The 72,089-nt window shown below is 40.0% G+C and overlaps 2 protein-coding genes across 3 annotated transcripts; one reads left to right on the plus strand and one right to left on the minus strand.

The window, feature by feature from the left end:
- Positions 1 to 525: 525 nt before the first annotated feature.
- mlphb (melanophilin b) lies at positions 526 to 36,474 on the plus strand. The gene is made up of 15 exons (XM_056251950.1): positions 526 to 602; positions 2,102 to 2,241; positions 14,382 to 14,603; positions 15,947 to 16,086; positions 17,431 to 17,472; positions 18,411 to 18,475; positions 25,974 to 26,066; positions 26,679 to 26,841; positions 27,165 to 27,376; positions 27,590 to 27,688; positions 28,350 to 28,565; positions 28,690 to 28,836; positions 28,950 to 29,021; positions 35,754 to 35,793; positions 36,346 to 36,474. The coding sequence occupies exons 1-15, from the start codon at positions 582 to 584 to the stop codon at positions 36,390 to 36,392; spliced, it is 1,719 nt and encodes a 572-aa protein (XP_056107925.1). The 5' UTR covers positions 526 to 581; the 3' UTR covers positions 36,393 to 36,474.
- Positions 36,475 to 38,493: 2,019 nt separating this feature from the next.
- rpe (ribulose-5-phosphate-3-epimerase) lies at positions 38,494 to 43,591 on the minus strand. 2 transcript variants are annotated; one of them, XM_056251951.1, is made up of 6 exons: positions 43,429 to 43,591; positions 42,305 to 42,384; positions 41,947 to 42,086; positions 39,223 to 39,357; positions 39,047 to 39,133; positions 38,494 to 38,943 (listed from the first exon to the last, which is right to left on the minus strand). In XM_056251951.1, the coding sequence occupies exons 1-6, from the start codon at positions 43,548 to 43,550 to the stop codon at positions 38,821 to 38,823; spliced, it is 687 nt and encodes a 228-aa protein (XP_056107926.1). In that variant the 5' UTR covers positions 43,551 to 43,591; the 3' UTR covers positions 38,494 to 38,820. The 2 variants fall into 2 exon arrangements, with proteins under 2 accessions (XP_056107926.1, XP_056107928.1); XM_056251953.1 differs by lacking the exon at positions 42,305 to 42,384 and having other exon boundaries at positions 43,429 to 43,568.
- Positions 43,592 to 72,089: the final 28,498 nt, after the last annotated feature.

Genomic DNA, 72,089 nt, shown 5'->3' on the forward strand with positions numbered 1-72,089 from the left:
TTATTTTGTAGAAAATCAATTAAAAATGGATGAACCATAGAATTTTAACCACTACTGAGGGTTCAGTAGTGCAGTATTACATAAGATGAATAATTATATGGAATTTTACAAATCGTCTCTGTTCATGCTTTCACATCTTAACTATGGATCTGCTATAATTTTAATATACAAAATAATTGATAAATAATTTCAACAAAAAATGTATCAGACTCAAATAGCAATAACAACACTATGTTATGCTATACAGTTAAACCCCCCCCCCCCCCTGCAAATCAGAAGGGAAAGCTTACAGTTTGTGATGCAAACATGGATACTTGTATGACAAGTATGCTACTAAAAACAAACCTGCAACACAAGTGTGAAACCTGTGACTATTATGCTGATTTTAGCTTTAACAATGTCCAGCTTTTGCTGACGCTAATTTAAAAGATTAAATCAGATGCTGTTTCAAAGAAAACTCTGAGGAGGGGTTTAAATATTTCACTGGCCCTTCCCAACCCCAGTTAATTGGACATGTGATAAACACAGCAGTTTGATTTTCTGCCTGAAACTGGTCAGCTCCAATCCAACTGGACTACTACATGCTGCTGAACCAAGTTCAGGTAATTTATTTTATATATATATATATATATATATAGTTGTTATCAGGCTATATAAAGACACAATCTGTATAAAGGTCCTGTGTACACTTTATAAGTGTAAAATGATTACAATTATTTTGTAATTTGTATAGTTTTGATGATTTTGCAACATTCCTCTAAATCCTTAAGTGTCTTGAAGCAAAGCTTGCCATAGCTATGTATCAGGTAGTCTTCTTCTGTTGTATATGAAGGAAATACCATGCCTAGAGGGCTGCAGCATTATTTCTTATTGCTTAAAAATAAACCAGTTTTCCGTTGTATAAAGACCTTAAGGGCCAGCGGTAGGATAAAAGAGCTTAAGCGCAGATGTTCAGTGGAATGGCAGATACAATGTGAGAACCCATTGCAATAAATAAAATACTTTTAGTTTGTAAAATGTTACAAAATTATTCTACATCACCTCTACATTTTTTTTAATCATGTTAATCATTTACCTAAAAATGGTGTAATGCAATGGACTGGATAATAATATATTTTTCCACAATATGTGTTTGAAACTGTGCTTTTTATGGCAAATCGGGTGAAAAGACTCCTTGTTGCTTTAATGTCATGAACTACTCAGGAAAGGCAGAGAACTTGAAAACAGTATAACTTATAGAGCACTGCTGATTAGTTGCCCATTTTGCAGTTGAGAAGGAATTAATGCTTCTTTGAATAAACACTGTTTAACTGAGTATTTTCAACTCATCATTGTAAAGGGAAGATGTCATTGGATTTAAAAATAATTTTCAGCTGCTCACTAGTCACATGGCTACGTGGCGATTCAAGTGTTTAAAGGAAGGACATTAAATTACTGATTCTAATAGGCTGATTTGTTTATACCATTAAACAAATTGATGTTGTTTTCTTTTAGGAGAACTAAAAACATCCCTTTATCTGCAAATAGACAATGTCTGACACTCATGTCTGACCCACAATCTGCACATTAGTCTTAAAGGTTAAGCAGCCAAAAAAAAACCCAAAGAAATACAAATTCTAAGGTTCAGAGATAGGGCGTAAAATGTTAATACAAAAAAAAAAACAAAAAATAAAACTGTCTGATAAAAAAAAATGCTATTAAAACAGATATTACATTTTTTTTTTAATTTTCAAAATTTTAAGACATTTTTACATTTTACTTTTTAAGTTTTAAAGTAGAAATTATTTTAGGCAGTAGATTCAGCCCAAGTATGGATGACAGTCTAATGACAGAATGAAAAATGCAACATAACCATTTAGTTAACAAATAAGCTCACTCCCAAAAATTGTTGTATAATAAATCTTTGAAGTGGCAATTCATTCTTAAGCAAATTATCTTAAATAAACTGTTCAATCTGTGAGAAGTAAATTACTTGTTTAAACTAGCTGGGTGCTAGCATGCAATTAATGAGGCCGGATATTTGTTCTGTCTCTGAAAACTCTACACGTTTGGTAACAAAGTGGGACTGTGGTTTAGTTCACTGGCTTCCTCATTCTACCAGATGAGATTCAATATGATGCCCAGCGGCAGCAATGGGAAGAGTTTGGATCTGTCCAGGCTAACAGATGACGAAGCCAAGCATGTTTGGCAGGTTATCCAGAGAGACTTCCACCTGCGACAGAAAGAAGAGGACAGACTAGGGTGAGACACCCATAATCACATTTATATGGTATTAACAGCCAGTACAACCAACTGTAAATCAACTTTTACTATGCATGCTGTGCTGTATCTTGGGCATTAAGAAACAGAATCATTGATCTCGTCTTCAGATATTCATTGATGGTTTTGTCTGATTATCCCATCATTGGACCCATCCGAATGGCTTACTCATAATGATGTTTTATTAAAGGTACAATATGTAAGAATTTTGTAATAAAATATCCAAAAATCACTTGCACAGTGTGATATATTTCCTGCAGTTGTGTACTTACAATATCCCAAAAGTCTCCAAAGATTTTTTTTATTTCAGAGAAATTCCAATTTTCAATAAGTGGCCGTCCCGGAAAAAAATGTCGCCTGTCGATGACGCAATATCCTCGCTATCCTCGGTTTCCGTTCATACTGCCATAGCCATGACGTAACCATGGCGACAGACGTGGACAACTGCGTAGTGCATAACGTTTAGCGGCACGCAGTTCTTGTTTCTTTCAACCATAGACCATGGCAAGCAGACTTTGGGACAAACAAGGAGAACTAAAATGAGGATCAATATCAGCGTGGCGTTTTTGAGATGCCGAGAGCTCCACGTCCGCGACTAACTTGGACTTGACAGAGCTTCACGAGTCACGACTTGACAGCTTTATTAGACAGGTGAACAAATGTACATAAAACAAATCAATGTTATATAACGTTAGCTCAACATGATGAAATGTTAGAATATGGTCAGTATGTTATTCTAATGTTGATCTAGCTCACTGCTAGTTTCGTATAGCAAACGAACTAACACATAGTATAACATTATAACTTTCAACACACATTTAAATGCCGTTTAGTGTGATAGTGTAACGTTAGACCAAGTGAAGCAGCGCTGTGTTACCTCACAAGTTTAATTCGTCTAATAAACTGACCTGTGTGAGTAATCCAGCACTTGCGGGTAGTTCGGTAGAATTAAATGTCCTTATTCCTTTATATCCGCGGGACTCGCGTGTGATATCTGTCTCTTTAGCAATCGCGACCTGCTTCGTACCACTGTAATGTTAAAAAACATGAATGTTTGCACTCATCCATAAACATTATTAGATCCATCAGCTTGACAGCAAGTCCCATCATTCAGCTCATCACTGCGTCATCAACCTACGCCTTTGTTATTGTTGGAAACTGCGCCCTCTTGTGGTGAAAAAATCTTACATATTGTGCCTTTAACAAAGTTCGGGAGGAGCACGTTCAGACGTTCAGATAATTAACACGGGTGGAGAGCACTCAGCAATCAATGATAAGAGGTGCATATTGATTCAGCAGTCTCTCCTCAATCCATTGACAGTTTTGCAGCATCCCTCCACCACTCCTTCTCCACTCTTCTAGTCCTAAACACTTACATACGGGGGGAGTACTCTGGGTTCGGGCCGAATTCCGAGCTCGGCGCCCTCTCCCCGGATAGCACGCCAAATACGCATTAAACTTTACTCCCTCTAATTGTATGTAAGTGTGAACTCGTGAATTGTGGATCTGGTAAACCTTAAGTGGTTTGCTGGTTTTTGCTTACTAAAGGTCTTCTGCAGTCTGTTCATCTGGGATTTATAATTTAAATGAATCTGTGGAATGTCTGTCATTAATTTATTTCTGCTTGAAAATATTTATCTCAGGAACAGTTCCACAGCCCTTAGCCTTATGTGAACCCATTTAAAATAAATCTGAAATAATTTACTGTGGATAACTTCTTATAACTACTGCGGAGAATATCTTTAAGTACTGTACAGTAGGTTACTTTACCGTTGATACTTTTTGAAAGAACCTTCAAACCACCAAAAACATGTCTATTGGTGCAATGCTCAAGTATGATTATGTTTGTGTAATGTCGACAACAGCGAAGGATATGAGTACACTTCATCTATTCTGGAAGATCAACTGCTAGGCTTTAGCCTCTCATAGTGGGAAAAGTGTCAAACATTCACTAAAGTTCAGTTAATTGGCCTTTTTTTAAATCTCTTTTAAGGAGTGGCTTAATGACTCAGCTAGTCAAGAAAAGGTCTTGTGAATGCAGTCGTGGTTATATAACGTACATCCTATCTTGTGAGCCTTCTGTCTGGACCATAACCATCCGATTTTTTAATCCTTTTATAATAAGGTCACGGATGTGATCCACTGTCACACTTACAGACATGTGGTACTACTTGTTCACGCCACCTGCATGTCTGTCAAGTATTAAATTTATAGGCAATGTTGAAGAAAAAAGCATGTAAAAAGCCATTCCTGTGACAGGCATGATATTCATTCCTAAACTGTCTTTAATTTGTTGCGATGATTTTACTTTATGTTGTTTGTTAAAAAACAGCAGAATTTTTAAGCTTTAGACTCCTCAGACACTTCATCAACAGGCTGAGCCCACGTATGTCTAAATTCCAGCCATTTTAAAAGAGGTAATAGGATTTGTCTCAGAATATTGAATAACATCACATGACTGACATTTTTCTCTCAATTCTCTAACAGTTGGAAGGCAAAGGCTAGCTCAAAATGGTCCCGTGGAGACTTTGTTGTAATGTGGTGATGATAAAAACCTTGGAAATAGGATGTGGTAATGCAATGTTACATTCACTTATGCATTGCAAGCTTCAATTTCATTGAATGTTCAAGAAAAAAGTGCTAATCTAAGCAGATTAATTGTTTAAGGCAATTTGAACTTTCATAATAATTAAGTTGTCTGCTACTATAAGTTCCTGTTTCATGTTCAAGCACTATGGGGTAATTCGATCTAATTCACATATTCAAAACAAAGAACACGGTTATAAAATAAGGGAAATATGGGGTAAAATATGCATGGGGAATTTTTTTTTTATTATTACAATTTTTAAAAATAGTTCTTCTCTAAGCTTCACTAGTTTCGAGTGAAATTGAATATGAATTGATTATGCTGTAATGTAAGATATTTGACTTACATGTGGACTTGTGCTGAAGTGCTTTTAACTTTTGCCAAATAAAAGTTGAAAGAGCCACAGGCACATAAGCATTCAACATGTGGAGGAAAGCTCTTAGCTGATTTCTTCTTAAGAAGAGCAGCTTTAGCAGAAATGACTTAAATATCCAATTTTTAATGCTACACAGCTGTGATACAGAGAGGTCATTGTGCTAGAAGGCCATCACTTTGGCCATAAAGCTTGAGAAACTGGCACATTAAGAATGGAGGTTTTCAAAAGACTAGAGACCATTGGATAGAATGTGGAGTCATTTCCTCTCTCTCTCTCTCTCTCTCTCTCTCTCTCTCTCTCTCTCTCTCTCTCTCTCTCTCTCTCTCTCTCTCTCTCTCTCTCTCTCTCTCTCTCTCTCTCTCTCTCTCTCTCTCTCTCTCTCTCTCTCTCTCTCTCTCTCTCTCTCTCTCTCTCTCTCTCTCTCTCTCTCTCTATACGCTGACTTGTGCTGATAATCTAAAGCAATCTGGGCCTAGTTGTTCAAAAGAAATTAGATCGGATTGATTTAATCTATCGGATTGAATCAAATCTTGAAAATGGGTTGTTTAAAGGGAAAAAAGGATTTTGAAATCGGATACCTTTGACAAAAACAAAAGATTATCCTGAAGGTAGATTCAGAGAGGATTTTAGGAACAAAATGTAATAAAACATTAAAATTGGTCAAATAAAACAACATTTGTATCATGTGTATAGTTTGTACACTTTTATATTTTGCACCTTTTGTTATAAAGTGATAAAGTCGATAGACATTAAGTGACCTTTTATTCTTTCAGTGCAGTAAAGTATCAAACAAAAACTAATTATTTAACTGTAATTTATTATTACTGTGTATGTATTAGTTTACAAAGACAATCATCAGAGATGAACCAGTAAAGTAGTTTCTAACAACTGCATCCCTTATTATTGCATATATATATATGTGTTTGTTTGTATTTACTTGTTATGGGTCAGATGAGGGCCTGACTGTTAGGCCTAATAATAAATTGAAAATGGAAGGGGATTTGGGTGAGCCGCATCCCATGTTGCTTTGAAAAACCAGCACAAAAGTTAAATGGTTTACCTAAACTAAAATGTTTACCTAGGTATGACGGTCTTGTCTGGGCGGTCTGCACAATGAGGAAACAAAACGTGGAAATAAGGGATCCAATGCATAGAGAGTAAATCAGTAAATCATTTTAAACAATTTTATTTTTAATCCTTTTTAACTCATGAAATATTTTAGCTTTGTGATTGTATAGTGGATCATTTTTGAAGGTGAGAAGTTATAATAAACATCTTAAATGAATTAATCACAAATCACTCAATGAAAAACAGAACATTTCAATTAAATTCAATATAAAGGGAAACATCCCCACCTAGCGCTGAACATGCACAATTCTACATGAATAAAACAATTAAAGGAGAACTCCGGCGCAAAATGAACCTTTGGTCTAATTACACATTGTTACCTAGTCAACCGTTATCTGAGATTTGTTTTCAAGATTATCGAATGTAAATAGTTTTATCTCTAAAAACAGTTTAGTCTATAAAGCTAGTATAACGCTAGTATATTGGGCATAGTGTAATGACAAATAAAAATCGCTTGTTAATACCTAACAAGGCTGAAAATAGACCCACACTAACACGGTAGCATAATGAGGGTCCCTACCTTCAAACCGAAGCATTGAGAACTTTGTAAGTGTACAGACAGTTTAATAAGAAGATATTTTAAACATACAGTCAACTTCGTGTATACAGGCAGAAGCCATCTTTGAAACACAGCCTTTACCAGTCGATCTACGAACGCCGATCCAAGCCTGCTGTTCGCGCTCACCTTATCATTCTCACCAGCGCACTTGGATCGGCGTTCGTAGATCGACTGGTAAAGGCTGTGTTTCAAAGATGGCTTCTGCCTGTATACGCGAAGTTGACTGTATGTTTAAAATATCTTCTTATTAAACTGTCTGTACACTTACAAAGTTCTCAATGCTTCGGTTTGAAGGTAGGGACCCTCATTATGCTACCGTGTTAGTGTGGGTCTATTTTCAGCCTTGTTAGTGGTATTAACAAGCGATTTTTATTTGTCATTACACTATGCCCAATATACTAGCGTTATACTAGCTTTATAGACTAAACTGTTTTTAGAGATAAAACTATTTACATTCGATAATCATGAAAACAAATCTCAGATAACGGTTGACTAGGTAACAATGTGTAATTAGACCAAAGGTTCATTTTGCGCCGGAGTTCTCCTTTAATCTCTAAAACACATAACACATTTTACAAACATACCTGCACAATGAGAAAACAAAACATGGAAATAAGGGATCCAATGCACAGAGAGTATCAGTTCTACATAAAACACAAGACAATGCACAAATTAATTACGATTGTGCCACATAATACAAAAGTCAAAACAAATAACACATTCAACGCCAAACACATATGACCAGTTCCCTAAGGAGTTCATTGCAGGCCTACTGATTTCCAGATCTGTATTATTCTAAAATTATAACCCTCAGGTGCTCTTCATTTAGATGCACCTTTTGTTATCTTCCCGGTCAGAAGTGACCGGACACCTAAAAATTAAGCTTTCTTCCATCCCAGTAAAACCCATAGACAGTAAAAGAAATGGACACAGCGACCCCATAGACTTCAACTGAGAAAAGTGAAGTCAATTAGAAGCACTCACGTCCTGATGGCTTAGCGCACTGCGCAGGCTCAAACTGAGCTTGACGACGTAAATGTGACGTGAGCAACCTGTCTGACAGTTGTACGTCTTCTAGTAGCTGTGCCAAGAGGAATCTGAATCATTCCCTTACGAATCTTGCAGAGACGGAGAGCGTGAGTAGGAGCTGTCCATGAGCAGCAGGAGCAACTTTATGACTCGCTATATGGTAATTTCTCTACTGTGCGACAGAGTGTTATGACGCAATCGTTCTTTTTTACAAAAAACTGCTTCTACTGGACCATAACGTAAGATACAAGGTAATTGAGCCTTTTATACATTGTCGTGTTTCTTTAAAAATAAACAATGGACAAATGGAGTCTTTAAACCAGCCCGTTCTCATCCCAAGGCGTCATCTAACTGACGCTTTTGACCATGCGTCAACATGCCGACGCACATGGCACCCCTTACGCGCCTCCTAGTGGTCTAATCCTAACCCTACCCCAGACCTAAACCTACCCATAACGGAAGCGTCATCTAACTGATGCTAAAGGGTGCCATGTGCGTCGGATTTAGACGCATGGTCAAAAGCGTCAGTTAGATGACGCCCGAGGATGAGCGTCTCACATTGACGCTTAAAGGGTACCATGTGCGTCGGCATGTTGACGCATGGTCAAAAGTGTCAGTTAGATGACGCCTTGGGATGAGAATGTGTTGTTTAAACACCTCAGATGTAAAGTTATTCGCTGTCAAAGTGACGCCAAAATGAATGGGAGTCAATGGAATGCTAACAGCAGGTGAAGGCTTGCTAGCCAATGGCGGCCCCCGGGGAGACTTCAGTTTCCGGCTGGTGGATTACCCCCTTGGTAAAACCAATGCAATTTATTTTTGTTCTATTTTTTCTTTTTAATTTTGTATTTTGAGAGAATTTGAAGTTACTTATTAATATTTATGGTCCATTTTTGCCATTGAAAATAATAGAAAAAAATGTTTTTCTAATTTTTTAAAAATATTTCTTCAATTATTGCAGTATTTCAGATTAATAGAGACTAGGCCTTTTAAATCCATTTTTTTAAGTCAGATTAGCGCCATCTGTTGATAGAAAATTAAATAAAACATGTCATTGCATGGTGTTCCCACTAATAATAATAATCAATTTTATTTGTAAAGCACTTTACATTTGACACCAAATCTCAAAGTGCTATATATTGCAGTATTTCAGACTAGATGCCTGTATAGCTCTCTTGCGAATTCTCTAGTTGTTTTTGGACCAAATTACTCACTTTTAAGATGTGGATTTGAATGCATTTTTTTTAGAAATTCTCAAATAATACTTTTTGCCAAGGTTTTTACATTTTTTTTAAATAAGTTTGATGTGAAGTGTACACGTTTTTGCATTATTATGACTACAGTCAAACCTGTATACAGAAAACATTTTGTTACAGGTAACATTACAATTCAATAAAAAATTTACAAAAATGAACAGTAATGCTTTATCAAAGCTTATTATTATTTATGTTATTATTATTATTTTTTTTAAAACATTATATATAATATATTAATTATAATTATTAATTATGTTATGTTTTTCACTATTGATGTTTTTGAGTTTCACCCCTTCATTGCTGAGCACAAATTTGTAGAGAATTTTTGTGTTTTTGTCAATTTCCTGTTCATTCCTATGGTCGGTCATTTTTGACTGAAGAGCACAAGTGTGACACATTTTTGTACGACCACTTAGCCTGCTCGAATCATGCCTTACATTTTTTGGTGTGTTCACATACCTAATGCCATAAAAGTCACCAAGTTTCGTAACATTCTGATTAAGCTGTGATTTTTTAAAATTCAAAACAGTTTTTTTTAAAATCACAATTTATTGGTGTGTATGTGTATAAAAGTGTGTGTGTGTGGGTGGGTGGGTGTGTCTGGTTTGCACTCTTGATGTTTTAGAGTGTCACCCCTTCATTGTTGAGCACTTTTTTTCTGAACCGTGGCCAATTTGTAGATTGTACACACAATTTTTTTTTGTCAAATTCCCATTCATTTCCTATGGTCGGTCATTTTTGACCGAAGAGCACAAAAGGCACTATTTTTTTTACAACCACTTAGCTTGCTCGGATCATGACCTCAATTTTTTCGTGTGTTCACATACCTAATGCCATAAAAGTTACCAAGTTTTGTAACATTCCGATGAAGCTGTAATTTTTAGAAATTCAAAACAGAACATTTTTCGGTCAGAAATGACTGAAGAGCACCTGATTAAGAATTGGGCCTTTATCAGCTGAAACCCCACTTTGCCCATTTACAAACTAAAAATCTGTATTTGATTCCAAGCTAAATTTTCCATGTGGTGCCGAATTTACAGTGCCATTGTTAAATAATTATGGCACTGATTTAATATTTTTAGACAACTGTAATGAATATTTAACAAAAAAGTTCTGTTAGACTTTCAATTACTGATTATAACAAGGATTTTGGATACTTAAGATGTTTTCATTTTTCCCCTCTGACCTGAACTGATTCAGAGACTGACTGATTGATTGATTGATTGATTGATTGATTGATTGATTGATTGATTCGTTAAATTCCTAACAAGTTTCCAAACTCCCAAACCCTGCATTCAAGGAAAAGTAGGTTCAGAGAGAAGAAGATTCGGAAACAGGAAAGAGGACGTATTCGTAACAAGAATGCGTATTGGACATTGTTTATTAAATCAATGCTTACAAAGAATTGGTAAACATGAGAATGGAAATTGTGATAAATGTTGGTTAGCTGAAACTGTAGTAGAATGCGAAGCTTATGAAAGAGAGCAGTTCCAGCTAAAACACGCTTTAAGAAACACAGAAATCAATGAGCTGACACTTCAGGTTCTCCTAGGAGAAGGTACTAAACAATCAAGAATTTATCATGAGTTATTTATATTTTTAAAGGAAACAGGATTATATAATAGGATGTAAAAATCCCTTCTATGTGAACTCTTATATATAATTTTATTTATTTATTTATTTATTTTGAAAGAGTAGATTTAGTCTAAACTTCCTTTACAATATGCGCTTCACACTCCATTTCAGTAGGTGGCGGGAATGCACCTTTTAAGTTGGTTTGCCAACCGCCATTAAATCCTAGAAGAAGAAGAAGAAACTCCCAAACCGTTTCGGAGTCCAGGTAGCATGCACCTGTGTGGTGTGACGCCATCAAACGGTGCCGCTAGAACACAGCAGGATTTTGAATTGACAGATTCTTTCAGATCGCGTCTTTGATAATTCACACTACGTGATTGTCACTCACGTGAACGAGCACCGATTTCCATATGATTTCATGCTTTTGTCTGCTATCTGACAAAACCTGTCGGCGAGCGAAAATCAGGCCTAAAATCGTTCAGTGTGAACTCGGCATAATAAATATACTTTGGCTACAAACGATACAATGAACGAAACTAAAGGCGGGGATACACTGTGCGATTTTCGTCCGATTTTGAGCCGAATTCTGACTCGTGCGACTCTTTTTCGGGTCGGGCCGATTTTCTGCTTTGTGCGCCGTTTGTCGTGCAGTGTTCGTGAAGTGTACAGGGGGAAACGAGAGGCGATTAACCTCTTGGCAGGCAATCGGATGGTCGGATGAATTTCTGGCATGTCAGAAGTTTTGGTCGCTCCTCGTGACTATATCGTACAGTTGAAGCAGAGCTACGAACCGATTGCCCTTAAAGGGATACTTCAGGATGTAGCATTAAGCTTTGTATCAGTAGAAAACCAGTATTTTCGAATTACCATGCTAATTCGAATACCATACCATCAAAAATAATTTCACATTTCTACTATATAAATGACCAATATTAAATACACATTCATCTTTCCAGAGGTGAAGTATCCCTTTAAAGGATTAGCAAAATGAAAATTTCCAAATAATTTACTCACCTCAATGCCATCCAAGATATCCATGTCTTTCTTTCCTCAGTGGAAGAGAAAATAATTTTTTTGAGGAAAACATTTCTGGATTTTTCTTTGGACTATGGACCTAAAATTGCAACCAACGTTTTGAAGTCCAAATCAATGCAGTTTCAAAGGTCTTTGACGTGCTTTAAAGGTCCCGTTCTTCATGTTTTTTTGAAGCTTTGATTGTGTTTACAGTGTGCAATATAACATGTGTTCATGTTTCGCGTGTAAAAAAACACAGTTTTTTTCACACAATTTACTTATCTGTATACTGCTGTTTTCACTGTCCAAAAAACGGCCTGATGACTTCCTTGTTCTATGAAGTCCCTCCTTCAGAAATACATAACATTGTGCCAGCGGTTCCTGTGTTGTGATGCGACAGCAGCTTATCGCACGTTGCCCGGAAAGGTCACGCCTCTTACCATAAACTGGAGATGCATGCGCAGCTGAAAGTGCTTCTTCTCCGTGGGAGCGCAACAAGACCACGCCCCCTTTTTTGTGTATTCCTGTGGGCGGAGATTAGTCAAAAAACTGTTCTACGTCATTAAAAAAGGAGGTAGAGGGATGTAGTCCAATCCGGCCGTTCGCTGTATGCTTTGAAAGGAGACTTCTGTTAAATAAAATATCTCGCTAGGCATTGAACTTTGAGCTTTATAATTTTACAGGTATTATTTATGCTCTAACAGCAACATTACACACTAATTAAAGTTTGAAAAATGGAATCGCGAAGAACGGGACCTTTAAGCGGCTGTGCACGATCGCAGCTGAGGAAGAGGGTCTTATCTAGCGATGGATATCATTAAAAAAATTATATTAGGGCTGTCAGTTAAACGCGTTAACGACGTTAACGCAAACCCATTTTAACGCGATTGGCCTAGCAAACACAATTGCGCAGTGGCGCGCATACTATGTGGTCAAAATTCAAAATAGTTCAACTTTTGCCGCTGTGACGATTACCAGCGCGGCCAATAGAAACTTTTTGGCATCCAAAAAGTTTTGAAAACTGGCGTAGCGCCGCGCATTACGCGTCCTGTCTGAAAGCACCGGATCTAGCTAGACCGGAAACATTGTTGCGAGCATCGATGTTGCCGGCGTAGGTACCGCAACTGTTTACAAAGCGACCGTGCGAAGGAGGATAGTTCAAATTGTATTGTATGTTGAATGACATTTATGTCTTTGTGTCATATTATTGTTTAAAATGGTCCTTACGTGTGCGTATCCTGGGTGTTTAAATCTCATCGAGCGTGACCTTTCAAAGTGATGACGTAGTTCCCGGCGCTTAGCAGATCAGCTCAATCCGAACAATTGTAGTTAAAAAGTGTATTATATATATATTTATATATATATATATATATATATATATATATATATTGAAAATTACCTATCGTTTCGCTATATAAGACCCTCTTCCTCAGCTGCAATCGTGCACAGCCGGTTAAAGCACTTCAAAGACCTTTAAAACTGCATTGATTTGGACTTCAAAACGTTGGTTGCAATTAAAGTCCATTATTCGAAGAAAAATCCAGAAATGTTTACCTCAAACTTATTTTCTCTTCCACTGAGGAAAGAAATACATGGATATCTTGGATGGCATTGGGGTGAGTAAATTATTAGGAAATTTTCATTTTGAGGTGAGCTATCCTTTATCTCAGTGTTTTTTCCCTCACTGAGCCTGCGCGAAAACAGAAGTTTAACCTTTTCATCTTTAATGCAGCGAGAAAGAAAACGAAAAGAGGGAGATCTGTAGACATCAAACTTGTCGTGTTGGGTTCTTAAGATGTTGAGAATAAAGATCGCAGCAGGGTACACAGCAACATAGAGTCGGCCCAGATCCGGCCCACATCTGGGCCTTTTGGAATCCACGTGCACCAGATGTGGGCCGGATTTGGGCTGACACTATGTTGCTGTCTGGGTAGATTCATATCACTTATTCACTTCTCTCTAGTCACACCACCTTGTGATTCCCCTCTACTGCTCACTGGTACCCAGGCAACGTAATAGATCACACCACAAAACTAGCTACAAATTACTGTTGCTTACCTGCAGTTCGTGTTGCAAAATGGATAAACCATATTACCCACGTCTTCCAAGCCACCTGCGATGTAGCTATACCGTGCCTCTTTTGTGAATGCTCACAAATTTTTGAAATAGCCTTGCTGTTTGCATTTTCATTGATGACTGATTAACTACAGTAATATCGCACAGACAGCACAGTGAGAGAAAATCTGACAAAAGTTATTTTTAAATAACCGGCAGGACACCTGTTATTAACACCTGCTATTTCGTTCCAAAAATGTGTAATGATACCATGATTTTTTTTTTTTTTTGCTGTAAACTTTTAGAATTCATGCGCTGCAATGGAGGAAGAGATCTGCCCATCGCTGACTGAATGCGTACGCGTCCCGATGATGCTGGGTCTGATATTCTAGCAGTTTTGTCAAACGAGATTTCATATTTAAAACACGTAATTTTACTTCGTCGATTGCAGTTACGTTATGCTTTGGACAAGACCACAACTCTGTTTTACACACCACAATGAAAAGAATCAGCATGTAAGCCAGTGAATCTCTCTGTATGCAGGGAACTCAAGACCAAAATACTGAAAGAGGATACAAAGAGAGAGCTGCTGGAATATCAGCCTAAACTCAGTGATTCCCTCTGCATCCGCTGTCTGCAGCCCTTCAAATTCCTTGTCAACAGCAAGCGCCAGTGTCTGGACTGCAAACTATTTGTCTGCAAGTCCTGCAGCCGTTTTAACAAGAAGGACCGCGGTTGGGTGTGTGATCCATGCCATATGTCCAGGTGAGCACCTGACAGACACATGCCTGTGATTTCTGATTTGTATCCTTATATCAACGGAGCAATACACAGGACATAAAACACAATCATTACGAATACGTAAAAAAAATAACATTATGTAAATTGTCACATTCAATAGTGGGACAATTTATGTAAGAATGGGTTTTTAAACAATTCTGCTTCATGAATAAGGCCCACGTTATACTGTTTTACATATTGTTTGAATGCTTTAATTGATGACTCATCTTCACCAGTTCTGCTTGCACTTAACTAAACCACAACCATAAAAAAGTTCACTTCCTGTAAATAAACTTTATTTAAAAAAACAAAAAGACCTTTCTGCATTTTTCACTTATGCTGTGTATGTACTACTCTAGCGAACTCTATTGAAACAAATGTGGAGTTGTGAATATTGTTGGTGGGTTAACAACATTCTTTAGTCTTACATTAACACTATTAGTTTTTATTGCTTAAAGGTGGGGTATGTGATTTTGTTTTTTGACCATTTTTTCAAAATCACTTGAAATCCTATTCCTAACCCACTTACAGCCACTGAAGCACTGAAATGAAAATTAAGCAATTTAATCATCTGTGGAACGGGCAGGACTCGAAAAACTCCAGCCAATCATTTCCAAGACCTCCTAGAATCATTGGACAGCAAGTGCGTCAATCAAACGTCGTACCATACCCCCCTCCCCCTCGCGCACGTGTCCCCTTCGTGCGCATACTCAAAGCTCGTGACCCAGTCAAAGTAAGTGCAAGTTGCCCCGGTATAGAGAGAGAGAGAGTAAGTGTAATCTCGCACATCTGAGTTTTGCAGATGCATGATTGCGCGTCCATGTCCTTCGAATGGGTGGAGTCAGGGCCAGTGTTGGAGGAAAGAAGGTAGGGCCTTTTGAGTTGTGTATTTTCAAAATCTGCCGGCCGTTTTTCAAATCCCATACCCTACCTTTAAGTAAATTATGTTGTATGGAGAAGAAACAGAAGAAAGTAGAAATTCCATCCCAATACTGGTGGTAGATCCAGCCTATGAAATGACTATTTTTGAATGATCACACTCTCGTGGCGCAGTAACTATTTTACATTATGGTGAATTGGTCGAATTTTGGTAAATATGATCTCATTTGTTCTTTTTCGTACAATCCTCTTATACCCCGACGGTTAGGTTTAGTGGTTGACCTTTATGCTTATGTTTGTTTTCTAAAAAATCGTACGTTTCAATACAAATTACATCATACAAATTAATATGAAATCACCACCTCTTAAAATACTTGTTTTCTTAGAGATCGGGTTGGATTGACTGAATAAATTAGTTTTTTATTGTTTTTTTATCTTTGTTCCTACAGAATCCTTAAGATTGGAACTCTGGAATGGTTCCATGAGAATGTACGCTCTCGCTTCAAGCGTTTTGGCAGTGCAAAGGTCATGAATTCACTTTTCAAGAGGCTGAACAGCGACCGTGCCTGCTCTCAAACTGACCTCAGAGGTAGCCTGTTTTAGGTCATTCCATGAGACTCGAAACCCCATTATATACTGACCTTAAAAGTGGAATCATGCACATCGATCAATCTTGATCATCACATATGGACTTAAATCTTTAGTTTAATGAACAAGAATTTGCTAATTTTTATATACTTATATATGCTAGGGATCCGTTTTTGTTTCACAGAGCTTGGACTATCCTGAGCTGAGATATAGAAGTTTCCATAAACATCCGTAAAACCCAAAATTTGTTGTGGTCCATGACACAAAGATGGTCCCATGTGGTTAAACCAAGTAAAAAGAAAAAAAGGTGGTTTTCCAATACCAATACATAGTAGACGTAATCACTCCCAAAAAAAAATCACATTAAATGAAAAATGGACTGGAAATGGATTGACCCGCAACTTTATCCTCTCATTGTAAATTGCATCTTGTAGGACCCTGTTCCAACCACTCAGGTTAGCATGCTGCATTCTATTTATTTCTACTGATTGAATTCTAATAGAAAAACTATCAGTTTAGAAAGTCAATTAGTTATTACAAAATGAGATTTGATTCTTACTGTGTCATCTGTTAATGGAAAACAATTTTTGAAGCAATGTCTGACAGATGACTTACAGCAGGAACACTGAAGGCAGAGCTTAGAGGAGAGAGGCCCTCATAACTTTGAGGGATTTAGTGAGAGAGAGAGAGAGAGAGAGAGAGAGAGAGAGAGAGAGAGAGAGAGAGAGAGAGAGAGAGAGAGAGAGAGAGAGAGAGAGAGAGAGAGAGAGAGAGAGAGAGAGAGAGAGAGAGAGAGAGAGAGAGAGAGAGAGAATTGGCTCTGCCGAATCATCCATGTGATTTACTTTACACAGTCACATGTCTTTTTCTCAGTGCCTGGACTCGAGTGTCTCTCTTTTATCCAATTTTCAAGGTCTATCTGTCCTGAATACAGAGCTCAATGAGAGAACATTGCTGTTTGGGTGAAATGAGTTCAACAATGTTCCATACAAATCTTACAAAAAGATGTTCTAATTACATAATGTACATAATATTTAAGGGTGGGTCACACTGGTGAATAAATGCAGACAAACACCAACACTATAATTGCTGTTTGAATTGAAATGTAGGCTAAATGTTTTTCTTCTCACTACCCCAAAAAACAACAACATGGTTAACATACCGATCCAGCAAAATCCCAATAGCCATTGATATTTGGTGTTTGGTAACTAGTGTAGTGTGGCAGTGTGAACTAGCGTAAGTTGAAGCCACTATTTAATTCCTGTTTTGCTGTTTTGCTTTCTGTAACCAATTACAGCTCATTTTCTTTCTCTTGTCTCTCTAACCCCACACCCCCATCACATAGAGCCTCGAGACGATGACACGCACAGCATGCCTGAAGTTCACAGTGAGTTTAAAAAAAAATCCTCTTTCTTTGTGATATAAACATTATGAAGTTGAACGCTGATGTCATGCAAAAATCTAAAGTAATCAGTGAATGTCTTTCATCTGTCCAAACAATGCAGCAGCCATCTGCTCTCACATTATCTTTGATTTAATAAGGCAGGGAACATGGAGAAAAAAAAGTTTGGAAGAAAAACACCTTACATAGCCATGAAAAGAACTGAACACAGAAGCACTGGCTCTTTTACAGGAATTAACAATTCACATATTTTATGCTGTCCAGGACAAACCAGTTGTTCAGATTTGTAAATATTGTGAATATGTTCTCTGGTGCCACCACACACAAATTATGCTTTTTAGCAAGATAGTTTTATATATATCAGGGGGAGAAAAAAATTATTTTTCATTAAATGTCACATTTTCTTTAACAGAAAAAAATATATACAATACAATTTAAAATAAATGTATTATGTTTTAAAATAATAGCTGTAAACAATAGTTTTGTGAGCCCATGACTATATGACATTTTAAACTAATTTTTAATTTCAGGAAAAAATGCCATTTTTTTCATTTATAATTTACAACCCATTCTAAATGATGCATCTAGGATTTACTTCGTCATTCTCAGTAATATAGGTAAATCTCCTCAGTGTTATCCAGCAATATAACAGTAGGCCTACCTGAAAACATATTAAATAATTCCCTAATTCTTCTCTATCAGAGGGTACTTCTCTATCTGACAACTTATATTTTTGGAGCTATAAAAGAGAAAACCGTTTAAGAAAGACAATTGTCATAATTTTTATAAAAGTCATAAAAGTGTTTAAAACCTACACAAAATGAAAAACATAAGTTTGAATATATTAGTTAAATTGTGTTTGAACATAGTGTTTCTTGTCGATATCAAAGGATTCATATTTATTACTCTTGTCATCCACACAGCTGGCTCTCTGTTTAACCAGGAAGATGAGCAATCTGAGAGGGCTGACAGACGCCACTTCAGCCTGGTACTGTACCATCCCTTAAACATCAGAAACTGATGTTATTAGAGCACAGGGAAAACCAGAGTTTTCAGCACGCCGTTTCAGTGCATATGCCTTTAAATGATAATGAGCTTTGCTCACCCCGCCTCTCTGTTCTGTGCGTACACCATTTGTAACACAATAACACAATAACCATAATGCGTTGTTCATTATAAACGTGGGATTATGAATTATATTGAGAACGTTGTAGAAAACATGCCGTAATGTACCCTGAGTGTAAACCTTAGCCGCATTCATCGTGAACCGTGCAGCTAGCGATTTGCAAAGATAAATATAAATATTAATATAAAGGTTAATAAAACGCTACACTCACTTCAGTTCTTCTGGAGCAGCTGCAGGAACACGAATAGTTGGTACCGATCCTTTTTTCAGGAGCAGCTTCTTAGCAAAACCAGCTTTATACTGACCCTTGTTTATAAAGCAGTCTGGTGAGAAATGATTCGCACAAACATGAAAGCATTGACGTTGCTCGTGGGGAATATTTCCTTCGAAAACAAACTCAGCCACTGCGTCTTCAGCGGTTTGGATTTAGGAACATTAAAATGACTGCTGTGTTCCTTATTGCACCCAAGAATAGAATAGAACGAATCGGTTACCTAACGTAACCTCGGTTCTCTCTAGAAGAGGGAACGAGTATTGCGTAAGCTAGCTTACGCTGCGGGAAAGATTCATCTTTGCTGAGAGTTTGAAGCCAAAAAATTATTTCATAATTTGTATCCATTGACAACGCAGTTCCTCTGCGGCAGACCTAGAGCAGGCTAGCTAGCAGCTCATTGGTTCGCTCAGAGAGAACTGCTTAAGCCTATGGGAGAGCGGGGCTGAACCCGCTTCCAATGAGAGGCGCCCGCGCGCTCATTGCGTCATGGCCCGCCAGAATGGGCGTGGCTATGGTGTATATAACAGTCTCTCCCAGGCTTATATGTTGATTTATTTCAGCGTGAAGCGAAACGCTAGTAGCGCAAGCACGGCCGGGAACGCAATACTCGTTCCCTCTTCTAGAGAGAACCGAGGTTACGTTAGGTAACCGATTCGTTCTCTTACGAGAGGTTCTCTCGTATTGCGTAAGCTAGCTTACGCTGCGGGAACACCTGGTCAACGCCGTGCGCGCTATGAATCCACTCATGAATCCCAGGGTGATACCGGGGGATTTTTAACGTGGAGTGAATGTAGTATGAGGCCGGCAGAGCGGGCACATGAAGTGTATACATAAGCATGTATGAGGCCGGCGGAGCGGGCACATGAAGTGTATAAGCATTTAAGGAGAGCACAAGGGGCGAACCGGTTGTGTGAGGGACTCCCAGTAATGCAGCTTCTTAGGAGCTGGTCGTTAGACAGCTAGTAATTTTGCCTGCAAGGCGGGAACTTCCAAGTTGTAAAATCTGACAAAAGTGGACGGGGAGGCCCATCCCGCGGCCACACAAATGTCATGAATGGAAATTCCACAGGACCATGCCCACGATGAGGCCATGCCTCTAGTGGAGTGCGCCCTGATGCCCAGAGGGCAGGGCAGGCATTTAGATGCGTAAGCAGAGGCGATAGCGTCTACTATCCATCTAGACAGTGTCTGTTTAGAGGCGGCCAGACCTTTGGTGCGCCCCCCAAACGACACGAAAAGCTGCTCAGCGCGTCTGAACGCGGCAGCGCGCGTAGTGTACAATCTCAGAGCCCGCACTGGGCAGAGGAGATTGGCATCGCGCTCACTATCGGATGAAGGCAGAGCCGATAGGGAAATAATCTGAGCCCTGAACGGGATACCAATCGCCTTCGGGACATAGCCATGTCTAGGTTTGAGAATGACAACAGAATCATTCGGTCCAAACTCAAGACACGCGGCGCTGGATGAGAGCGCGTGAAGATCCCCCACGCGTTTTACTGAGGACAGAGCCGTCAGAAAAACGGTTTTGAACGAGAGGTATTTAGCTCCACAGACTCGAGCGGTTCGAACGGGGGTGCTTTCATTGCTTCGAGAACTATAGAAAGATCCCAGATAGGAACCGAAGGGGGGCGCGGAGGGTTCATCCTCTTAGCTCCCCTGAGGAAGCGGATGACTAACTCGTCTTTGCCCAGGGACTGAGCGCGTCGGGGTTCAGAGAACGCCGCGACGGCTGCCACGTAAACCTTGAGAGTGGAGGGGGACCTGCCCTTGTCCAGCATCTCTTGAAGGAAAACAAGCAAAGACGGCACCTCGCATGACCGTGGGTCCAGATGTTTGTCTGTGCACCATTTTGAGAACACAGACCATTTAGACGCATAGAGCCTTCTCGTGGAAGGTGCTCTAGCCTGTATGATAGTGTTTCTTACTCCCTCTGGCAAATCGACGAATAGTCGTTGATCACCCATGCATGTAGCGCCCAGCGCCGTGGATGGGGGTGCCAGATCGTGCCGCGAGCTTGAGAGAGGAGATCTGCTCTGACTGGGATGGGCCACGGGGCTGTCTGTGACAGCTGAGTGAGCTCCGGAACCCAATTCTGACTCTCCCAACGCGGGGCTATGAGGAGCACCGAGTGGCGTGTGTCCCTGATCCTCTGAATTACCTGTGGTAGCAGAGCGATCAGAGGGAATGCATAGAGCGGGCGGCGAGGCCATTCCTGGGCTAGCGCGTCCTCGCTCCTTGAGAAAAATATTGGGCAGTGAGCGTTCTCTTCTGACGCGAAGAGGTCCACTTCTGCTCTGCCGAATAGCCGCCACAGTTTTTGGACCGTTTGTGTGTTCAGGGACCATTCTCCTGAGGAGATGAGGTTCCTGGACAGTATGTCTGGACCGTCGTTCAGATGGCCCGGCACATGCGTCGCTCTGAGCGAGAGCAGGCGGCTCTGAGACCAAACTAAAATGCGGTGTGTCAGTAGGAAGAGATTCCTGGATCTGACACCGCCCTGACGGTTGAGATAGGAGACCACAGCCATGTTGTCCGAACGGATCAGGACGTGGTGTCCCCGAATGAGCGGGAGGAAGCGCGAGAGCGCGTTCTCGACCGCAAGCATTTCCAGACAGTTTATGTGTAAGGGGCTTTCCTGTGTCGACCAATGGCCGAAGGCCGGTGAGCCCTCGCAGACTGCACCCCAACCCGTGTTGGATGCATCTGTCGAGATGACTTTTCGGCGGGAAAAGGTCCCCATCGTGACGCCCTGCCGAAACCATTCTGCTACTGTCCATGGCTGCAGCGCCGTGAGACATGTCTGCGTAACTCTGATCAGCTGGCGGCCCGTGTTCCACGCGCGGTGGGGTACACGGCTGTTTAACCAAAGCTGAAGCGGGCGCATGTGCAGAAGGCCCAGCTGAAGCACAGCGGAGGCTGAGGCCATGTAACCCAGCATCCTCTGAAAAGTTTTCAGAGGTGTGCGGGTGCCCATCTGAAACGAGGCGGCCAGTCGCTGTACACTGCGCGCGCGCTGTGTAGACAGGCGAGCCGTCATCGTGACCGAGTTCAAATCTATTCCTAGAAAGGAAATCGATTGACTGGGTTGAAGGGAGCTCTTTGTCCAGTTGACAGAGAGGCCCAGCGTTTTCAGATGGTCGAGGAGAACTGCGCGGTGCGACAGAAGCTCCGTCTGTGATTGGGCCAAAATCAGCCAGTCGTCCAGATAATTCAATATGCGCAGCCCCTGGCTCCGCAGGGGGGCGAGCGCCGTATCCATGCACTTCGTGAATGTACGGGGCGCCAGGGATAAGCCGAACGGGAGAACGGCGTATTGATAAACATGACCCTCGAAGGCGAAACGTAAGAATGGCCTGTGACGGGGATTTATCTGGATCTGAAAATAGGCGTCTTTCAGGTCTAGAGAGATGAACCAGTCCCCCTGGCGCACCTGCGCGAGGAGTTTTCTGGTAGTGAGCATCTTGAACGGTCTCTTCATGAGCACTTTGTTCAAAAACCTGAGATCTAAAATCGGTCTGAGGCCGCCGTCTTTCTTGGGAACCAGAAAATAACGGCCGTAAAACCCCGACTCGGTCATAGATGGTGGGACTCTCTCTATGGCGCCCTTTTGCAACAGCGTCGCAATTTCTGAGCGGAGCGTGCCGGCGGCCAGCGGGCTGACAGTAGATTCGAGCCGCGCGCGCGCACGAGGCGGGCGGCGGCGAAACTGTAGCAGATAGCCGTTCTTTATAATGCTTAGCACCCACGGGGAAATGCCTGGAATGGCTTCCCACGCTTCGGAGCATGCGGCTAGTGGCCGAATGGCTATATCGCCCTGATTGCTGCACATAGCGGGCTGGACACAGTGTGTGGGCGCGCTTTGAATGTGTGTGGCAACGGGATTTGCACTCAGAGAGGAGTCTATGGGCCGTGAAACAGAGCGAGCAGAGAGGGGACACGCGCATGAGCTCGTGGGCGTGTTTATGTTCTCTGATATTAGAGCGGGCTGTGCCCGTTTCATGTGATGGGGCTCTGAGAGAGACACGGTATATGTTATGCTTGTGTGTATGGGTGAGCACATGATTGTGGGCACATTTTCTACACAACTGGCAAATTTTCTCTTTTTGAGATTTCTCTGGGTAGCCGTAAAAACGGCTTTTTGTCGCTCGCAAGCGGGCTGGGACACCGGCTTGTTTGTGGCGGTCAACACTACAGCAGTCGGCGAAACAACGGGGACTGGCAGAGGGCGAAGCTTTGACGGCGGTCCGGCCGCAGCGGGAGAGCACCGTCGTTTTCTTAACTTTGCTAGGCAGACTTCTGATGATCAGGCTTCAGCGTGATCTTGGGTCGCGGGCCCCGTGGGGGCGGCGGTCTGCGGCGGCTGTCAGAGCGAGAGCGAGGGCGGCCGCCCTGTCTGCGCTGGGCTGTTTGAGTCTGCGGAGGGGGGCGCTGTGGTGGAGCTCTGGCAGGAGGCTCGCGAGAGCGGCCTGCGGAAGAGCTAGCGCGGCGGGGCAGAAACAAATTCATGGCCTGACTGGCTTTCTGGACCTCGGAAAAGCGATCGACGATTCCCGTGACAGCAGATCCAAAAAGGCCCGTCGGGGAGAGGGGCGCGTTAAGAAACGCGGCGCGCTCAGAATCTCCCATGTCGGCGAGCGTGAGCCATAAGTGTCTCTCGGCTACACAAAGGCTGGCCATGCATCTCCCCAGAGCTTGTGCGGCGGCTTTAGTGGCGCGAAGGGCGAGGTCCGTAGCACTTCTCAGATCCGTGACAGCGGGGGAGGGGTTTCTACCGCTTTCGGCCCACTCACGGAGAATATCGCTCTGTAGCACTTGGAGGACAGACATAGAATGCAGCGCTGCGGCGGCCTGACCGGCGGCGGCGTAGGCGCAAGCATGAAAACTCGAGGTCGCTCTGCAAGCTTTCGAAGGAAGCGTGGGGGAAGAGCGCCATCTAGCAGAGGGCGGGCAGAGGTGTGCGGCGACCAAGTCCTCAACGGGCGGCATGGCTGAGTAACCTTTTTCGGCGGCTCCGTCCACCGAGCGCAGCGAGGCGGATATATCGGAGCGGTTTCTAGCCGAGAGCGGGGCATTCCAGGACTTCGTCAGCTCCGTGTGAAGTTCAGGCAGGAATGGGGCGGCCCGTTTGCACGCGGGGGTCGAGCGCCGATGAAAAAAGCTGCCGTCCATCCGGTTCGGGGCCTGCTCGGGTGGAGGAGACCACTCGAGACCGAGGCGTTCGACGGCCTGTGAGAGGAGGCGCATTAGTTCCTCCTCTATCCCGGCGCGGATCCCCGCCGACTCTCTCGTGGATCCGAGAGATGACCATTCCTCACTGTCTGACGCGAGCAGTGAACAGGAATCCTTCTCCTCCGCGGCGTCATCGGAAGCGACAGAGCGGCCACTCGGCGGCAACTGTATGTCCGGCAGGGGCGGGGAGGGAGAGCGGGAAGCGGGAAGCGGCGGCGGCGGCCCGCATGGTTCCGCAGGGGGCTCCAGCGGCCTCTGGGAGCGGCGTTTCTTCTTACGCGGCGAAGAGGGAGGCGGCGCGGGAGCGGATCTTGCTGCCAGAAGTCGTGCCCGCAGGGACGACAACGGCAGGCTCTCACAGAAGTCGCATCCTCCATCCGCGAGGGCGAGTTCTGCGTGCTCGAGTCCCAGGCAGAGAGCGCAGATGACATGGCGGTCTCCGTCCTCGAGACGAGCGCGGCAAGAGCCGCAGGAAAAACGAGACATCTTTAAAAAGACGCTCGGCTCTTTTAGATATAGAGAAAAGAAGAAGGATACAGTCGTCGGATGGCGCTAGCTTGCAGGGCGGCTGAAGGTGGCGAAGACGGCCGGCTTCTTCAGGGTCCGGGAGCTCGCTAGAGTGATGCCTTCTCGACGGCGACGGCTTTTCTCAGGACAGCAGAAGCGTGCAGCTTGCTGAAGATGAAATGAATCAACATATAAGCCTGGGAGAGACTGTTATATACACCATAGCCACGCCCATTCTGGCGGGCCATGACGCAATGAGCGCGCGGGCGCCTCTCATTGGAAGCGGGTTCAGCCCCGCTCTCCCATAGGCTTAAGCAGTTCTCTCTGAGCGAACCAATGAGCTGCTAGCTAGCCTGCTCTAGGTTTGCCGCAGAGGAACTGCGTTGTCAATGGATACAAATTATGAAATAATTTTTTGGCTTCAAACTCTCAGCAAAGATGAATCTTTCCCGCAGCGTAAGCTAGCTTACGCAATACGAGAGAACCTCTCGTAAGAGAACACCACGCTTAGACTCCATTCTGCTCATAGACAGTGCTCCAGCATATCAACAATGGCCGCGCCGGTCACGCTGAGTATGATTGATAGCTCGCTCACGAGCGAGGGCGGGTCTGTGTTGAAACGCTGCTGTCAATCAACAATCGTGGGAGGGGCGTCCGTTTTATTGACGTCACAAAAACGAACGGCTCAATTTGAGGCAGGGGAAAACATATAAGGAGATTAAAACAAAAACACTGGATGGATTTTTATCATTATATGATGGTTGTGTACAGGCACTGCCAACACACATTTCAGTACAATCACCTTGTAAAAGTGCATGTACCATTATATGACCCCTTTAAGTTAAACAGTAGCCCAAGATCGCCCTCTGCTGCTCAAATCTTAGTTTAGTTTTAACAGGTTAATTTAGTTTAGAATTTGAATATGGCCTGAATTTTCCCTTGTTCTCGTTATATGATTTTGACTCCACATGCTGTCACTTGGAGGTGGTTTTGTAATTCTACAGACAGAAATCCAGTTTGAAGGGCATGCTCAATCCTTGTCTAAATCTGTCTATATTAATCTCTTTGTTTAATTTTATGGGCCTTTGAGACAGGAAAGTAAAGAGAGAACAGAATTTGGGCATGACGCAGGCCAGATCTGAACCTGCATGAGCACATTCACTACCCACTCTGCCAGACAGTGAAACCTTTTGTATAACCCTTCTGTACTAATCTTAGTAGAGCTATTGCTTATAGAGATTCTGTAGATCGGCCTGTGTTTAAGATAGATGGATGGATGAATGAATGAACTATTACTGTTTTTATGGTTGAGTTAAAACCAAAAACAAAACATTTTCTTTCTCCCTTAAGATGAGAAAAGGCAGACGGCTGCTTCCTGTTGATCCTCTTGAATTTAATATTGGCTTTGAGAACTCCACTTATTCCCAGCCTCCCATACTTCTGGTTCGTATGTTCTGTTCTTGCACATCTGATGTCAGAAATAAGCAAATATTATGAACAAATAATACAGCAAACACTGAAATACTGAAGTGTATTCAGTGTATCCACACTCTGTTGCCACAAAAAGTACCTTAAATTGCAGTGCCAGCTGCTTTGAATTTTAAATTGTTAGGAAAAATACATTAGATCGGCAAATGAATAATAAACGGTTAGCAGTGGTGTGAAAAATTTGTGATCCATTGTGCTAACAAATGCTGTAAAGTGCACCTGCTGAGAATTTTCTGACTGTTAACAGTGATAAGACTGTGTGTTTAAATCTTGATTGTTTCCTCACTGAAGCAAATCATCACAAAATTAGTCAAGCCAAGGTTAAAATGACAGCATCAGGGTTTGTTTCCTTTTTATTTCAGTACAGACTGAATTGGTATACTAGACAGTATTTAGTTAAAATAGTACATTTTATTTAATTTGGTAAAATATGTAAACATTTTAAGCACATGATTTCAGGTCAGGTCAGTGCTATATGTGACCATATCCTTTTTAATAATTCATTAAATATTTTTTTATTATTATTTAATCATTTATTATCGTAATTTTTTTTATTAATTTCTAAAGTATTCAGGTAGCCAAGAGAAAGTAACCCAGAGTGAGGACTCAGAAGACAACTGGTCCACAACCTTTAAGCAGATCCTGGAGAATGGAACTCATGGCAGAGGTGATGAGATGAAGGACATATTGCAAATCAGCCAGAGAAGTCTGGACAAACCCTCTCATTTTGGTAAGATGTGCTGTCCGTTTCAATTTCCCTTACAGATTTCTGAGGATTTACATGTTTCTAAGACTTTGTAGAGGTGAATGGGTTTCCCCTTCGGGCCATCCAATGTTTTTTTCCTACTGTTAGTGAGGTTTAGGCTACTTTGTGCTGGTAATATAAACGCAATACTAAATTTTAAAAACAGAAAAATTCAGGAATTGAACAAACAGGACAAAATTCTTGCCTGGCCTGGTGGATAGACTCATAAATTCCTCTTTATTTAATTTCACTATTTTCATTGAAAAATAAAAATAAACCGTGAGAAGTGTTTTGTTTGCTCTCTGTAGATGACTGCACACCATACCTAGAACACAGGATGACAAAATCTCGTTCCTTCTCCAAGATGAGCCTCTCTTCAGCTGGCAGCGCTAACTATCTCCTCCACCGTGAGCTTTCTTACAGCCTTGAAGACTCGGAGGATGATGATGAATCTGAGATGCATGTCATATACAGTCCTGCCCTACTTAGAGAGCCCTCACCAGATGAAGTTCCTCCACAGGTAGTAAAAAAAAAAAAATCATGACAAACATTTTGGTAATGATCACCTGTCAAACTGATGTGACATTTGTCGACATGTGACACTTTTACATCTTTGTTCAAATGCAAAGCTATAAAGACTTAACATCCATTACACTATTATAACCTAATGTGGCTTCACAGCTTTCTTTTAAATGCAACACATACAGTACATTTTGTATCTCTATGACACTAGATTTTTGAGCTCAATGAGCGTATGTCAGCAATCGAGACTCTTCTGAGCCGTTTGGAGCAGAAAATTACCTTACCGGTAATTGGGGGATCAGCAGAGCTGGTAAGTTTAAAGTAAAGTTTCACAACCAACAGGTTATTATTTTAGGTTAATGGAGTGTCTTATGCTCGCCAAGACTGCATGTGTTTGATCAAAAATACAGTGAAAACAGTAATATTGTAATATTACAAATAACTGTTTTATGTTTTATTGTAAAGGTACATTTTCAGCATCCATTACTCCAGTCTTCAGTGTTTCATGATCCTTCAGAAATCATTTTAATATGCTGCTTTGGTGCTCAAGAAACATTTCTTATTATTATCAATGTTGAAAACAGTTGTACAGCTTAATATTTTTGTAGAAACCGTGATAGATTTTTTTCAGGATTCTTTGATAAAAAGAATTTCAATTCATTCAATAATTTATTTTTAAGAATATAGAAGTCTTTACTGTCACATTTGATCATCCTTGCAGAATAAAATAAAAGCATTAATTGCTTTAAAAATTGACCCTAAACTTTTGAATGGTAGTGTGCATTTATACATTGCTATTTAAAAAAAATATTTAGTAGCATCCTTTATTGGTTTCACCCACAAAAGGATAAACGTGTCATCAACATTTCTGAATAAGTCCATGAAATATAACTTAGCATCTCTGAAACACTTGTATCAAAAGGACCCTCCTGACTTTAAATCCTCATGTAGTTCTTCTGCTCTCCCTTTAGGTTGAGCAAAAAGATGATCTGTCTCCAGCTGACTTAGAGGAGCTTGAGCTCAGAAAAAAGCTTGATGAACTTACTGAAAATATAAGTGACAAAGGCCTATCATCTGATGAGGAGGATGCAACGAAATCTTCAGAGGACTCTCCAAAGAAAGGGGCCCTTTACCATACTTCAGCTATGAGAAATGTCAGGCATGAGTGGCCTCTTGAGGTTGAGTGGGTAAGACAATGAGAACTAGCAGCACTAATAGCCTGTTAAACATGGTGTGTTTTAGTTCAGCTGTGACTTGAACCCACTCTGCTGGTCTTAATAATTTTGATATGTTTCTAATTCTATACTCCAGAAAGCAAAGCCGAATTTACATAAATCCTTTAAAAAGCAGAAGCGAGTGAGTTCCTTTGAGTTTAGTAACACGACCAGCAATGAACTGTTGCAACTGGAGGGTAAAGTTGCAATGGCAGCCGCCAGTGTCCAGAGCACTCAAAGCGGGGTACGCCACCCAGTCTAAACATCAAAATATACTCCAAAATGCACTCCAAATTTAAACATTTCCCATATCTTGCCAAAGTTGTCTGTTAAAAATTGCATATTTCTTACTTAAAGGTTACAGACATTCAGAAAAGAATCGCTGCTTTGAGTGCTGCAGGGATGACTGTGGAGATGTCCCGTAGACGGGTATGTGGAGATCCAGCTGTTCACAGAGTCACACATTCCTGTTTAGATTTGCATGACCTTGGCAGTACAGAAGCATGAAACTCTCACAGAAAAAAAATAAATATATATATATATACTGTATATACACTCACCTAAAGGATTATTAGGAACACCATACTAATACTGTGTTTGACCCCCTTTTGCCTTCAGAACTGCCTTAATTCTACGTGGCATTGATTCAACAAGGTGCTGAAAGCATTCTTTAGAAAAGTTGGCCCATATTGATAGGATAGTGTTCTGTAAAGGGAACTAAAGTTTCATGGTGACACACGGACTGTTTTGAAGGTGACACATATGTTCCTAGTAAACGTTCATGCTAAGCATACGCCAGCTCTCAGTGTCTTTATTCAGTGCATACACCCGGCACATTTAACGTAACATGGTGTCAGAAGAAAAACGGAAAGGAGGACAGTAGAAAGACCAAAGACGAACTAAACCTGTGAAGAAAAACAAAGTCCTGAAAAAGGAAGGAAGATGGACGGAGAAATAACGGCGCCACAGCTAGCGCTGCCAGGCAAGTTCAACTTCTCCAATGCTAATGAATGGCCGAGATGGATTAAGCGCTTCGAACGCTACAGAATAGCGTCAGGATTGGATAAACAATCGTCAGAGTTTCAAGTGAATGCCTTCATGTATGCAGCTGGTGATGATGTCGAAGATATTTTAAAAGTTTTACCCCTCACGGACGAACAGAAGAAGTCCTATGACGCGGTTACAGAGGCTTTCACGGCGCACTGTGTCAGCAAGCGGAACGTTATCTTCGAAAGAGCGCGCTTCAACAGACGAAACCAAGAGCCCGGTGAGAGTGTTGAGTCCTTTATAACAGCGGTGCACACACTGGCCGAACACTGTGAATTTGGGGTCCTGAGAGAACAGTTAATAAGGGACCGAATTGTGGTCGGCATTAGAGATGCTAAGTTATCAGAAAGTCTACAGTTAGATGCTGATTTGACGCTAGCAAAAGCCATGACAAGAGTGAGACAGAGTGCAGCAGTGAAAAAACAGCAGCCAGTGTTACGAGGGACAGAGCAAGCGACCGGACAGGTTGAAGCAATACAGCAAAAACATACTAAATGGCGGAAAGCGGCCAAAGATAAACCTGATTCAAAGTCATCTGAATGCAGCAGGTGTGGATTTTCAAGGAAACATTTGTGGAAGGACTGCCCCGCCCGTGATGCAGAGTGCAGGAGTTGTCACAAAAAGGGACACTTTGCAAAGAAATGCAGATCGACTGGTGGGGTCCATGACATCTCAGAGGCACATATTGGGAGCAAACACGAGGAGGATTTTGCTTTCCTAGAAGTGGGCTCCGAGGGAGAGGATGAGTGGATAGAGACAGTGCAGTTAAATGGAGATGCAACTGTTGTCAAACTGGACACTGGAGCAAGTGTTACAGCAATTCCAAGCTGCAGCTACTCCATTAAAAAGCATGGGACACTTCAACAGCCACTTAAAGTGCTGTATGGACCAGGAAACTACAAATTGGAAGTAAAAGGACGCTTTAAAGGGGAGCTGAGTCACGAAAAGGTAACAACAGAACAAGACATTTATGTTGTTAAAGATTTGACTAAGGCACTACTGGGCCTTCCTGCTATAAAAGCACTCAAGCTAATAAGGCGTGTTTACACTGTACAAGCCCGACAAGAGGATTTTAAGGCTCAGTACCCTACAGTGTTTTCAGGCTTGGGAAAATTAAAGGAGCCCTACAAAATAGAGCTGGAGCCAGGTGCGGTCCCGTATGCTCTGTCATCCCCACGCCGCGTGCCTCTACCACTGCGAGACAAGGTGCAGGCAGAGCTGAAGCGTATGGAGGACATGGGGGTGGTTTCAAAAGTGACCCAGCCCACACCCTGGTGCGCAGGCATGGTTGTGGCGCCAAAAGCTCAGCCAGGAAAGATTCGGCTGTGCGTGGACCTGACGCACCTGAACAAGTGGGTGCGGAGAGAGAGACATATCCTCCCAGCAGTAGACCACACACTAGCCATGCTGGCCGGGGCAAAAGTGTTCACGAAGCTGGACGCAACCTCCGGTTTCTGGCAGATCCCGTTGTCGGAGGAAAGCCAGCTCCTCACTACATTCATCACCCCATTCGGGCGAAATGCATTCAATCGCCTACCATTTGGCATCTCATCAGCCCTGGAGCACTTCCAGCGTCGCATGTCGCAGATGTTGGAGGGGTGCGACGGAGTGGTGTGTCATGCGGACGACATAGTCGTGTATGGAGAGGACATACAGCAGCACAATGAGAGACTGTACCAGGTGCTGAAGAGACTGAGAGATGAAGGACTCACGCTGAACGAAAAATGTGAGTTTACAAAATATAATATCATGTTTGTGGGTCATCGTGTCACAGCAGGTGGCGTGACACCTGATCCAGATAAGGTCAGAGCCATCATGGAGATGCCCGAACCAAAGGGAGTGGAAGACGTGAGGAGAGTGATGGGGATGGTGAACTATTTGGGCAAGTTTTTACCCCACTTTACGTCATACACCAGACCAATTAAAGACCTGCTCTGTGAGAAGAACGAGTGGTGCTGGGGAGCGCCACAGAGGGAGGCGTTCCAGAGACTTAAAATAGAACTGAGCTCACCACGGGTGCTGGCCTCATACTCAACCACAGCAGAGACGTGTGTGTCGGCAGACGCCTCATCCTTTGGCCTGGGGGCTGTTCTCAGTCAACAACAGAGTGATGGAACGTGGAGGCCCATCATGTTCATCTCCAGGGGCCTGTCCGAGGCCGAAAAACATTATGCACAGATCGAAAAGGAGGCTTTGGCTGCGACGTGGGCATGCGAAAGGTTGATGCCTTATCTCCTGGGACTGAAGTTCAGGTTAGAGACAGACCATAAACCTCTAGTGCCACTCCTGAGTACCAAGGCGCTAGATGAACTCCCTCCCAGGGTGCTGAGATTCAGACTGAGACTGATGAAGTTCACGTTTGACATTGTGCATGTGCCAGGCAAGAGTTTAATAACAGCAGACACATTATCAAGAGCCCCTGTAGGACACACACTCACACAGGAGGAAAAAGAAAACGAGGCAGAGGTTAAAGTTTTTGTGGATGCTGTCATCCAAAGCCTCCCCGCCACTGAAACAAGACTGAAGGTAATACAAGAAAAACAGAAAACTGACCCTGTGTGTGCAAAGCTCATCAGATACTGCAAGACAGGCTGGCCGGAGAAAAGTGCCATTTCTTCAGAGCTGGGGCCATATTGGCCTGAAAGAGCGACACTGACATTAGCAGGAGAGCTGCTTCTCAGGGGCCAAAGAATCGTCATTCCCCACGACATGAGACAAGAGATCCTCAGCAACCTCCACAGTGGCCATCAAGGTATTGTCAAGTGCAGAGCGAGAGCACAACAGTCCGTCTGGTGGCCAGGACTGTCCGTACACATCAGTCAGCTGGTGGAGAACTGTAACACATGCTCACAGCACAGGGCAGAGCACCGAGAGCCTTTGCTGACCACCCCGGTACAGGAGAGACCCTGGCAAAGAGTTGGTACAGACTTATTCTTCTGGGAGAAGAAGACTTATCTCCTTATAGTGGACTATTTCTCACGTTACATTGAAGTTGCCCACCTCCATATTGCCTCAGCCAACACAGTAATTGCAGCTCTGAAAGAAGCATTTAGCCGCCACGGGATACCAGACACAGTTGTGTCTGATAATGGACCACAATACAGCTGTGAGATGTTCAGAGACTTTTCCACAGAGTACGGGTTTACACACATCACGAGTAGCCCAAGATACCCGCAAGCAAACGGAGAGGCAGAGCGTGCGGTGGCTACCATAAAAGGACTTTGGAAAGGAGGAGGTGAGAAACTAAAAGCTTTGATGGCGTATCGAGCCACACCCCTGGAGTGTGGTTACTCCCCTGCACAACTCCTTATGGGCAGACAGCTACGCACAACGATACCTCAGCTTCCAGTATCCCTGCTTCCCTGCTGGCCAAACATCAGAGGGTTCAAGAAGGGTGAAAAACGGCTGAAAGAAAAACAACAACTCCGCTACAACCTGCGCCATAGAGCCCGCCCCCTGCTGCCTTTGCAGCCGGGACAAAATGTGTGGCTCCCAAGAGAGGAGAGACAAGGGACAGTCGTTCAGCAGGCTACAACACCCAGATCTTACATTATTCACACAGATGAAGGACAGATCAGGAGAAACCGAAAACACCTACGTACTGTGCACCAACCACATCCTCAGGTGCTGCTGGATACGACTGTTACAACTAAGGAGTCAGACAACCAGGTCGCACACCAACATGAGAGCACTGACACAGACAATCACAAACAGACATTCACATCCAACACCCCATATGTGACAACCTCAGGAAGAGTGTCACGCCCGCCAGAGCGCATGGACTTGTGAGAGACTGGGGTGAAGAGAGAAGGAAAAAAAAGTGCATTATTCTATAAATGTTCTGTTGTGAGGTTTTGTTTGATAAGAATTTCCTGATAAGTGAGTATTGCTTTCAAGGGCTTTAGATAGTTGTCAGAGGGGGGGATTCTTACTTAAGAGGGGAGGTGTTCTGTAAAGGGAACTAAAGTTTCATGGTGACACACGGACTGTTTTGAAGGTGACACATATGTTCCTAGTAAACGTTCATGCTAAGCATACGCCAGCTCTCAGTGTCTTTATTCAGTGCATACACCCGGCACATTTAACGTAACAGATAGCATCTTGCAGTTGATGGAGATTTGTGGGATGCACATCCAGGGCACGAAGCTCCCGTTCCACCACATCCCAAAGATGCTCTATTGGGTTGAGATCTGGTGACTGTGGGGGCCATTTTAGTTCAGTGAACTCATTGTCATGCTCAAGAAACCAATTTGAAATGATTCGAGCTTTGTGACATGGTGCATTATCCTGCTGGAAGTAGCCATCAGAGGATGGGTACATGGTGGCCATAAAAAGATGGACATGGTCAGAAACAATGCTCAGGTAGGCCGTGGCATTTAAAGGGATACTCCACTTTTTTTGGAAATAGGCTCATTTTACAACTCCCCCAGAGTTAAACTGTTGAGTTTTACCGTTTTTGAATCCATTCAGCCGATGTCCGGTTCTGGCGGCACCACTTTTAGCATAGCTTAGCATACATCATTGAAGTGGACAAGACCATTAGCAGTTCTCAAACAAAAATCACCAAAGGGTTTCGATATTTTTCCTATTTAAAACTTGACTGACTCTTCTGTAGTTACATCGTGCACTAAGACCGACGGAAAATGTAAAGTTGCGATTTTCTAGGCTGATATGGCTAGGAACTATACTCTCATTTCTGCGTAATAATCAAGAAACTTCACTGCCGTACCATGAGTGCAGCAGGCGTAATGATATGACGCAGCGCCTGAAAATAGTTCCGTTGTGTTGACGGAAGGTGGCCTATTTTCAAGCGCTGCGTCATATCATTACGCCTGCTGCTCTCATGGTACGGCAGTGAAGTTTCTTGATTATTACGCAGGAATGAGAGTATAGTTCCTAGCCATATCAGCCTAGAAAATCGCAACTTTACATTTTCCGTCGGTCTTAGTGCACGATGTAACTACAGAAGAGTCAAGTTTTAAATAGGAAAAATATCGAAACTCTTTGGTGATTTTTGTTTGAGAACTGCTAATGGTCTTGTCCACTTCAATGATGTATGCTAAGCTATGCTAAAAGTGGTACCGCCAGAACCGGAGATCGGCTGAATGGATTCAAAAACGGTAAAACTCAACAGTTTAACTCTGGGGGAGTTGTAAAATGAGCCTATTTCCAAAAAAAGTGGAGTATCCCTTTAAACGATGCCCAATTGGCACTAAGGGGCCTAAAGTGTGCCAAGAAAACATCCCCCGCACCATTACACCACCACCAGCAGCCTGCACAGTGGTAACAAGGCATGATGGAGCCATGTTCTCATTCTGTTTACGCCAAATTCTGACTCTACCATCTGAATGTCTCAACAGAAATCGAGACTCATCAGACCAGGCAACATTTTTCCATTCTTCAACTGTCCAATTTTGGTGAGCTCTTGCAAATTGTAGCCTCTTTTTCCTATTTGTAGTGGATATGAGTTGTACCCGGTGGGGTCTTCTGCTGTTGTAGCCCATCCGCCTCAAGGTTGTGCGTGTTGTGGCTTCACAAATGCTTTGCTGCATACCTCGGTTGTAACGAGTGGTTATTTCAGTCAAAGTTGCTCTTCTATCAGCTTGAATCAGTCGGCCCATTCTCCTCTGACCTCTAGCATCAACAAGGCATTTTCGCCCACAGGACTGCCGCATACTGGATGTTTTTCCCTTTTCACACCATTCTTTGTAAACCCTAGAAATGGTTGTGCGCGAAAATCCCAGTAACTGAGCAGATTGTGAAATACTCAGATACTCAGACCAGCCCATCTGGCACCAACAACCATGCCACGCTCAAAATTGCTTAAATCACCTTTCTTTCCCATTCTGACATTCAGTTTGGAGTTCAGGAGATTGTCTTGACCAGGACCACACCCCTAAATGCATTGAAGCAACTGCCATGTGATTGGTTGATTAGATAATTGCATTAATGAGAAATTGAACAGGTGTTCCTAATAATCCTTTAGGTGAGTGTATATATATATATGTGTGTGTGTGTGTTTTTGTTTTTGTTTTTTTTAACACATTAGAGCAATATATAGCAAGTTCAGAAAGAGGCTAAATGTAGTTTTCTGTTCTTCCCTTTTTCATTCAGGCTCCTCAGCCATCAAGGATATTGCATGAATTTCCAATTAGTAAGATTTTCGATAACATGTAATCTGTCATTTACATGCATTTAACTCAATCATCTTTGTGTTGTATAAAATGCAAAGAGCTATGATTTAGTTGAAGGGATACACTTAAAGGGATAGTTTCACAAACTGATTTTTGTCCAGTTTTAGATTATTAAACAATAGACATATTGTTTAAAATGAAAACAAATAAAGATGGCTACCACAGTTCCTAATACAAATCCCAGTATTTGTAATATTAGTTTTATTTCTTGATTCCTCATAATATATTCTGAACCACACAGTGATTTTAACGCATAAACTGATAGCAATCAGGTCCACTGCTCAGTCTCTGGAACAAATCGACTACCCATCTCCTGTGGTCATGAAAGGGCCTATATGAAAAATCTTCTGTTTGGTTATAATGGGAGCTGTAATGAAATTCCTTTTTTAGAAAGTCACCAAAATCTCTTTACTGGTCAGTTTTTTATCAAAATCCACTCAGGATTCATGTAAGAGACATCATAAGGAAACATGTATTGTGTACTAATAATGGTCTTTTTGCTTTCTCTGAAGGAGGCAGCAATGGAGCAAGATCTTTACGGAAGATGTTCACTATGTGACGCAAGTTCAGCAAGTTAGCGTTCTCTACATATTTTTTGTGGGCCATGATAGAATACAAAATCACAGAACATAAACGCACATTAACATATTTCATATGTTAATAAAGTCAGCTGCAAGGGCTTGTGTGCTGAACTCCTAGCTAAATAATATATAATTGATACCTGCTTCAATCTTTCATTAGATGAGTGTCAGATTATTCAGATAAATGAGGCTCACCTTGTAGCATTTGCTGTTTCTTAGAATAGAAAACATAATAGATTTTGTTTCTTTACACTTAATAACTGCTGTCATATTGATGATGACTCAGTATTTATATAGTCATTATTTAATATCTTAATTCAGATTTGTATGTAGTTTCCTTTGGTATATTTCTTGAAATATTGTATTTGATATATTTTTAATATTACAAATGCTTGTTTTTCTGCTCATTAAATATCTAAAACCATTTTCTTTTCTGTCACTTTGTCCTCTGTCAGCGATGTATTAATGAATCAAGCTCAATTCCAACATATGCTGGGTTATCCCCCAGTCTTCATATCCACATTACCACTATCTTTTGCATATTTAGGGTAAGGATGATTTGTGTGTACATAAGCTGTGTAGCCTTCACCCTCCCCCAGAGGTGGTATAAATAGGTGGATCAGGCTATCCAGGAGAAAATATCCTCAACCTCTGAGAACGACTCAAGAATGCTGCTTTAGAAGTTTTCATATACTCACAGCTATGACAAGACTATAAGATCACAAATCCTCTGAACAACTCCTTGAAGACAAGACACATGTATGTTGCTTCTGCATTAAAGGATTTTTCATCTGACAGTTGAGGAACACAGAATACCAAGAGGTGAACAGCTTACAACATCCTGTAAGAGTCAATGCATTGTAATTGACAAAATATGATTTTGTAGAAGACTTATTTTAATTAAATTACTTTTTTCAATTAAGAATCTTGTAAAATGTAGCAGTTTCAAATAGAAAACATTACCGTTAAATTCTGTAAATATTTGGTGCTATTCTACTAACAGTATATTAGTAAAGGCTGTATTTTGTCATATATTTTCTTCTCACAAAGACATTTTTATAGCGATGATTTAAATATGTAATCTGCAAAACATAGAAACCAAAGTGGTAAGCATTTATGTATTTTTTTTTTAGTTTAGTGTTTTTAATGGGGAAAAAACACTGATTACACTTTTGATCGCTGTTTGCTGTTGTTGGTTTGCAGGTGACACTTTTCTCTCAGTTCTGGTGATAGACACTAAGCCATGCTTGAAAGGCTGTGTGCTCTGCTCTGTATCCTTATGCTGTTAGCATGTTTTACCCAGCCAAAACCTCATGATGAGCTTCCATTACGCTCAATGGGGATGAGGGGTATGATTTTACTGATTCAAATATTTTAAATGTTTGCTATAATATATAATATCAAATGTTCCTATTCTTAATACTATTATTCCCTGTAGATCCAAACATTGATGCCGTTTGGTATAAAGGCAGAGGAATACGACCTGTTGGGAGATTTGGTCGAAGGATGGCACAAAGAGGCGAAGGATCATATTTTGGAAAGCACATGTTTTGCTATCCTGAGGTCCTGGCTGTAGACTGACAACTCAAACTTACAGATTATTACAAATTACATTAAAGCATCTGCTTATGTTATGTACGCACTTATTTTATTATTTGTTCAATGCATTTAATTTCAAAACTATACATATTAATATATGTGTTAAAATGTGTCATTGTACTTGATAAACTGTTAACAGACGTTGTGTTGTGTTGAAACATTGCTGTGTTACTGCTACCCTCAGTACAGATAAATGCATGTTCATATGACATCGACGGAAAAATCAGACTGACAAATAACAATTTAAAGTATTCTGATTTACACTTTTATCATATCAGGGTATTAGAAATATTGGTTGATGGAATGTTCAAAATCCATTTAAACTCAATCTGCAGAAAATGTATAACAGTATGTAGAGCTTATGCATCTGCATTACAATGTCATTCTTTATTTGATGACCAACAAACCTGAACAAATAACTGCTGAAGTAGTTATGAGCAGCTTTATCAATGTTTGTTTCTCCACCACGGTGAGACAAAGAAAAAAATCAAACCAAATGAGGTTAATTATGAGGGGAATAGTCAAACTGATGTCACTGGGGAGAGAACAGATAGATTCTGTCTGGTCACAGTTCTTAAAGGCCATATGCATCTGAAAACTGCTGAATCCAAATAAGAGTCTTTGCAAAGGCAGTTCTCATGGTCTGTAGATGTGCAAACCAAACGCACCCTCGGCACATCCAACATTTGGTCATGTCCGTTTACAAAGCATTCAATAACAAATTTATACATTAAAAATGACTCAGAATCTGCAGGAATGACTTTCAGTGGTGGATGAAAACAGACTTGAGGTAAAAAGTCAAGATGCTCAGCGGTCCAAAGAACGTTTCTGGATCGCCTCAATAACAACATTTTTGAGGAGGGCGATTACAGAACGAGGGTCGTCACTGCTCACTACGGCACTGCCCGACACGATCATGTTTGCTCCAGCCTAGGGTTGTTGAAGTAACAAGTAAAGATGAGTAAAACGCTTCTAATAATTTCTTGCTTTTGCATTCATACAACTAAATAAGAGAGGTAAGTGATTTGTGTACCTCTGCACATCTGTGGATGCTGTCTGGGCCGACTCCTCCATCCACTTCAATGTCCAGAGAAGGGAACTGACTCCTGAGCCAACTCACCTGTAGAGATACACAAGCATTTTCAATGTTTAATATTGTTGTCTGAGGATTCTAAATGAGAATACTAGAGGTAAAACACATTTGCATACCTTTGGCATCATATCTTCCATAAACTTCTGACCACCAAAGCCAGGCTCTACGGTCATGACAAGAGCCATATCGATCTGCCTAGCCCACGGTGCCAATTCCTCAACAGTTGTTCCAGGTTTGATGGCAAGACCAACCTGCATAAAAAAATTTAAAAAATCATAAGACGGTTGTTACATCTTTTACTATGAGTAGCAATTGATCTAGGACAGGTTTTTATATATATATAGCATTTTCTCTACTTCTAGAGTCTCTAATTTCATGTCCAAGTCAAAATCTTACAAGTCTAATTCAAGCCTCAAGGTTTTTGTTTTTTTGTGCAACTTAAATCTGCAGTAACTTTAGGCGCTCTAGCGGTTAATAAACAAAACTGCATGCGTCTTGCGGAAGAACATTGTAGGTGGAGCTACTTTCTATCTGTTTATGTCCTTTATGTCTATGATGAGTCACGGAGGTACTGGGCTACTCCGCAGCGGTACGACCCGTACCAGTCTAAAATAGACAGAATAGAAACACTTATTATAGGTGTAGGAGCCATGTAATGGGAAAGTCATGTGACCAAACGATAATGGGAGTGTCATTAATTAAGTGGGGTTAAAACACCTGTTGTGTGTGTGTGTTCATATGGAAGAATGGGGGTGAGTGCTGGAGCACATATTTTGTTGACCGTGCAAACGTGAAACCTGTACAAAATAAAACAACATGCAAGCTTCAAGGATAAACGCGTCACAGAAGTTATTCCTCCACTCAGCTCCTTAGCGGTTTTGGGATTGTTTTTATGTGCCGCTACAATAGGTGTACTGTAGTGATTCAGGATAAGACAAAAACAAGGTTTGGAAAATGGATTCATGATGCACTCGCTCATTATAAAGATATTGTAAATTTTGAACACAAAAAGGTTACATTAAATGCAACATGCCTTAACCCCTTAAGCCCTGAGGGCATTTTTAGAGTTGTTTTAGAGTTGCGGTAGCAAAGGCTCTATCTCCTCTATGCTTTAATCGTGATCTGGGGACAGATAAAAGTCTCTTATCACCAGACCTCAGATTTCATGTGGGATTGTATGGACAGAGTAGCTCAGACAAATAGCTCGGTGCCAGATTATTTAAGGATTTAAAAACAAAGAGAAGAGTTTTCAACTCAATTCTAAAATGCACAGGTAGCCAATGCAGCGATTTCAAAATTGGAGAAACATGATCAAATTTACGTTTTCTTTTGAGGAACTTTGCAGCTGCATTTTGTACTAATTGGAGACGAGCAATAGAGTATTTGGTCATGCCATAGTAAAAAGAGTTGCAATAATCCAAACAAGATATAATGAGCGCATGGATGGCAATCTCTAGGGTTTTCTCAGACAGAGAGGATTTCATCTTAGAGAGAAGACGTAGCTGGAAAAAACAAGAACTAATCACCGCATTTATTTGTTTTTAAATTTCAAACCTAAGTTCTTAATGCAGGATGAAGTAAAAGGAGCAAGGTAATCCAGGTCAATGTTACTGCCCTTAAAGTTTTCATGGGGGCCAAAGGCTATAACCTCGGTTTTAGATTCATTCAGAAATAAGACATTTTGAGAAAACCAAATTTTTACTTCATCTAGGCATTCAAAAAGAGATTTCAGAGCAGCATGTTTGTTGAGTTTCATCACGCATCACTCATAACTCCAAAACTATAGCAAGGAGAGTTACATTACATTTGGACATTCTCATGCAGAGAAACTGCTGATAAAAGACAAAAAATATATATCATTTTTATAATGATTTTGCATATCTTTCTTGTTTGACATGCAATAACTCGGGAAGGAAATACGCTAGGGGGTTAATTCTTTTTTGATGAAGTTCCCCTAAATGTGAGCTGCATCTGGATAAAATATTGTGGTGATTGCATAAAGTAATCAAAAGTTACAGCATTTGGAACCAAGATAGCCTTTTTGTTCAGTCCTTGACGCCCCCTAATGGGCATTTTTAAAATTGTAAAATTGTTTGAATCTTGTGTTCAAACTTAAAGGAACACACCGACTTTTTGGGACTTTAGCTTATTCACCGTATCCCCCAGAGTTAGATAAGTCCATACATACCCTTCTCATCTCTGTGCGTGCTGTAACTCTGTCTGACGCACCAACCGCTAGCCTAGCTTAGCACAAATACTGGAGGTAAACGGCTCCATCTAGCCTACTGCTCCCAATAAGTGACAAAATAACGCCAACATTTTCCGATTTACATATTATGATTTGTATAGTCACAGTGTGTATAAATAACAAGGTCACATGAGACACGCCATCTTCGAACCGTATACATACTGGGAACTATATTCTCAGAAGGCGAAGCACTGCTACTTGGGTGGAGTGATTAGCGCAACACCTGAAAAGCACCGTTGTTACTTCCGTCAACAAAACCAACGTGACTAGCTAGCTAGTAGCAAACGTGACTGGTGATCTCAGGTGCTGCGAGCAAATCACTCCACAGAAGTAGCAGATCTAAATTAAGATCTAAATAATCAGGGGCATAGCATTCAAAGCAGCATATTGAAGCATCTGCCTATATTATAATAAATGTATTATTTCATATTTTTTATTTAATTAATTAGCTTCTTTTACATTTTACATTATTTGTGCTTTTCAATACAATAGAACATTTGAGAATTGTTAATCATCAGCCATGATCTTTTTAAGACATATCATTTTATATATCTATAAAACAATACTGGTTTTGCAATACTTTAGCACAGACCTTCATGCCGCTCTCTCTGATTTCCTTGATGAGGTTGCCAGGGTTGGCAGTGGCTTCTAGATGGAAAGTGTACTGATTGGCTCCAGCTGCTGCCATGGGTTTCACCCATTGCTCTGGCCTGGACACCATCATATGCATGTCTGTAATAAAGCAAAGAGTAAGCAAAGTCTCCAAACACTGCAAGGGTCTATCCTACAAGCAATGTTTATTTAAAAATTTAAAGAGAGAGTGAAAACGTGAAATAACCCACTTTAGCAGATTATTAACAAAACTGTCCGAAAGAGGAGCGCCAGAATGTATGCAGCTCAAATGCATTAGAAACAAGAGTAGATACAATTTTGCAAAGACTGGAACCCACCAAAAAATGGATCAGGTCCGATACAGCGTCGTAAACATTCCACCATAGGATGCCCAAATGTGAGGTTTGGAACAAAATGCCTTTAGATGCAAAGATGAAGGAAAGAGTCCAGGGAGGCAGAATTAGATGTCTTAACTTCTGACACATGATTCATCAACTTTTAATTTTGTATATGTGTATATATGTATATGTGGCACTCTCCATGAATAGGGTACAAAATAGAGCCTGAAACTCAAAAAATGGACACCATGGCAGAACGGATAACAGAGTTGCAAATATAGCCAAATAACCTATTACACTAGGGGGGGGGGCAAACTAGTTTGGAACCAAATTAATGAATTAATGAATGTTCAAAAGATTGGGGCGAGAAATAATTTTTTGTAAGAAATTAATACTTTTATTCAGCAAGGGTTAATTAAATTTATCAAAAAAGACAGCATAAAGACATGTCACAAAATATTACTTAAAAATGTTTTTTCTTCTGAACCTTCCATTCATCAAACAATACTAAACAATGAGTTTCCACAACAATATTAAGCAACTGTTTTTAACACTAACAATAATAACAAATGTTTTTTTTATTTCTCAAGGATCATGTGACACAAGAATGGCATATGCTGAAAATTCAGCTTTAAAGAAATATTAATAAATTACATCTTAAAATATATTTAAATAGGATAATAATAAATATAATAATACGTAATATTTCACATTCTTACTTTCTACTATATTTTAATTAAAAAAAGGCAGCTTTGGAGAGCATAAGAGACTTATTTCAAGAACATTTAAAAAATCTTATCGAACCGAAACTTTGAATGTTTAATCTTGGCGGATCTAGTCAACACTCACTTATGTAAAAATTTAGGGATTGGGATAAGATCATTTACTTGTCACTCTGCAATGCTGTACTTCACCAAGCTGTGCAAGATTTCTTGTATGTCACAGTTTTGAGTGTGAGAAAATGTGGGACAACTAAATATTCATTTTTTTTTTTTTTTTTGGTAATTAAAATGTCTTTTTATAGGCAGTTCTCTGGACCATTTGATCGCTGTAACTGACTGCATGTCAACAGTTTGTGAGATGAGAAAGTTACATAAAGATTTGCAAACTTTACTCCTCCTCACCCATCCATAACGTCAAGGTGCAGATAATCAGCACCGCACTCCATCATTCGTTCACATTCCGTCCCGAGCTGCGACAGATCACTGCTCAAAATAGACGGTCCGATTTTCGCCGAGTACGCCATGCTGCTTCTGCTCTGCTGCCACTGCTGCACACTTCCGCTATTCACAGACGCATTTCATAACAAAAGTCATGCCTTTTTCCATTACTGCCAGGAGGTGGCGCGATTTGAAAAAGAAACACCGACGCCTAGACACCATATCATTGACATTGATGATAATCTTTTTTTTAAAAACTAAACTAATAATAATAAATAATAGAAAATAATGGGTTGTAAGGATTGACATTCTTAATATACCTTCCTAGCAATACATTTCTCTGACTCCTTGTAATGTACCTGACAATGTATATTTAGTGGTCTCAAGTGCAGTTGCTTTGACCTTTATGTGCTGGAAGTTTCCGTTTCTGAATTCACAACTTCTTCTGTGTTGAAGTCATAGACTGTAAAAAGTAGGCCTACACCAAAATAAAAGTATTTCTAAATTCTTTCTAAACTGTTTTTATTTCTGTATTCTAAAAAAAGAATAATGTAAAAACAAAATGTCAGTAGTTTGTTAGTGTAAGAGCCATATTTCATATTTCAAAATTAATATTTTCACATTTTTTTATTACGTAAATTTGGTATAATAATTATTTTTGTTAATTAGTCATTTACCGTTAAATATATGTTTTGGTTTATATTTGTTCTTACTGCACATGTTCAGTGTCGTCTATTTTGTAGCGCGTGTAAAAAAGTTTGACGCACATGCAAAATAAGTGCAGAAGCACAGTGGGAGAACACAAAGCTTTTGGCTGTTTAATATCATAATATAGCATAAATTGGCTCACAAGTTTATATCTCTACAAATAAATTGTTGAGAAGACATTGCTGCGCAAGAGGATTATGCTGTAGGCCTATGTAAGAAATGTGATTCTTTATTGACTTGGAAGAATAAACAGTGATAAAGGAACTATGGACTTCGAGTTGTGAATACAAGATAAGAAGATACACATCAAAACTTGTGGAAATAGCCTATAAGGACATTCACATGTCCCGTATCAGTTAGCTTGTTAAAACATCAAAAAACATGCATATTAACCCAGATAGCATGGTGACATTGATACAATGTTGAGTTTTGATCCAAACCATCATTTTGGTTGAGATTGATATTTCAATGTTTAAAGTGCGTTGGATCAGCATTGCAATTTTGATGAAAGCCTACATGGGTGGAGACAGTGACATTGAACTAACAGTGATCTGTAGTTGATGAGCACAAGATCATTCAGGCATGTATCTCTTTAGAACACTAGTGGGTGTTTCTCAATTAGTGGGGCGTTTTCAAACCACAATGGGCATTTTCAACCGCTTTACCCGATTTGCTCTAATCCACTGGGGGATTGGTTTAGGGGTGGGCCTTCGTGATTTTAGTTCTGTTGAAAAATGGTTGAAAAACATTTATTGTAGTTTGAAATTGGCCACTGATTGGTAAATGCCCATTGTGGTTTTGCATGCACTTCTCAGTAGTCTAATGCTTCCTCATTAGAGAGAAAATATAGGTGCATCCCATACAGACCTCTTGTTTGTTGAAGCACCTGACATACTTACATGACTTCTCTAGCACAGTTTCAAACAATGGTGCATCTACCTTATTTCTCTGTTCCTTTGTTTTGCGTGCTTATTTGCGTTTGATTTGTGTTGTTACTCACTGTAATTAGATACATTAAAAAGTTATTAAACTGTTTAAATAAAGCATCTATTTTTCTACATTCTTAAAAGATGCATCTTGCTTTAGTAAAGTTTATTAGGAATTTCCTGAATAAAGTTATAACATCATTTAACAGATTTCTTGAAGTGCAGGAGACATGAACATGAGCAAGAATTACACTGCAAACATAGCCCATGTCTTGCATCCGTCAGTGCTTGCATGCAGAGCACATTGCTCCTTTAGTAGGAGTGAAGGCAGATGAAGATGGACAATAAAAAAAGAGAAGCACCCTCCTGATAATGTTGACATTGATTATACACTGAGTTGTTGTCGACAGCATAATCACCTGACCTGGGACTTGATGATATCCTGAGCCTTATCACTGCTTAATCAGGTAACATCCATATTCCTTAATCTCTATTAAATTTGAGAAACGTAACTGATTTCCATTCAGTTTAGCTTGTTTCCACTGAAACACAATAACAAAAAACATCTTGTGTTTATTAAGAAAGGGACTGACTATTTTGTGATATTTAAAGGTGCAATGTGTAGAAACTTTGAGTATCTATTAACAGAAATGCAATATGACATCCATAACTATGTTTTCAGTGGTGTATAAAGAACTTACTTAATAAACCGTAATGTTTTTATTACCTTAGAATGAGACATTTATATCTACATAACCGCGGGCACCCCCTTCTATGAAGGTCGACATATTGTGACGTCATGTTTCTACCGTAGCCGACAGCGAACAAACATCGCTACAGAGCGCGTTTCGTCACTACCTTGTAAGAGAAGCAGCAGAAAGCTAGAAGCCATAAACACCGTGAGTAGTGACTTTTCCCTTGTCAGTGGTGTAAAATATGTAGTTGGATTGTTTCATGTAACTTAGTTCTTCTCCCTCGCTGTGTTATGGCTTGCTATGTGGGGATAAATGTGCTGGTTACGTTCGTGAGACAGCTGATTAGTACTCTAGTCATTGACCGTAAAACAGTATGTTACAGGAATCACCAACCCGTCGATCGCGGTCGACAAGTCGATCTTGGAAGCATTTTAAGTCGATCGCGAAGAGTTTTCAAAATCAGAGAAAAAAAGCCTATTGTGTGTAGTAAATGGTGTCTAGGGGATGCGGAGGCGCGCGCGCTGTTACAATCATGTCATTTTTGCCGCGCGCACCTTTGGGCTCATGCGGACGCGTCGAGTTTAAACAAGGCTTTACGCTTTAACCAGCTCAGCCACAGTAACAGCTCATATTTAGCCAGCTAAACTTTTACTACCCTGTTAGAAAAAATATATAGTTGCATAATTTCATGTGGTTCTTCTCCCTTGCTGTATTATGGGTTTGCTTTGTGGGGAGAAATGTGCTGGTTACATTTGTGAGACAATCAGTTGATAACTATTATTATATTATATAGCATATTAAGACCCTTGATCCTCACCTGACTATGGCTTTGTAAACTTTATCCATGATGTGGTTTATAATGGACTGTGGTACAGAAACTTGGCTTACTCTGGCTATTCTCTGCTGTCTCAGACGACGATATGTTTGTCCCGTTTTAGCCACCGTAGCTTCTTCGAAAGGGAGGGGTGAGCAGTGGGCTGAGCCCTTAGTGCAACTCGCAACCGAACCGCTAGATGTCGCTAAAAAATACACACTGCACCTTTAAGGTCTACATAAGGTGAATCTGCAGCTTTATAGGGATAGTTCAGCCAATTATGTCATCATTTATTTACCCTCAAGTTGTTCCAAACCTGTATGAATGTCTTTCTTCTGCTGCAAAAGAAGATTTAGTGAAGGATGTTGGTAACCAGACGTGATGGTTGATGGTAGCCATTTACTTCCATGGTATTTTTGTCCTATTATGGAAATCAATGGCCACCATTTCTGGTTACCAACATTCTTTAAAAATATCTTATTTTGTGTTCAACAGAAGAAAGAAACTCATACAGGGTTGGAACAACTTGAGGATGAGTAAATGATGACAGAATTTTCATTCGCTTTATTCACCTGGCTGCCATTTTGAAAACTCGAACGCGTTGAGGGGTACACAAACCCGGAAGTTTGACTCCGACGCAGCAGCACCAGCAATGGAAACTCCAGTGTGGACCACCAATCTTTCCTGTCTCCCCGAATTAACGATGCAAAATGTGAAGCAGCGAGCCAGTACTGACTGCAACATCCCCCGGGCTGTGTTAATTAAGGGATACAGTAACTGGATCGAAGGTTTTATCCACGACATTGAACGTATGAATGGACGCCGATTTACCTCCGTTTCTACTAGCCTGTAGCAGCTAGGGGTAGTAAGCTCAGCTGTGATATGGAGTTGTTGACTGTGTACTATGTTAGATTAGATCTATACAAATCCTTAACCATCGTTATTGTTCTTCTTTATGAATCTATACTAATCCTTAACCATCATTATTGTTCTTCTTTATGAATCTATACAAATATGTGAACTTGTATTGTTACCATAGCACCTTATCATGGTCAGTGTGTAACAGGATCAGTCCCTGTCAGACCTTATAATCACTTCTCATGCTCTTTACTTTTACATACCTGTGAGTGATTTGATTGTTTTACGTGTATGTGTGTGTAAGCTACTGGATGTGTATCCATCTGTGTATCTATCTAAAGAATAAAGTACAATTGTATTACACATGGATGATGTCCTTTATAACTTTATAATTTAATATACCGGAACCAGAACAGGTCAGAATATCAGAAAACATTAAAAAAAACATTGATAGGCACACTGGTCTAGGTTTGTAAAGGTAACTTTGTACATAGAAGTTGATACGGGGGAATAATGTAAAATGGCCTGCCTGTATACTGTAAGCATGGAAAAAGAACCAGAACATCAGAAAACAGGCCGTTCAAAAAGCAATCATAGGCACAATAGTCTAGGTTTGTAAAGGTAACTATGTACATAGAAGTATGGAAAAGGAACCGGAACAGGTCAGAACATTAGAAATTACATTAGGAACAAACCATTTAAAAACATTAACAAAAGAGAACTATATACATAAACAGATTATCAGTGATGTCTTGCTCGTTGTTGGGGGGACAGATGTGTAGCCCATCTTGACAAAGTGAGTGAGAGTGTAGAGCAGCCCGATGAGATGGTTGCACTGTCCCAAGCCAGCTTTGCAGTTGCACTGCGTCTCCCTTATAAATGGCTGCTCAAGTGACAGCTCCACCTGAAAAGATAATCAAACTTTAGACACTTGACACTTCCGAGTTGCTATTAACAAATATATGGCATATATATATATATATATATATATATATATATATGTGTGTATGTGTGTGTGTGTGTGTGTGTGTATGTATATATATAAAAATATAAATATATGTATATGTGTGTGTGTGTATATATATATATATACTCACCGGCCACTTTATTAGGTACACCTGTCCAACTGCTCGTTAACACTTAATTTCTAAGCAGCCAATCACATGGCGGCAACTCAGTGCATTTAGGCATGTAGACATGGTCAAGACAATCTCCTGCAGTTCAAACCGAGCATCAGTATGGGGAAGAAAGTTGATTTGAGTGACTTTGAACGTGGCATGATTGTTGGTGCCAGAAGGGCTGGTCTGAGTATTTCAGAAACTGCTAATCTACTGGGATTTTCACGCACAACCATCTCTAGGGTTTACAGAGAATGGTCCGAAAAAGAAAAAACATCCAGTGAGCGGCAGTTCTGTGGGCGGAAATGCCTTGTTGATGCCAGAGGTCAGAGGAGAATGGCCAGACTGGTTCGAGCTGATAGAAGGGCAACAGTGACTGAAATAACCACTCGTTACAACCGAGGTATGCAGCAAAGCATTTGTGAAGCCACAACACGCACAACCTTGAGGCGGATGGGCTACAACAGCAGAAGACTCCACCGGGTACCACTCATCTCCACTATAAATAGGAAAAAGAGGCTACAATTTGCAAGAGCTCACCAAAATTGAACAGTTGAAGACTGGAAAAATGTTGCCTGGTCTGATGAGTCTCGATTTCTGTTGAGACATTCAGATGTTAGAGTCAGAATTTGGCGTAAACAGAATGAGAACATGGAACCATCATGCCTTGTTACCACTGTGCAGGCTGGTGGTGGTGGTGTAATGGTGTGGGGGATGTTTTCCTGGCACACTTTAGGCCCCTTAGTGCCAATTGGGCATCGTTGAAATGCCACGGCCTACCTGAGCATTGTTTCTGACCATGTCCATCCCTTTATGGCCACCATGTACCCATCCTCTGATGGCTACTTCCACCATGTCACAAAGCTCTAATCATTTCAAATTGGTTTCTTGAACATGACAATGAGTTCACTGTACTAAAATGGCCTCCACAGTCACCAGATCTCAACCCAATAGAGCATCTTTGGGATGTGGTGGAACGGGAGATTCGCATCATGGATGTGCAGCCGACAAATCTGTGGCAACTGTGTGATGCCATCATGTCAATATGGACCAAACTCCCTGAGGAATGCTTCCAGCACCTTGTTGAATCTATGCCACGAAGAATTGAGGCAGTTCTGAAGGCAAAAGGGGGTCCAACCCGTTACTAGCATGGGGTACCTAATAAAGTGGCCGGTGAGTGTATATATATATACATACATACACACACACACTGAGTGTGCAGTGAATTAGGTACATCTGGCATTTAAATGATCTGCCATGAAAATATTACAGCTACATGCTGGTAGTGGTAGGTTGTTTACAGCTGTGATACCTGATAGTTATACTGTCATTACACTATCATTGTCAACAAGCAATAGCAACATGCACCTAGCCCTGTCTGGCTTTGCTAATTTGAAACAAGATAATATTTGAGTAGATATCAATGAGGCTTATGTGATATTACATCAACTACAGATAACATGTTAATGAGATAAAATCAACATGTTATTTTCAGTCAGACAGGGAAAGGTACATTTTTCCGCACCGAGGGAAAAGACCTAGCCCTCACAAATATGTGTGATGGGCTCCTATTAACTGTCGATTAAAGACATGTTAAATGTTAAATAAAATCTAACATAGTACACAGTCAACAACTCCATATCACAGCTAAGCTTACTACCCCTAGCTGCTACAGGCTAGTAGAAACGGAGGTAAATCGGCGTCCATTCATACGTTCAATGTCGTGGATAAAACCTTCGATCCAGTTACTGTATCCCTTAATTAACACAGCCCGGGGGATGTTGCAGTCAGTACTGGCTCACTGCTCCACATTTTGCATCGTTAATTTGGGCAGACAGGAAAGATTGGTGGTCCACACTGGAGTTTCCATTGCTGGTGCTGCTGCGTCTGAGTCAAACTTCCGGGTTTGTGTACCCCTCAACGCGTTCGCGTTTTCAGAATGGCCGCCAGGTGAATAAGGCGAATTACGGGCTGAACTATCCCTTTAAAGACATTTTCATTGAATAAACCTAGGCTCTTTTATTCTACAAGATAAATTTGTTACTTGAATGCTATAGTTTCACAGAAAATGAACCGAGATGTAATTAATGGCTATAGCTCAGAGGGGTTTGTTCCTCTTCATAAAGAATTTAGCTCCAGCACCTGCCTGAAGTTTTCATTGATCATAATGACCTTGATTAGCTGCCTCAAGTGTGTTCGTGTGTGTGTGTGTGTGTGTGTGTTAAGATTATTATTTTCTTTTATTTCTTTTGTTTCTTTTTATGTGGAAACTAGATTGTAAGCCTATTGTCTGATTCACACTCCGGAGCAGAAGGTGGCGGTAATGCACCAAAAGCTGGTTGCCAACCGCCGTTAAAAACAAAGAAGAAGAAGATAGTGCTTTCTTTTGATATTGAAGCATTAATAGATTTTAGAAAAATATATTAAATAAACAGAATTTAACGATACTATAATCGTAGTTAGAATATTTTGTGTTCAGCAACTTTTTTTAAAAAGGTGAATCGTATTGTGTTTAGTATATTAACATTCTTGAATGTGACTGTACACTCTCAGAAAATAAAGTACATAATTGTACCTTTAGGGGTACAATGGCTTGTCACTGGGGCTGTACCCTCAAGGGTACAGCTTTTGTACCCTTGGCATAGGGTACATATTTGTACCCTTGTGACAAAACTTTTATTTCCTTTATTTCAAGGCTACTTATTTCAAGGCTACTCAAATATAGTGATCAGTTCAAATCTACCTTAAATAATTAAGGTATCATTAAAACCTTTAAACAAAAACTTTTACAAAAAAAAAATTGGCTTAGAAGAGGCTGTCTCTTGATATTGTACACAGCAAAAACTCCAATCTTAAATTAACTCTACAGGGAAAATGTAGAGTTATATGGCTGTCTTATATGGAGTGTTAAAGTGTTAAAATATGAGTGTTAAATTAACACTCAAGAGTGTTAAAGTTAATGAGCTCATTAAGTGATTCATTGAGAGATGATTGACCATTATTGAAGACACCTGATGTTACCAAGCAGAATCACTGAAGGAGAAAATCATTTTTTAAGTCACCATTATGGAGATCAGTGTTTGCTTTAGTTGGGCTCTTGACCTTTTAACTGTTAACATTAGATTTTGTTTAGCTGTTGTATCTGAATTATAACTGCCAGATGAATAAAGAGAAAAGTTGATCAGGTGGTGTTGGTTATGTTTTGACATTATCATCATTTGACCTGAATCACTGAACTCATTTAGAGTCTGATCTCTGACTTAAATGTATATTGTTAGTTACAGCATCACTGTGATTCTACGGTATAAGATCCAGAATTTTCTAAATAATCTAAAGGATTGCTTAAAAGTTGTTCTGATAAAACAAAATATTTCTGTTAGGCACACACATACATCAAGAATCAGTGTATGAATCTCAACAATGGTGACAAACAGAATATTCAATTAGGGAATGGAAATTACTAAAACAATTCAGATCGTAATTTATTCATACCGCAATGCATGATGGGAGCCATGAATGAGTTTTGATTGGTGACACCCAGAATGCACTGCAACATGCTTTATTATTGTCACCATTGTTGAGATTCACAGGCTGATTATTGATGTCAGTGTGTCTAAATAAAGTAATTTTCAAAGTCCTTTGATCAGAACAACTTTTAAGAAATATTTTGGATTATTTTGAATATGCTGACAATCATTTGCTGTTGAATCACAGTGTTGCTGCAAACAACAAGGTAGACACAACTCTCTAAATGAGATTTGTGAATCAGGTCAAATTATAATTATGTCAAAACATAACCAACACAATCTGTTCAACTTTTCTCTTTGTTTATCTGAGAGTTATAACTCAGATACAACAGCCAAACAAAATCTAAAATTAATGATTTAAGGGTCAAGAGCCCAACTAAAGCAAACACTGATCACCATAATGGTGTCTTAAAAAATAGATTTTCTCTAATTTTTCTGCTTGTTAAAATCAGGTGTCTTCAATGTCCACAAACGAGTTACTAGGAGTGCTACTTGGGTGTTGAGAGGTGTGTTCCTTTGGTGCTCTTCAGCTTGGAGATCCAAAATGTTTCCCAAATAAACAGTAATTCTGAGGCACTCAAAAGGAATATAAGTTTAAAAAGCCTTTATTTAAACTTGGCTATCTATTAAAAAACATATGCCAACATGTTTCGGCCTCTTTGGCCTTCTTCAGGGCAAATTCAAAATGGCAGTCCGTAGACTGCATGCTATATATCTGCATGTGGTCACATGACCTAGAAGCACAGGTGCTCATCTGCACATATCACCTGACAGAAATACAACAAATTACTTTAGACAAGATAAGTCACATTTTCACATCAGGATAGTTAAAAATATCAATATAAATGGATACATATAGCAAGAGGTTACTTTATATGACAAGTTACAGAAAAATGTTACATTGTAGAAAATTTCATTTCATTTCATGCTATAATAAATATGTGCAATCTCAGATGTTGAATAATTTTACAATTTCTATATTTTACCACTTTTCACATCAAGATACAATTTGAAATATTAATATATATAGATACATATAGCAAAACATTGACATGTGCATATAGTCAGTTACAAGAAAGGAGAAAAATCCAATTCTACGTTTAGACCAGGGTATTGATTAGCTTTTAAAGTATAAATCCAAAAGGATTCTCTTTGTAAAAGTTTTTTAAGTCTATCTCCCCCTCTTGGTGATATTTTAACATGTTCTATCCCAAAGATTTTTAGAGTATCGCTACTATCTAAAAGATAGTCTTGTGAAAAGCTATATGCCTCCCGTACAGAATAAAACCTGGCTAGGCACAAAAAGAGGTAACTATAAGTGTGGAAACTGGATAGCCAAGTTTAAATAAAGGCTTTTTAAACTTATATTCCTTTTGAGTGCCTCAGAATTACTGTTTATTTGGGAAACATTTTGGATCTCCAAGCTGAAGAGCACCAAAGGAACACACCTCTCAACACCCAAGTAGCACTCCTAGTAACTCATTTGTGGACATAAGTAGAAGGATCTTGAGGGATCGTCCTTAACAGGAGTTGCTCCGTTCAGTGAACGTCGGGACCTGTTTTATTCTTCACCCTGAAAAATGGCAACAGGATCTTTTTCCTACTCCAATGAAGAGGGTGAGAACATCATTGTTTCAGAGACATTGTTTGACCAGATCGGCACAGAGACTGCAGATGCAAAGAAAATATTTTTAGATCTCAAGAAACTTTCAGAAAAAGAATTGAAATTACAGATGCATATGATTACATTATCAGATCACTGGAGAGAAAAAATGATCCCAAGAGGATTGAGGATTAAGAAATTTCCATCATTTGGCTTTGGTGATACAGAGTTTAAGAACAAATGGGAAGCTATTTTGAATAAGTGTTCCTTAGACCTTATGCTACTGCTGATCGAAGAAGCTAAGAAGCAGAAATATGCAACAGAGAAAGAAATAACTTCAATTAAAAAAGAGATTTCTACAAAATATAAGGATCAGGAACTTCCTTTTGAAAAAGAGATTAAAGAAGGACTAGATAAATTACAGCGACACATCAAACAAAAGAAAATAGCAAAATTTAAGAGAGACCAATCAGATTACAAGGGAGAGAAAGTCTACATGTGGAGGCAAGGACGTGTAACCCTGTCAATTTTGCCCCAATTAAGTCCTGAAATTATCTTTAATGCAAACACTTACAACTAGAGTAAAGTGCAATATCTAGTTCGCCACTAGGTTGCAGTGCTTAGTAAATCGTTCTTCTTCTGCGGGTTTTCTAGATTCGTTTTGCTTAGAAGAAGGCCTGGAAAAACGGGAGCCAGAGCAGAAGTAAACATTAAGATTTAAATCGATTTAGAAACGAAATACATTCTCGAGGTTGAACTACATTGGAGAATAGATGACCCCTGTTGTAAAACAAAGTTATCTCGGTGAGTGAAAACTATCAGTCTGTGTTGATTAGCTTGAAACTAAATTGGTGAAATGACTAAAAAGGTTTACATTTCAACGTTACAGTGGATTAACAAAAAAACAGTCTGGCTATCTGGCTATCTTGCGACAGAGACTCAAAGAAAGTTATGCACTGGCTGCAGAGAACTCCAAAAAGTCTGGAGAAAGAAATAAGCACAGATTTGATGCCAAAGTAAAAACTGCTGAATTAGAGGAAGGGGACCGTGTCTTGGTGAAGAATGTCAACGTCCGTGGCAAACATAAGTTAGCCGATAAATGGGAAAAGCCCATCCACATCGTTGTGAAACGGATTGACGGTGGTCCTGTGCACTGATGGGCAGTAACGCGTTAGAAGTAACGCGTTACTGTAATCCAATTACTTTTTTCAAGTAACGAGTAAAGTAAGGGATTACAATTGCAAAAACAGTAATTAGATTACTGTTACTTCCCCGTAAGCAGGCTGCGTTACCGTCATTTTGTTTCGTGAGACTGTCTCGTGCCATGAGTCGTGCGTGAGTGACAATGATGTTTGAGCGCCGCGACGTCAGTGGTAAACACCGAAATGTGTAGTGTTGAACAAGAGACAACGTGGAGCGCGGGAGAGACACGCATTTGATTGGTCTCACACACCACACCCCCGATTTCTCACGCTGAAGTGTCAACCCGGTCGGTCAAATGCCTGAAAGATGAGTTTATCTATAGATCTACCTGTTGAGCCACTCGTGATCGACTAGTTAAACCGCAAAATAGTTTAAATCTCCCGGAATCTAGAGCGAGCGTGCATGCGAGACAGAGACCGCGTAGCGCACGCGCACCCGCAAAGAGGGAGAGGCGAGCGTCAGAGCGAGTGAGAGAGAGACCTTGCGTGTGTAGAGAGCATCCTGATCTAGAAACAGGACCCCCGTTGGAGAATGTCAAAATTCCACCTCAAATCTGAGCAAGCACCTAGCAAGAAGAAGGAAGAAGGACGACTTTCTTTATTTCATTAAATTATGGTGGAATGTGCAGAAAATAGGTTTAAATGTTCATCAAAAGTCTGAGACAGTTGCATTTAATTTATTTTTTGCTTGATGCAATGTGCATAAAGTTAAAATATTGAAACTAATAAAACAAGTTTAAAAAAAGAGAGTGTTTCATTTGATACAATTTTAGATGATGGAATATGCAGAAAGAATAGAAGTAGGCTGAAAGGTCTATTTGCTTTATAGCGTATTCAGGTCGTGCATCATGTTTTTGAAAAGTAACTTAGTAAAGTAACTAGTAAAGTAACTAATTACTTTTGAAAATAAGTAATCAGTAAAGTAACTGGATTACTTTCTTGGAGAAGTAATCAGTAATCAGTAACTAATTACTATTTCCAAGTAACTTGACCAACACTGGTCCTGTGTATGTAGTCAAGCCAGAAACAGGAAATGGCCCTCCGCGTACACTTCACAGGGACTTACTTTTACCATGTGGATTTCTGCCAGTTGAGACTACTCCTGATTCAGTGCCACACCAACGCAAACATACTCAAATGCGCCTGAGGAGTAGACAAAACCAAGTGATGGAATGTGAATATTCGGACAGAGAAGAAGAGGATGATGGTTACTATGTGAATGAACCTCCACAGTTCACGACATGCGGACCCTATGTACAAGAGTTTGAAGTTATCCCCGTCAGTGGCTCTCAGTCTTCTCTGAACCCCATGGCTCCTGAGTTCAAGTCGCCAGAGCCCCCATCGATTCCGGATCACTCAGTTGCATCTCTTGACACAAACACAGCTGTCCGTCAGTCTCCAACCCAAAGTGACCATGTCATCATAGACATTCCAGAAGATGACACATTGCAAAGCACAGTGCTCACATACCCGACACCAGCTCAAGACGTGGACAATGCTCAGAACAGATTCCCTGTAATTCCTAAGAGGCACTCAGAAGTTACTTGTGGGGAAGAACAAAGTCAGCCCAGACGTTCACACAGAGAAAGACATCCCCCACGCAAGTTCACTTATGAAGAGCTAGGGAAACCCCTAATCCTTGCCCTTAGTCAGTTTTTTGGAAAACTCCAAGATATTATTCCTGACCGTCAGATACCTTGTCAGATTTAACGCACATGCAGGGACTCATGTGGTTTAGAGGGGGAGGGTGTAACCCTGTCAATTTTGCCCCAATTAAGTCCTGAAATTATCTTTAATGCAAACACTTACAACTAGAGTAAAGTGCAATATCTAGTTCGCCACTAGGTTGCAATCGTTTAAATCGTTCTTCTTCTGCGGGTTTTCTAGATTCGTTTTGCTTAGAAGAAGGCCTGGAAAAACGGGAGCCAGAGCAGAAGTAAACATTAAGATTTAAATCGATTTAGAAACGAAATACATTCTCGAGGTTGAACTACATTGGAGAATAGATGACCCCTGTTGTAAAACAAAGTTATCTCGGTGAGTGAAAACTATCAGTCTGTGTTGATTAGCTTGAAACTAAATTGGTGAAATGACTAAAAAGGTTTACATTTCAACGTTACAGTGGATTAACAAAAAAACAGTCTGGCTATCTACAATAGCTGTGGATGTTATCTAACAGGTACATTTTTGTTGTAAATTCTAATTTTGGTACAATGAAGAATGCATTTTGAAAGGAAATAATTTTGTTTTGTGTCAAGTATGCCAATTTTGAGTTACTATGCTATACTGTACTTTTGTTTGTCCAATTCCATTTTATTGATTTTTATTTTAAGTTGTATTATTGAACATATGGACTTTTAAATGATGAAAGATGGAAAAAGGACATTTAGTTGAACATTAGTTAATTTTCTGCACAATTCTGTGTAGACTGTTTTTTTTGTTAGGCTTTTCCTGGTCCGGGATCCCTGGTGTGTTTTCCACTGAAGCTGGATTCCTTTCTGCCCGCCCTGGTGCCTGGGTTTCTGGTCCAATGCCTCAACCAACAGCGCTGCAACGATTCCATTTGGGTGGTTTGATATGGACGCTAAGTATTGAAGGGGTGGTTGGACAGTTAAACATTTGAGTGCACTCAAGGGTAACTCATTTTTTTCTTGAAAGTTTTTTGTATTTTGTTTCATGAGATCTCAAAAGTTGTGGTTGATCTGTTAACATCAATGGTATTAATGCTGTGTAAACTGAACTGAATATTGAATTTTTGAATAAGGAAAATTATTTGAATAAGAACTACATTCAATATTTAATCTATTGTCCTGTGCTTCCTTTGGAGTGAAATATTGAGTCTTTTGACTATATAATTTGTACATAACCAACCTCCTCATTGAATCTAGATTTAGATAACTCCTATAGTGGGTGTTTAGCCTGCCTATGCGCAGTACTACCACAGGAGGGTTACAGACACAATCGAAATGCACAGATACAAAGGATAAGAACTGTATCATTTCAACTGCCAAGTAGTGATGACGACCACTCTACAAATGATAGCCTTCCTTCTGTGGATTTTTTAGGCACCAGACCCAAAAAAGACAACAGAGTACTGAGACGAAAAGACGTAAGACCAGACGAGGACGAAGACGAGGCAATCCATCCAAAAGGCAGGAGCATGAGGAAGATAAACAAGAAGTAATCAATATCTCTGGTATATCACTTTCAAACAGCCAGATTTCAGTTCTATCAAAAGGCCTTTCTTTTGCACCTACAAACCCAACTAAGGAGTTCCAAACTAAAGTGGACTTATTTAAATTTTACCGCAACCTTCAGCTAAAAGTGTGGCATTATACCAACTATAGCGAAACAGCTGTTCACTCTCAAGAGACACACTTTAGGCCCAAGTCAACGTTTATGCCCTATATAAACAATTCGACTCTGAATACTTTTTCTACAAAAGTTACATATGAAGTGAATAAACTCTTCACACCTGGTAAAAAAGCTCAACAGAATTACAACCTGTCAAAGGATGAAAAAGAAGCATTAAAATGTCTGTCAACTAACAACGAAATCATCATCAAAAGAGCAGATAAAGGAGGAGCAGTGGTAGTGTGGGGCAGAGACCAGTATATCACCTAGGCCATGCGTCAACTGGATAACCGTGAGTTCTATCAGCCTTTACCATCTAATCCAATAGAACAAATTAAGAGTGAACTAGAGGAGATGCTTAAACATGCAAAAAGTGAAGACTGGATTTCTAAAAAAGAACATGATTTTCTACAATGTAAATGCCCAAGAATTGCTTCTTTTTACATGCTTCCGAAAATACACAAGAACTTGGAGAACCCACCAGGAAGGCCAATCATAAGTGGCAATGGGTCAGTGACTGAACCGGCATCTAAGTTTGTTGATTTCCATATTAAGCCATTTGTAATAGACTTGCCCTCGTTTATTCAAGACAGTACATTTGTGTTAAATAAGATCAAAGAAATGAAAAATATTGGTACTGCCTTTTTAGTGACGATGGACGTTGAGTCATTATATACAAACATTGATCACAAAGAAGGTTTAAAGGCATTGACACATTATTTGGAGAAGAGACCACCAGAACAGATGCCCCCAGCAGAGTTTATCTTGAAACTAACAGAATGGACACTAACTAATAATGTTTTCTTATTCCAAAACAAATTCTTTAAGCAGATAAAAGGTACAGCAATGGGAGCTTGCTTCGCACCAAATTATTCAAATTTGTTTATGGGACTCTGGGAAGAAACATTTGTCTATTCCAGTTTGAATGAATATGTTAATAAGATTGTATGGTGGGGTAGGTATATTGACGACGTTCTTCTTATATGGTCTGGGTCACAGCAAGAGTTGCTACAGTTTCAAGCATATCTTAATAACACTAATCCTAATTTGAAGCTGAGTCTAGAGTTCTCATTAACAAATATCCATTTCTCAGATCTGGAGATATCAAAAGATGACAAAGGTGAATTACATACGTCCGTGTTTAGAAAACCCACTGATCGGAATACCATACTGAGGGCAGAAAGCTACCACCCACCTTGGCTAATAGAGAATATCCCTTTTGGCCAATTTCAAAGGATTAAACGCATATGTGATTCTGAAGACGTTTTTGATAAAAATGCTCAAGACATGGTTCAAAGGTTTAAGAAAAGAGGTTATAAACACAAGACCCTAGATACAGCCTATAATAGAGTTAAAGAAATTAGTAGAGAACAGCTGTTGGTTCAAAAACAGAGGCGACAACAAGAGCCAAACCAAGTTTATTTTGTCACACAATACAGTAGTCAAGCCAATAAGATAAAGCAAATAATCAAGAAAAATTGGGACATAACACAAAGTGATACCATTTTGAGAGATGTACTGCCGGAGGTACCTACTATCACCTTTAAACGAGCTCCTACTCTAAAAGATAGTCTTGTGAAAAGCTATATGCCTCCCGTACAGAATAAAACCTGGCTAGGCACAAAAAGTGTGGAAACTGTAATCACTGTAACAATATGGTCAAGACCAATATTTTTACAGATTTGACATCGAATCGTGAATACAGTATACATTCATTTATTAATTGTAACACCTCATTCGTTGTCTATAGACTTGAATGTCCTTGTGGCTGTTTTTATATTGGAAGAACTAAGCGTAAACTTAAAGAAAGATTAGCAGAGCACAAATATGCGATAAGAACAAGCAACCACCAGTATCCTATGGCTCTACATTACAAAGAGGCAAACCATGGAAGTAGCGATACTCTAAAAATCTTTGGGATAGAACATGTTAAAATATCACCAAGAGGGGGAGATAGACTTAAAAAACTTTTATAAAGAGAATCCTTTTGGATTTATACTTTAAAAGCAACCCTGGTCTAAACGTAGAATTGGATTTTTCTCCTTTCTTGTAACTGACTATATGCACATGTCAATGTTTTGCTATATGTATCTGTATATATTAATATTTCAAATTGTATCTTGATGTAAAAAATGGTAAAATATAGAAATTGTAAAATTATTCAACATCTGAGATTGCATATATTTATTATAGCATGAAATGAAATGAAATTTTCTACAATGTAACATTTTTCTGTAACTTGTCATATAAAGTAACCTCTTGCTATATGTATCCATTTATATTGATATTTTTAACTATCCTGATGTGAAAATGTGATTTGTCTTGTCTAAAGTAATTTGTTGTATTTCTGTCAGGTGATATGTGCAGATGAGCACCTGTGCTTCTAGGTCATGTGACCAAATGCAGATATATAGCATGCAGTCTACGGACTGCCATTTTGAATTTGCCCTGAAGAAGGCCAAAGAGGCCGAAACATGTTGGCATATGTTTTTTAATGGATAGCCAAGTTTAAATAAAGGCTTTTTAAACTTATATTCCTTTTGAGTGCCTCAGAATTACTGTTTATTGGGGAATCAGGTGTCTTCAATATTGGTCAATCATCACTCAATGAATCACTTAATTAGCTCATTACCTTTAACACTCATACGGTATATTAACACTTTAACACCCTTGAGTCTGGAGCCAAATAAACTCCCAGGAGAGTTAATTTAACACTAGAGTTTTTGCTGTGTACCTTAAACTTTAAAAGAAACGGTACATATATGTACCTTTTAATTCTTGGGAACATATATGTACTTTTTTGACCCTCAAAAAGGTACATATATGTACCTTGAGGTCCAATAATAAGCTCTATGGGGTACGTATGACAACTGAATTGACTCGTTCTTGAGTAACATCATGCTTTCCTTTCAGATTTCAGAGAACCCAAAGGAAAAGAGGCAATAGTCTGATGCAAGACAGATTTTTAAAAACCTGAACCGTTGGACCACCTGTAGTTATGACATCAGACTTCTGAAGCCAATTTTATTTTTAAAGGTTGAAATGCTTTTGTCCTTTTTCTCCCCATTTCTTTTTTAAAGAATAATCTTTTAATATATTTTTTGTCATTGATTGATTAAATAAAATAAATTGACTCAACTGCTGGAAAGGTGTCATTTATATTTTAAAAGGTTTTCGCCACATTTTCAAATGGTCAGGAATTTGTTGACGCACCATTGAAGTGTAGTTGAAATGTTAATGTTGTTTCAACATTATCTTGGTACATCAGATGACAACATTGTTTGACATTCCTTTTCAGTTGTATTTTCAGTGTTTCAACAAAATGTATTTAGAATCAACATCACATTGTAACATTGATCAAACCATATTACCAAAGATTATTTTTGTTAATTTCAGTGTTAATTCAACAGCAGTGATTTAGATTCAACATCATAGTGTAACGTTGATTCAACAATATTACCATTGATTATTTTTGTTAATTTCAATATTGATTCAGCATCAGTGATGTAGAATCAATCATAGATTAATGTTGATTCAATAGCATTACCATTGATTTTTTGTTCAACATAGTTTCAACATTAACTGAGGGTCCAAAGTGATGTTGATAAAATATCACTGTGTAATGTTGAATCAATACTATTACCGTTGATTTTTGGTTGAAATCTCAACCTTATTTCAACATTAACTGAGGGTGCAAAAGTGATGTTGATAAAATATCACTTTGTAATGTTGAATCAATATTATTACCGTTGATTTTTGTTTGAAATGTCAACATTGCTTCACCATTAACTGAGGGTGCAAGAGTGATACTAAAGCAACATCACTTTGTAACGTTAATTCAATGCAATTAGCGTTGATGCATCAACACTGAGTCAACATTGTATCAATGTCACCATGCTATCTGGGAAGTCATTTCTTAAGTGAAACAAAGATTTTCTGCTCTCGTGTGTCCTCAAATGAGTAGTTTAGAATTAACCCTCAGGTGTTCTGCAAGTAGCTTGAGATTTCAACAGATCCTTGAAATATTAAAAAAGGATGTTTTGATGATGGGTTGAAATTCTCTGGCCAGATGTAAATGAGAGGCAAGATAAATAAAGTTCATGTAGGCCTATTCAATGATTGCAGTGCATTCATTAATTCATTAATTCATTCATTTTATTATTTTTTGTGCAAAAACTCATTGTTGTACAACTAAACTCGTCATTTAAAAAACTTTGAAGAACACGATCAAAGGACACGAAAAACATGTATTTTCATTCATGTATTTGTGCATCTATAGCTGAATTTGTTCTCAAATCAACAGAGAAGACTAAGTAGTTTTGATGTTAGTATTTATTTTTGATAAATGCAATAAAATGCAGTGTTTCATTATGCAGTGAATATTGAACTTTTTCACCAACATAAAAGTGTGTTTACTTTGCTGTGCTAATTGTTTTGAGAGCAATTCATATGGAGAAATGTGTCAAATTGATTGATAAAAACTGTTGTCAACATAAACAGGTTTCACATTATTTTCTGCATGACTCCCGGTCCCATGCTTTTTACAGAACCATTTTTCCTATCTGCAAAGCAGGTGTACAGATGCTTTCATGTTCAGGTTTTTGTATCACCTTTGAGCTATAAGACAAATATTTACCTCACAAGATGAACCAGTATAGTCAGTATGCTCCTCCTTTCATGTTAAGGTCTGATTTATGCTTATATTAATTACAGCTTTCACTGATGTAGTGTAGTGTACAGTAGCTCTGATGAGCTTGATTGTTTACAAAAGAACATCCTGAAAGCCTCTCCTTTCCGATCCTTTGAGTCCGGCTGATAACTCGGCCTGTGACGGATATGTCCTTTTCCCATCTCCTCCTCCACCGTCCTTCCCCCACAGGAGTAAACAGGTTCAATTGTCTACAGAATTGTTTGTCTTCCTGAACTGTTTTATGTCCTTAGGTCAGGATGCTGTTTAAAAGAGAGAGAGATGATGACATTGGTAATTAAACCAATGGTGCTCACAAAGCATTTCACCTTTACATTTATGAGCTGAAACAGACAATATATTTAAAATATAAATAAGCTCTTATAAAATGAGAATATTTTAATCTAAATTTGAGACACAAAAGCATCTGCACAAAATAATCAGGACCACAAGCACAAAAGTGCCTTTCAGGAAATATTAAGAGATAGCCTACAACCAAACACTGCATTTCAAATATTTATTTTAGAAGTGTTTTTATGCCAGAAAAGTAGTTAGTATTTGTATGAAACAGTTAGCATCTCATGTAACCACAATTTTATACAAGTTCCATGTGGTGGAAAACCGGCTATGTAGTAATTGTGTGAAAATATGACAATAAAAGGAATAAGCATCTACCTTATCAAAGCTGTGATGACCTTTAATTTGCACTGCCATGCCAAATCATAGGAGAATGGAAAAAAAATATTCCATTGAAGCATATCTTCATTCCTAATTTATCTTTTTGGTTGAACTTTTTTCCCCTTTTATATTTGCATTTAAAGGGGTCATATAATGGTACATGCACTTTTTCAAGTTGATTGTACTGAAATGTGTGTTGGCAGTGCCTGTACACAACCATCATATAATGATAAAAATACATCCAGTGTTTTTGTTTTAATCTCCTTATATGTTTTCCCCTGCCTCAAATTGAGCCGTTCGTTTTTGTGACGTCAATAAAACGGAAGCCCCTCCCACGATTATTGATTGACAGCAGCGTTTCAACACAGACCCGCCCTGAGCGAGTTGTCATCATAGAGTCCGTCATTGTTGATACGCTGGAGCAGAATGGCCTCTAAGTGATTGTGGTGTTCTGTTCTTGGGTGTAATAACAAACACAGCAGTCATTTTGATGTTCCTAAAGGGGGTCGCACTCCGAACGAGAAGCGCAGCGCCGCGTCATGTCTTTAAAATTCGAACACAAATCCGAACAGCTGAAGACACAGTGGCTGAGTTTTGTTTTCGAAGGGAATATTCCCCACGAGCAACGTCAATGCTTTCATATTTGCGCGAATCATTTCTCACCACCAGACTGCTTTAGCCTATAAACGAGGATCAGTATAAAGCTGGTTTTGCTAAGAAGCTGCTCCTGAAAAAAGAATCGGTGGCAACTATTTATGTTCCCTCTGCACCTCCAGAAGAAGTAAGTGTAAAGTTTTATTAACCTTTAACGTTATAGTAATCTTTGCAAATCGCGAAAAAAAGTTTTTCATGACCATTCGTTGTAACGTCAATCTGTCAATGAACTAACGTATTGTAAGGTATGGACTGTCAGTTGACTTCCCCCTTTCCTCAAGCAAGAACGTGTGTACAACACACACACACACACTCTCTCTCTCAGGAATGGCCAGAGCCATAAAATGCTTGAACATTCCATGCCTTCCCCCATTTCTGCAAGAGAGATAACAGAACTCTAACACACACACACACAAACCAACACACACACATGATGGACTTTTACATAACACTCATAAAACGAGCCATTACCAATTGTATACGATATATTCCTGTATGTCTGTGTGTTTCCCAGTCCATGGTAGTCTAGATATGATCTAGCGTATCAGTGAAACTCTTGAGTTTATAGTTATGTTTTAAGATGTATCTTCGTATTCCAATTATGTGTAAATGTTTTGTTTGGTACCGTTTTAATTATCTCGTTCCAACTGATTTGGTCAGATACAGAAGATTACAGTAAAATGTATGTTTTCTATGTTTTTACCATCTTTTGGAATGATTCTGACAAATTCTGACTGGTCATAAAAGAGGCGGACACGGCCATAGTTTAACTTTGACAAGACAAAGAGAATTTGGCCGCCAAAAGTTTCGTTAAATGTCATTGGCCAGTTCGCACCTCAGAGGCGTGGACTCCAGTTCCTCTAAAGAGGACTGAGCCTCCCTCTGGACTCTCTCTTCCTCCCTTGTCCTCGTGTCATAATGTAACGTCTCGCCTCCGGGCGAGCTCTTCGCCTTTCTTTTATTTGTTTCTAGTTTAGTTTGTGTTTTTCAGTTGTAGATAAGTCTCTGTGTTTAATTCCAATCGACGATTGAAAAGAAAACCCCGTGACATATCTCTTCAGCAAATCCATCTACAAGGGACCTTTAAACGAGCGCGCGCTCGCTTTGAAGGAGAAACACGCGCACGTGACCGCGTGACGCGCCGGACCGAGCGAAGCACGCGCTTCTTCGCCAGCCATGCAAAGATGTAACGTTAACTCCGCGTGATTTCCCCGTAGAGATCTTTATTTCCCTTTGGAAATGTTACACTAAAGACTTTAAACCTCCGTTCAACACGGGCGCCAAGCAGCCCACGTGACGCTTCCTCACACACAAAGGACTCAGCTCACGCGGCCAGACAGGGTACAGGAATGCCTCGACATACAGAGAGACCATAACATAACTTGTGCAAGTATAATCTCTTTATAGAGCTTCTAAGAAGTTTTAAGATGATGTTTCGTGTTGTAATCGGAGAGGTGAATGTCTTCCTGCCAATGAAATTCTCCCAATTTTCTCTGTTCTCTCTCTCCCCATCCCCTTTCCTCTCTCTCTTACTCGCTCACGCGTGTAAGTTATCCATTGTCCAAACTTTACGCATTTCTCGTTCATTGATGTCTTATTGTATTGTTCATTGATGTCTATGTGTTTGTAAATACATATATCCCGTGTAACCGTAGTAAATACATAAGTAGTCATGCCTCTATTAAATTAATTATATATTCATTTGATTGATGTGCTGTCTCTTTGCTCAATTTCAAGTCCCTTAAGTGCAAAAGGTCTTATGCTACATGCTTACTAAAATTAAAAATACCTTAAAGAGTATGTGTTGTGTTTATAGGGCGGGAAACCCAATTCTTCTGGCCAGAGAATTGCGTTTCCTGAAATCCTATAAAGTAAGATGATATTGTGGATCCCACAAATATTATCCTGACAATTGAGCTAATTCATTTTACCTGTTTTGTGAAACGTGGTCCGTGTAATTAATTGCAATCAACTTGTGGTTAATTTCAAGGAGTCACATGCATGCAGGTAAAATGACAGATCCTCCCTTATCGGGAGATTTATTAACATGTAAGACTGATCTAATCCAAACATGTATGAATAATTATTAATTACCAATTATTAATTATGATATGCAAATTCCCCACGGATTAGATCCGCCCTGAATCCTTACATTAAATTGGTGGAGAAAATGCTAAGCACATTTTAAACTTGTTTTATGAGCAAAATCAGTTTTCAATCTATGTCTATATTGTGATTTAATATTGTACGTGCGCCTCAAGTGAGCGAACGCAATGCGAACTCACCGCTGCAAAATAATGTCTGACATTCCGTTTGCCATTGTTAATAACTAAAAGTAAACTGCAGTTCATAGTATTAAATTTGTCCCACAAAAGACGAAGAAACCTCTTTTGAACGGCGACATTTTTAATGTTAAACTCCCCTGTCCGAACGATGTTCTTCTGTCAGGGTGAAGACAAGATTTAGTTAATCGATGCTCTTTCACTATTCTTAAAAAGGCCTGATATTATAATCGTTAGATTAACGATAAACTCCTGGTTAAACATTGACGTAGCTACTCAATTGTAAAAACCTAAAGCATATTTAATCATAGGTGCTATTTGATATATGTTATGGGAGTCGAAAAACAGATGAATAATTCCTGTTTTCTCTCGCACAACGCAGCGACGAATCCTGCTAGATGTGCTGGCAAAACATAGCACCGAAAAAAAAAAAATCCAACACTGAAAACATTTTTCATCATAAATGCTATTTGACAAATGTTATTTGGATCCGAAAAACAGATGCCTAATTCCTGTTGTCCACAATTTACGTGTAGTGCAGCGAAGAAATCCTGCCACACACTTTTGTGAAACATAGCACCGAAAAAAAAAAAAATCCAACACTGAAAACATTTTTCATCATAAATGCTATTTGATAAATGTTATTTGGATCCGAAAAACAGACGTGTAATTCCTGTTGTTCCTATGCGTGTGTGTAGAGGAAAAAAAAATCCTGCCACGCCGTTGTGTGAAATATAACATCGAAAAATCCAAAACCTAAAACATTGTAATCATAAAATGCTATCTGATAAATGTATTTGGATCTGAACGACAGACGTGTAATTCCTGTTGTCCCTATGCGTGTGTGTAGAGAAAAAAATCCTGCCACGCCGTTGTGTGAAGTATAGCATCGAAAAATACAAAACCTAAAAACATTTTAAATCATAAAATGCTATTTGATAAATGTATTTGGATCCGAACGACAGACGTGTAATTCCTGTTGTCCCTATGTGTGTGTGTAGGAAAAATCCTGCCACGCCGTTTTGTGAAATATAGAACCGGAAAGAAATCCGTCGAGATTTAAATTCCGCACTATTTCTGATTTATGCAGCAATTGAGGCGTGTAATTCTTTGCACGTCCTCTGAGACAGTCACATGTGAAAGCAGGCGGGTTGCAATGCTACTGCCAAACGCTAGGGCGCCCCCTTGAGTTTCCCAGTATCAGACTGCCTCCACGTCCTGACTTTACCCTCCATGAGCGAGATGTCGCCATCGTGTGGACAATGGTAACAAGGTCATCCTTTCCTAAATAATTTTCTCTCAGCACCATTTCAGATTGTTCCAGTGAATTCCTGAAATTGTGTTTCTAACTTTCAATGCATGTGCAAGTTCCAGTTTTAATAACATGATTTCACTACTGACTGTGTACATTTATTTTGAATTTAGTTCAAACCACGTTTGAATTTAAAATTCAAAAGTAGGTATTAGCAGTTTCTGATGACTACTTAGGAGGAGGGCGGCCCCCCCCCCCTTTCGCCTTCCCCTGCTAAGTCAGCTCATCACTTAGTTCCTAACATCATTCTGTTCTGAAGTGGCTTTCTCCCAGCTGGCTTTATTTTTGTTATTATCATAGTCGTGATCATCATCAAATATAATGCCAACCTTCAATTTCCTACATTTATTCAAATTTGGTTTGAAACAAACAAATTTCAAATTAATTTGAATGAAGTCTCCGTTCCTGTCGGGAATGGTTTTATGGCTTTATTTCTATATTTCCTTTTTCAAATTATTTTTAGTAATTTTGATTCGATACGTTATGACAACTGTATCGTTACTTTCTAGAAGTTACTTAACATCTATGCATATGCTTGATTTGAATTGTAGTTAAACCAGTTTGAATGCAATTTAAATCAAGGTCTCTGTCAGCCAGATTGACCACTAGGAGGAAGTGGCCCAAACCCTTAGTGGCCCAAACACGCCACTGCAGCTTGCTTCCTCCTGTGCTCTTCCTGCTGCACTTAATCTCTTCTCTGAATGGAGGCTAGGTTGTTCCGATAATTAACATCGTCATAATTTCCTTTTTGTTTGTACCATAATTTTAGTAAAGCCGCTGCCTTCGATTTTTTTTCTACAAAAATAGACACTCAATTTGATTGAGATAAAGAGAGCTTTAATTCACGTTGAGGTTCACTTGTCCTTCATCCTGTTTTGTGTTTGTAGGTAGAAATTTCTCTCGTGCTGTGGTGATTTGACAGTCATCTCTGCTTGGGGTCCAGCAAGCGGGTTCGTCTGACCTGCGTCACCAGCGCTGACTGAGCGCGAGTCTCGGACTTTCCCGTATCTCTCCGTTGGTGCGGCCCGCAACACATTACCAATTTGGCACTGCGGGTTGCGTGAGAGGGCGCACATCGGTACAGATATACGGAAAGGCCCGGGACACTGCTGTCAAGTGTTTGGGGATGACAGGAAGACCAACCACAATGCTGACTCCAACCCGAATGACCTCATTTCACCCCAGGCAAACTAGAAAAAGGTATTAAACCCATCCACTTAGTATTGGCCACAGAATCTATGAATTCCCCCGGTCATTGAAGCGTTTGGCTCCCTTCTCCTCTCCGAGCCACAAACCGCAGGCTTAGGCCTCCTCTTCCCTTGTAACACTTCCTGTACTATTGACGCCATTTCATTACAGACCTTTCCATCTTTGAGGGTTGCATGTTACTTCAAACTTTGCTATCTTGCCACTGCTCTTTTCTGTTGTGCTCTGTTCCTTTCAGTTCACCTAGAAGACAGAACCTATCTGAGACAACAAGGAACGCTGAATAATAGTTTGACAAACCAAGCCGTTAGCATCAACAGGTGACCCCTAAGCTACCGCCCTGTTAAATTTTATTCAGGCCCATGCTGACCTACCTAAATTGTCCCACCGAATGATTTAACTGTCTGCATCAGTTAACCAAAATTTTCATACACGGCATAGCCCGTATTATAGCTCGTTAAACGTAGAACAAAATTGCACTGGTCTCTCTGCGTGTGTTGTGTTCCTCTCGCCCACAGTGAAGCCAGTGTGTTACGGTCCTACAGTCCCACAACCCGCTGGGACAACCTCGACACATGGCTGACGGCCATGACGGCTAACTTCCTGCCCGAGGACGCTAGTGACTTTAGAGCCTCGAGCCAAGAGCATCGCAGACGTGGACAAGCTGACGGCGCACAAACCAAGCCAAAGCTCCCACGACAAAGACCGGTCAGACACGTCAACCTCACTTGCCAGCTCATCACACAAGGACGTCTCCACGAAAGGAGCCGCATCGCCCTGGAGCACGAAGTTGCAACGCTAAGGATGCAAGCCGAGGATGACAACGACCCCTAGCTTCAAGAAGGAAGTGGAAAGACTTCAAGACACCGGTGTCTGACCGGTCTGTCTGATCTTCATCTGCACAATAGACCGAAGAGAGCAGTCAGAGAAAAGAACCAGAGAGGAACTCGACGAGAAACTCCGACAAAAGTGAAGCCCCTTGCAAAGAGCAGAGACTGAACTTAAAGAGACTCAAAAGCCTTTCCGGGAGAGGCCTGCCACTAACCACGGCATGGCTCCCAAAAGACTTAACAAGCTAAAAGAAGCTTACACCAAGTCAAGGTTCAAGTTCGCGACCCTGCACCTTCCAGCTCGCCAAAGACCACGCCATGCCCACTCAACGATGCGTGACCTAATGCAGAAGGCCTCCTCACAAAGAATTCCTAAAACCCCACTGACTTTGAACTGCAAAACCAGAAGACACTGCACAAACACAGTGCAAGACTCTTCTAAAAGGGTCCCTGATCAGCATAAGGACATAGAACTTTTAAGAATAGACGAAAATGTGTGCTCAAAGAGACACAAGATTCTGCAATAGGAAAAATTAGAACTTTACTGATTTAAAGAAAATCTCGAATAGACGTGTAAGCCGCACCTGCCAAAAGACGAGGCACGACTCTTTAAAAAAAAAAAAAAAACATTTGCGACATGCTGGTTGAAATGACACTGCTAAACATTAGTTTCCATGACAATGAAGGGTTACAAGAAACACTAGCTCCAAATAGAGCATACGTCCCCTTTAACGCCAGAGTGTAGGAAAACTACCCCAGTTTTAAACTACTGTTAACCTACAGGCGTGCTTTTGGTCGTTGCGATCCAACCTGAACACAACGTGCAATACGCATTTTTGATCGCTGGCTTGTCTAAATGCAGATAAAACGATAGCTGGAATTGACATCTCTACTTTAAGTAAAATAGCCTTAGATTTCCAACTAAACTAAGCATGTTCGGCAGTAAAGCGTAAGTCTGTTTGACGAAGAAACCCCATCTCAGCAGCTTGTAAACTGTACCGATATCTATTCTGCTTTACTTAAAAGAAATCCAAATTGTAATATGACTAAACCTGTGTCTAACAAAGAAAGCTCAGGAAAAAGTTATATCTAGGTAGACCTGGGTGATGCTCCCCTTTCTACAAATGTAAAGGCCTTACAAAGTATTGTTAGATTGATGTAATTCACCTAAATTTTACCTGCATCTACAAGCAGAGAACTACCTAGCGATTTAATACTGTTTCATCGCCCAAAAGTCAGCATTTATGCACGAGAGGGACATAACTATATATGCTTAGACAAGCTTTGACTTCCAGCAAATCTATTTCCTTACTCTGTAAACAAATAGATTAAGTTGCGTAAAATAAAGAGAACAGTTCCACGAGTAGAATGAGCAAATGCCAAAGCACATCTGCATTTTACTTAATGTAACACCAAGTTCTGGAAGGTCTTAAAATATAAGTGCCTCCTGTTAACCCGTTTAAACATGCATAATTCATGTAAAATGTACAGACATTTTTCAGGGACTGTTGAATTGTCTGACATGCGCTGGTTCCCATGACAACAACCTGTCACAGGAAGTGCTAACTTGTGATGCCACTTTGTAAACAAACCAGCCTAGAAAGCTAAACTAACCTAACCTGGCGTCCATCCAGCTTATGCTAAGCTAAATAATAACTTCTACAGTTAGCAGTTAGCATCATTTACTTGAACCCTTAATCACCGCTTGTGTTCACACAATGTAACGTATTCTAAAATACTTTCCTTAACATCGGTTAGGGTTTCTAATTATTCACTTTCCGTGTTTGCAATTCCTCTTAGCTAAAGTTTACCTTCCCTAGTTCAGGCATAGTCCTTACTAACCGTCGGAGGATAACTTCGCAGATGACCTGTTAATTAAACTTAAGTTTAACTACATGTAAACTGTGTAGCTAGAGAAGAATTCATATAGCAATAGGGATTTTCATCGGCAGGTGACTAACCCTTTGATGGGACACACACGATGTGGTCTGGAACACGCGACCGCCGTAACCCACTATGAAGTGTTGACCCAGGTAAATCCAAAGTTTAGTCACTAAGGCCACTGATTATTCTCGCCTTAAGATCATTCCCGTAGTTTTGATCACTTTTATTTCTTTTCGTTTTTAATTTTAATTTTTTTTTTGCTCTTCGTTAATTCTTTAATTTCTTTG

This window comes from Rhinichthys klamathensis, unplaced genomic scaffold, assembly GCF_029890125.1.
Source record: "Rhinichthys klamathensis goyatoka isolate OS25496 unplaced genomic scaffold, OSU_Roscu_1.1 h1tg000090l_1, whole genome shotgun sequence".
In the NCBI taxonomy this organism is placed as follows: Eukaryota; Metazoa; Chordata; class Actinopteri; order Cypriniformes; family Leuciscidae; genus Rhinichthys; species Rhinichthys klamathensis.

Bases quoted from the DNA above. Each gene is read 5' to 3' on its own strand.
- rpe (XM_056251951.1), bottom strand. From the start codon at position 43,550: ATGGCGTACTCGGCGAAAATCGGACCGTCTATTTTGAGCAGTGATCTG. The intron at 42,087-42,304 runs GTGGGTTCCAGT...GCTTTATTACAG, and splicing joins CGGACCTGATCCATTTTTTG to ACATGCATATGATGGTGTCC. The intron at 39,358-41,946 runs GTCTGTGCTAAA...TTTTTTATGCAG, and splicing joins TCAGAGAGAGCGGCATGAAG to GTTGGTCTTGCCATCAAACC.
- mlphb (XM_056251950.1), top strand. From the start codon at position 582: ATGCTGCTGAACCAAGTTCAG. The intron at 27,377-27,589 runs GTAGTAAAAAAA...CTATGACACTAG, and splicing joins CAGATGAAGTTCCTCCACAG to ATTTTTGAGCTCAATGAGCG. The intron at 28,566-28,689 runs GTAAGACAATGA...TCTATACTCCAG, and splicing joins GGCCTCTTGAGGTTGAGTGG to AAAGCAAAGCCGAATTTACA.